This window comes from Scyliorhinus canicula, chromosome 1, assembly GCF_902713615.1.
Source record: "Scyliorhinus canicula chromosome 1, sScyCan1.1, whole genome shotgun sequence".
Taxonomy (NCBI): domain Eukaryota; kingdom Metazoa; phylum Chordata; class Chondrichthyes; order Carcharhiniformes; family Scyliorhinidae; genus Scyliorhinus; species Scyliorhinus canicula.
In genome coordinates, this window is record NC_052146.1 from 68108619 (window position 1) to 68180707 (window position 72089).

Below are 72089 nucleotides of genomic sequence, written 5' to 3' on the forward strand. Positions count from 1 at the left end.
CTGCAGGCCGGCTCTGGACACGGTTATTTATATAGCAGTCTAGGGGGAGGAGTCATGGGCGGAGCCAAGGGTGGAGCCCTGTACTAACTCCTGAGCATTCCCAGAGCTACTCCCCCTAGTGGTCGGATAACGCTACTGCGCTTACAATGGTATTGGTAAATACAGTGTGAATTACTAAGTTACATTCACCACATTCACCCCATGTAAAAAAAATCAAGTCCGGCGGGGGTGGTGGTCTACAAAGTAAGTCTGTCCGGTGGTCGAACTGTCCACTGTGATCTGCGGAGCACCAGGGTTGCAGCCTCTTGCGGTGGCTGGATGGGTGTTGTGTGCTGGGTTACAATGGCGGACTCCAGGGAGGGTTGTGTCCGAGCTTCATACTCTTCTGGTTCGACCGGGGACTGGGGGCGCTGGGGGCTGGCCGGCACGGGTGCACGGAACTGGTGGAGCGAGCCCGTGGGCTCGGGAGCGCGAGGATGCGGCAGCATGGGGTGTAGGGTGAGGGGTCCTTCTGTGGGGGTAGAGGGGGCGCTGGATCCGGCGGGTGCCAGATCCCGGAGGGATACTGTGTCCTGGCGGCCGTCAGGGAACTCGACGAAGGCTTACTGGGGGTTGGAGTGGAGCAGGCGCACCTTCTCAACAAGGGGGTCAGTTTTGTGTGCCTGACGTGTTTCCTCAGGAGTACCGGGCCCGGTGTCCTCAGCCATGCCGGAAGTGAGACCCCCGTGGTAGTACCCCTGGAAAAAATGAAGAGCCTCTCGTGAGGGGTCTGATTGGTCGCTGTGCATAAGAGAGACCTAATAGCGTGGAGCGCGTGTGGGAGGACTTCCTGCCACTGGGAGACTTGGAGCTTTCTAGACCGGAGGGTCAATAGGACGGTCTTCCAGACCGTCGCGTTTTCCCTCTCCACCTGCCCGTTCCCCCGGGGTTGTAGCTGGTAGTCCTGCTCGAGGCAATGCCCTTGTCAAGCAGGTACTGACGCAACTCGTCGCTCATGAAGGATGAACCCCGGTCGCTGTGTACATAGTTGGGGAAACCAAACAGGGTGAAGATACTATGCAGGGCCCCAATGACTGTGTGGGAGGTCATGTCGGGGCACTGGATAGCAAATGGGAAACGGGAGAACTCATCTACGACGTTTAGAAAGTAAACGTTCTTGTCAGTTGAGGGGAGTGGCCCTTTGAAATCAATCGCGAGGCGTTCAAAGGGCCTAGAGCTTTCTAGACCGGAGGGTCAGTAGGACGGTCTTCCAGACCATCGCGTTTTCCCTCTCCACCTGCCCGTTCCCCCGGGGTGGTAGCTGGTAGTCCTGCTCGAGGCAATGCCCTTGTCGAGCAGGTACTGACGCAACTCGTCGCTCATGAAGGATGAACCCCGGTCGCTGTGTACGTAGTTGGGGAAACCAAACAGGGTGAAGATACTATGCAGGGCCCCAATGACTGTGTGGGAGGTCATGTCGGGGCACGGGATAGCAAATGGGAAACGGGAGAACTCATCTACGACGTTTAGAAAGTAAACGTTCTTGTTAGTTGAGGGGAGTGGCCCTTTGAAATCAATCGCGAGGCGTTCAAAGGGCCTAGAAGCCTTGACCAGGTGGGCCCTGTCTGGCCTATAGAAGTGCGGTTTGCACTCCGCACAGTTTGGGCAGTCCCTGGTGACCGCTTTTACCTCCTCATTGGAGAAAGGCAGGTTTCGGGCTCTGATGTAGTGGGCGAGCCGGGTGACCCCCGGGTGGCAGAGGTCGTTGTGGATGACTTTCAGTTGGTCAATCTGCGCGCTGGCGCATGTCCCACGGAATAGGGCATCCGGAGGCTCGTTGAGCTTCCCGGGTCGATACTTAATATCGTAATTATAGGTGGAGAGTTCGATCCTCCACTGAAGAATTTTATAATTTTTTATTTTGCCCCTTTGCGAGTTATCAAACATAAAGGCAACCGATCTTTGGTCAGTGATGAAGGTGAACCTCCTACCTGCGAGGTAGTGCCTCCAGTAACAAATAGCCTCCACAATGGCTTGTGCTTCTTTCTCGACTGAGGAGAGTCGGGGTTCTGAAGCGGAGAGGGTACGGGAGAAAAATGCGACTGGTCTCCCTGCCTGATTTAGTGTGGCTGCTAGAGCTACCTCTGAGGCGTCGCTCTCAACCTGGAATGGAGTGGATTCATCCACCGCCCGCATGGCCGCTTTGGCGATGTCCTCCTTGATGCAGTTGAAGGCCTGGCGTGCCTCAGCTTTCAGGGGAAATCATGTGGCCTTAAAGAGTGAGCGGGCTTTGTCCACATATTGAGGGACCCACTGGGCGTAGTAGGAGAAGAAGCCCAAGCACCGTTTGAGGGTCTTGGGCAATGGGGGAGGGGGAGTTCTAAGAGGGGGCGCATACGGTCCGGGTCTGGGCCCAGATCTCCGTTTTCCACGACGTAGCCGAGGATGGCCAGTCTCTTTGTGCAGAAAACGCATTTCTCTTTGTTGGAGGTGATGTTTAATTTCTGTGCTGTCTGGAAAAAAACGGTGGAGGTTGGCGTCGTGGTCCTGCTGGTCATAGCCGCAGATGGTGACATTGTCCAAGTACGGAAACGTGGCCCGCAGCCCGTACTGGTTAACCATTCGGTCCATTGCTCGTTGGAACACCGAGACCCCATTAGTGACGCCGAAGGGGACCCGGAGGAAATGGAAGAGGTGGCCATCGGCCTCGAATGCCGTGTAGTGGCGGTCCTCCGGGCGGATTGGGAGCTGGTGGTATGCAGACTTCAGATCCACCGTGGAAAAGAGCCGATACTGGGCGATCTGAGTTACTATGTCTGCAATCCTGGGGAGGGGATACGCGTCGAGGAGCGTAAATCTATTTATGGTCTGACTATAGTCGACAACCATGCGGAATTTTCCCCCGGTCTTAACGACCACCACCTGAGCTCTCCAGGGACTATTGCTGGCCTCTATAATCCCCTCACTGAGAGGGGATTATAGACCTCTGGGGATTATAGACCTCGGACCTCTGATCTGATAAATACCCTATCCTGCAGGCTATACCACCTGCTACGAGTGGCTACGGGTTTACAGTCCTTTGTGAGATTGGCGAAGAGAGTAGGTGGGGAGATTCACAGCGTAGCGAGGCTGCAGATAGTGAGTGGGGGCAGGGGCCCGCCGAAGCTGAGGGTGAGGCTCTTAAGGTTACACTAAAAATCTAGGCCTAATAAGAGTGGCGCGCAGAGGTCGGGCAAAAGGTACAGTTGAAATTTTGAGTAGCTAGCGCCTTGGATTGGGAGTGTCGCGGCGGTGCGCCCCTGGATCTGGACAGAATGGGAGCCTGAAGCGAGCAAGATAGTTTGCCGCACGGGGAAAACGGGGAGCGAACAGCGTCTTAACAGGTCTGGGTGTATGAAGCTCTCAGTGCTCCCGGAGTCGAAAAGGCATGGCGTGTTGTACCCGTTGATTTGGACCTCTGCCATCGAATTTCGCAGATGCTTCGGGCGTGATTGATCCAGGGTGACTACGCCAAGTTGCAGGCCGCGTGACGAGCACCCGGGGAGGTCGTACTCTTTCGATGAGTTGTCCGAGCGTGGAGATGCAGGTCGGGCCTGTGGATCGCACGTGGCAGGCGGCGAGGAAGATGGCGTCCAAGATGGCGGCCCCCATGAGTCGTATGTGGCCGGCCACGTGGTGGAGGTTTGCCAAGATGGCGGCCCCCATGGATCGCACGTGGTGGAAGGGGGCGGAGTCGGGGCATAGGCCGCAGCGTTTCGGGCCCCGCGGGCCTGCGGGTGCGGGGAGTGATTACTTCGTGCCACTGGGGAGTTGGAAGCTGGGGCCCTTTTTGCGAGGCACACTCTCGCGTAGCGGCCCTTCCGCCCGCAGCTGCTGCAGGTCGCATTGCGGGCCGGGCAGTGCTTCCGCGGGTGCTGATTCTGGCCGCAGAAATGGCAGGCTGGAGCAGCATAGTGGCTGGCTGGTGCAGCATAGTGTCTGGGGCAGCATGGTGGCTGGGCGGCCGCGTGGCACAGGCCTGGGGGAGTCGCTGGTCGGGGGCCCATGATTGGGTCGTGGGGTCCGCGGGGAACGAGGTGAGGCTGCGGAAGGAGACCTCCAATGTGGTAGCAATTTCCGCAGTTGTTTCTAAGACTTGGGCCCCCTTTTCCAGCAGTCGTTGGCGCACATAATTAGACCTGAGGCTCGCTACAAAAACATCGCGTACAGCAAGTTCTCTATGTTCAGCCACGGTAACCGCTTGATAGTTACAGTCATTCGATAGATTATTGAGCTCTCTTAAAAATTCAGCGAGTGATTCTGTAGGCCGCTGGCAGCGAGTCGTGAACACATGGCGTGCGTAAACTTCGTTAATGGGCCTTACATACATCTTATCGAGTATCGCTAGCGCTGCAGTATATGAACCGGCCGAGTTTAGTTGCGTAGAGATTCTGTGGCTCACCCTCGCGTGCAGTAGACTTAACTTCTGTTCCTCTGTTGTTTCGGCTGTGCTCGCTTCTGCCAGGTAGGCCTTAAAGCACTGCAGCCAGTGGGAGAAGATTTCTTTTGCCTCTGCATCCTGTGGGTCGAGTTCCAGGCGTCCAGGCTTGAGGGCTGATTCCATGATCGATCCTGACTGTTCTTAAGTAGATTAAATTGATGGAATCATCAATTCACGAGACACGTGCTTGAAGATATGAACAGTGGTTTTAATCTACTTACTACAGAGCCAGCCTATTACCCGTTGAACTCTCGATGAATTGCAGGCTGGCTCTGGACACGGTTATTTATACAGCAGTCTAGGGGGAGGAGTCGTGGGTGGAGCCAAGGGTGGAGCCCTGTACAAACTCCGAGCATTCCCAGAGCTACTCCCCCTAGTGGTCGGATAACGCTACTGCACTTACAATGGTATTGGTAAATACAGGTGAATTACTTTTTTTAAAAAATAATTTTTATTGGAATTTTTTACAGTAAATATAAAAATATAACAAGTATAGCAACAAGCAGTAATATGCAACTAACAGCCCCATAACACCCACAATTCCCCCCATACCGTAACATCACATGTATCACACTCCCCCCACCCCCCCCCAACAAGAGAACTTAACCATAAATTAAAATTAAATAAATCAAATTTAAATAAAATAAGCAAACATAATCAACGTCCCCCCCCCCCCTCCCCACCCCCCCACCCCCGGGTTGCTGCTGCTACTGTCCCAGTACCCTATCGTGAGCCAGAAAGTCGAGGAAAGGTTGCCACCGTTTAAAGAACCCTTGCACCGATCCTCTCAGGGCGAATTTAACCTTCTCTAGCTTAATGAAGCCCGCCATGTCATTGATCCAGGTCTCCACGCTTGGGGGCCTCGCGTCCTTCCACTGTAGCAAAATCCTTCGCCGAGCTACTAGGGACGCAAAGGCCAGCACACCGGCCTCTTTCGCCTCCTGCACTCCCGGCTCTACCCCAACCCCAAAGATCGCGAGTCCCCATCCTGGCTTGACCCTGGATCCCACCACCCTTGACACCATCCTCGCCACCCCCTTCCAGAACTCCTCCAATGCCGGGCATGCCCAGAACATATGGGCATGGTTCGCTGGACTCCCCGAGCACCTGACACACCTATCTTCACCCCCAAAGAACCTACTCATCCTCGTCCCAGTCATGTGGGCCCTATGCAGCACCTTGAATTGAATGAGGCTAAGCCGCGCACACGAGGAGGAAAAATTTACCCTCTCCAGGGCATCAGCCCATGTCCCGTCTTCGATCTGTTCCCCCATTTCCCCCTCCCACTTCGTTTTCAGCTCCTCTACTGATGCCTCTTCCACCTCCTGCATAAGCTTGTAGGTATCGGATATCTTCCCCTCCCCGACCCAGACCCCCGAGAGCACCCTGTCACTCACCCACCTCGCGGGGAGCGCAGGGAATCCCTCCACCTGCCGTCTAGCAAATGCCTTTATCTGCAGATATCTAAACATGTTTCCCGGTGGGAGCCCAAATTTCTCCTCCAACTCCCCCAGGCTCGCAAACCTTCCGTCGATAAACAGGTCCCTCAGCTGTCTGATGCCCGCTCTATACCATCCCTGAAATCCCCCATCCATGTTCCCCGGGACCAACCTATGGTTCCCCCTTAACGGAGCCTCCATCGAGCCCCCCACTTCTCCCCTATGTCGCCTCCACTGCCCCCAAATCTTGAGGGTAGCCGCCACCACCGGACTCGTGGTATACCTCGTGGGAGGGAGCGGCCACGGCGCTGTTACCAGGGCCCCCAGGCTTGTATCCCCACAGGACGCTCTCTCCATCCGTTTCCATGCTGCCCCCTCACCCTCCGTCACCCACTTACGCACCATCAACACGTTGGCCGCCCAGTAGTACCCCGAGAGGTTGGGCAATGCCAGCCCCCCCCCCATCTCTACTCCGCTCCAAGAAGACCCTCTTCACCCTCGGGGTGTCATGCGCCCAAACAAATCCCATGATGCTGCTGGTCACCCTTTTAAAAAAAGGCCCTAGGGATAAAGATGGGCAAGCACTGGAAAAGGAACAAGAACCTCGGGAGAACCGTCATTTTGACGGATTGCACTCTGCCCGCCAGCGATAGCGGCACCATGTCCCACCTTTTAAATTCCTCCTCCATCTGTTCCACTAGTCTGGTGAAGTTAAGCTTATGAAGAGCCCCCCAACTCCTGGCCACCTGCACCCCAGGTACCTGAAACTCTTCACTGCCCTCCTGAAGGGGAGCCTCCCAATTCCCTCCTCCTGATCTCCCGGGTGCACTACAAATACCTCGCTCTTTCCTAAGTTTAGCTTATAGCCCGAGAAGCCCCCAAATTCCGCTAACAGCTCCATCACCCCCGGCATTCCCCCCTCTGGGTCCGCCACATATAACAGCAGGGTCGTCCGCATACAGCGATACCCGGTGCTCCTCCCCACCCCGCACCAGACCCCTCCACTTCCCTGACTCCCTCAACGCCATGGCCAGCGGTTCAATCGCCAGTGCAAAGAGCAGGGGGGACAGGGGACACCCCTGCCTGGTCCCACGATAAAGCCTAAAATACTCCGATCTCCTTCCATTTGGGACTACACTCGCCATTGGCGCCGCATAAAGCAGCCTCACCCATTTGATGAATCCCTCCCCAAATCCAAACCTCTCCAGCACCTCCCACAGGTACCCCCACTCAACTCTATCAAACGCTTTCTCTGCGTCCAGCGCCACCACTATCTCCGCCTCCCCCTCCACTGCCGGCATCATGATAACATTGAGCAGTCTCCGCACATTCGTGTTGAGCTGCCGCCCCTTGACAAATCCTGTCTGATCTTCATGAATTACCTCTGGCACACAATCCTCTATCCTGGTAGCCAGGATCTTCGCCAGCAACTTAGCGTCTACGTTAAGGAGCGAGATAGGCCAATATGATCCGCACTGCAAGGGGTCCTTATCCCGTTTTAGAATCAAAGAGATCAGTGCCGCGACATCGTCGGGGGCAAAGCCCCCCCCCCCCCCCCCCCCCCCCCCCCACGCCTCATTGAAAGTTCGCACCAGCAGGGGACCCACCAGGTCCGCATATTTTTTGTAAAATTCTGCCGGGAACCCGTCCGGCCCCGGGGCCTTCCCTGACTGCATTTGCCCGATCCCCCTGACTAGCTCCTCCAACTCTATCGGCGCCCCCAGCCCCTCTACCAGCCTCTCTTGAACCCTTGGGAAACATAGCCTGTTCATGAAGCTCTCCATCCCCTCTCTCCCCCTCGGAGGTTCCGACCGGTACAATCCCTCGTAAAAGTCCCTAAAGACCCCGTTTACTTCTGTCCCCTTCTGCACTACATTTCCACCCCCATCCTTCACTCCCCCAATTTCCCTAGCCGCATCTCGCCTACGGAGCTGATGCGCCAACATCCTGCTCGCCTTCTCTCCATACTCATATACCGCGCGCTGCGCCCTCCTCCACTGTGTCTCCGCCTTTCTGGTGGTCAACAAGTCAAAATTGGCCTGCAACCTGCGCCGTTCTCCCAGCAACCCCTCCTCCGGTGCCTCCGCATATCTCCTGTCCACCTCCAGAAGCTCTCCCACCAGTCTCTCCCTCTCCTTCCTCTCCCTCCTTTCCCTGTGGGCCCGGATGGAGATCAGCTCCCCCCGGATCACTGCTTTCAGAGCCTCCCAGACCATCCCCACCTGGACCTCCCCCGTATCATTGGTATCCAGATACCCCTCAATGCTTCTCCGAACCCTCTTACACACCTCCTCCTCCGCCAGCATCCCCACATCCAGGCGCCAAAGCGGGCGCTGGTCCCGCGCCTCTCCCATCTCCAGATCAACCCAATGCGGGGCATGGTCCGAAATCGCTATGGCCGAATACTCGGCATCCTCCACCCTCGGGATCAATCCCCTGCTCAGGACAAAAAAGTCTATCCGGGAATAAACCCTATGGACGTGAGAGAAAAAGGAATACTCCCGCGCTCTCGGTCTCCCAAACCTCCAGGGATCCACCCCTCCCATCTGGTCCATGTATCCCCTCAGCACTTTGGCCGCCGCCGGTCTCCTACCCGTCCTTGAACTGGACCGGTCCAGTGTGGGATCCAGCACTGTGTTAAAATCTCCCCCCATGATCAGGCCCCCTGCCTCCAGGTCCAGGATGCGGCCCAACAATCGCCTCATGAAGCCAGCATCATCCCAATTCGGGGCATATACATTCACCAGCACCACCTTCTCTCCCTGCAGCCTACCCCTCACCATGATATATCTACCCTCCTTGTCCGACACCACCTCAGCCGCCTCGAACGCCACCCTCTTCCCCACTAGAATCGCCACCCCCCGGTTCTTCGCGTCCAATCCTGAATGATAAACCTGCCCCACCCACCCCTTCCTCAGACGGACCTGGTCCGCCACCTTCAGGTGGGTCTCCTGGAGCATAGCCACGTCCGCCTTCAACCCCCTTAGATGGGAGAACACCCTGGTTCTCTTAACAGGCCCATTCAGCCCCCTCACGTTCCAGGTAATCAGCCGGATCAGAGGGCAACCCGTCCCCCTCCCCTGCCGACCAGCCATAGCTTGGCAGATGTTCGCCCCAGGCCAGCACCCCCGCTCGACCCGTTCCCCATGGCGATAGCGCCTCTCCTCCTCCCCCCCGGCCCCCATCGGCTCCTTCCTAGTCGTTCCAGCAGCAACCCGGTATCCCCCCCCCCCCCCCCCCAGGCTAGGACCCCTCCTAGCCGCGACGCACCCTCCATGGTAATTCCGTGAGTCAGCTGACTTCTGCTGACCCCGGCAGCTCCCGCCAAAACCTATCCCCTCCCGGCATGGGGTCATCCCCCTCTTGCCACACCTCCTTGACATTGCTGCAGCGCGGGAAAAAAGACCCGTAGAGGCCCCACCCCCACTGCAAGCTCCACCCCCCCTGCCCCGCAACGTGGGAAACCAGAGGGAAGCCTACGCTTTCACACTGCCACACCCCACCCTTCTGACGCAGTTCCCCAAAATCCAGTTTCCCCTCAATCCCCAGCTCCGTACAGAAGAGAACATATAGAACACAAACCCCCAACACTCCCCACCTAACCCACAACCATGCCCAACAAACAAACCCACCCGTAACCAGAGCAAACAGAAAACTAGCATACATAACGCACATGTCGAAGTTCAAAAAGTTGAAACAGTTGGAACAAAACAGCCACAGCGGGAACAACGCCGGCCAAAGTATGTCCCAGGCCCTAGTTACAGTGTGAATTACTAAGTTACATTCATCACAACACAACCCCAGCATAAACACACAAGCCCCAAAGAACCATCATTGCAAAGAGAAGTCCCAAGTCTTACCGTGTCCAAATAGACAGCATCGACTCATTTAGTACATGCAACAACATGCAGTGAAAAGATAAAGCTACATACTCTCCTACCAACCCCCTGTCCTCAGTACAAGACCAGTCCTCAGTCCCATTTCTCAATTCTGCCAAATTCCTTCTGCCTTTGCAAACATCTTTGCCGTTTCCACCGTCTCAAAATAATAATCTTTGGATTTGTAGGTCACCCTCAACTTAGCTGGATACACTATGCCGCACCTTGCTGTTATACAGTGCCATCTTCACGCGGCCGAAGGCCGCCTGCCTCCTCGCCAACTCCACAGTGAATGTGTATACCAGCCCCAGCCCACTGCACCTCCCGCTTCTGCTTTGCCCAGCACAGGACCATCTCCTTCACGCCGTACATATGGAAACAAACAGTCACTAATCTTGGTGGCTCAGTCCGCCTTTGGTTTAGGCCTCCACGACCTATGAGCCCGATCCAGTTCATATCAAGAGGGATCTTTCCCCTCCCCCAATAGCGCTGCCAACATTATGGCAAAATACTCTGTTGGCCTCGGGCCTTCCACCCCTTTGGGCAGACCCACGATCCTCAAATTCTGCCGCCTGGATCTGTTTTCCAGGTCTTCCATTCTGGCTCGCAGATCCTTGTTGGATTCTATCACCCTCCGCAGCTCCTTCCCCATCGAGGTGAGTTGATCACTGTGTTGCGATAATACCTCTTCCACTTCCTTCAGTGTCTCACCGTACAACCACACCTTAGCCGCTGCACTCGATACCGCCGCCCTCACCGGGGCAATCGCCTCCTCCACCAGCACTTTCAATACCGCCCCCATCTCCTTCCTCATCGCCTCCATGTGTTTTGTGAACTGTTTTTCAAGGTCCACGGCCATCCCCTCTGTCATCCTTTCTGCCTTGAGCAGTGTGGCCTCACCCGCACCCCAGCCTCTGCCTTCCTTCCAGTTCCTGAGCCGACCTTTCCACTCAACGGCGGACCTTCATTAGCCCCCTTTTTCACTGCCGTTTTTCTTTGAGATTTGGACACCTCTTTTCTCTAGGCCGTCCTACACTTGTTTAATCAAAAGTTGTCCCTGGACTTGGAATCAAAACTCCGAAAAATCAATTCTCGAGCGGGAGCCCTCCAACGTGCGGCTTCCTCCTACCTGCTGCCACCGGACGTCGTTTCTTTGTTGATTAATGGTTAGTGTGACATTTGGCCTGTTAAGTAGTTGATTTTCAACTCTTTGTTATTATTGACCCTTTAATAAACAAAATATTTATGGGGTAACTAATAGTCCCCAGCCAATAGGATCCGGGCAGGTTATAACAGGAGGAAACTGGAGCACCCACAGGATACCCACGCAGAAACGTGGAAAAAGTGCAAAGTCCACCCAAGGCCAGAATTGAACCTGTGTCTCTGACGCTGAGAAGCAGCAGTGCTACCCACTGTGTCACCATGCCACCAAATCATGATCATAGCTGATCATCCAAATCAATATACTGTTCCCATCTCCCCCCCATATCCTTTGATGCCTTTCACCCCAAGAACTATATCTTTTTTTAAAATATTTTTTATTCTCCTCCTTTTTCACATTTTCTCCCAGATTTACACCCACCAACAATAAACAATAATCAGTAACAAATATGTAAATCCCCATATCAATAACAACGATCCCATCCTCCCACCAAACCCCAAACATTAGCCCGCATATTCACACAAACAATTGGCAAAAAGGAATTAGGGATCACCCATAGTTGCCATTAACACACACATGCCCCCTCCCCCCAACCCTCCCACCCACCTGTCCCAACTAATGTTCGATGTTATCTAGTTTTTGAAAGTGCATAATGAATAATGCCCATGAATTGTAGAACCGCTCCGTCCTTCCCCTCAGTTCAAACTTAACCTTCTCAAGAGTCAAGAATTCCAACAGGTCCCCCCGCCACGCCAGGGCACAGGGTGGAGATCCTATCAGGATCCACCTTCGGGCGATCAATGAGGCGATGGCTACAATATCTGCCTCCGCACCCGTTTCCAACCCCGGCTGGTCCGACACCCCGAATATGGCCTCCCGGGGGCCCGAGTCCAGTTTCACGTGCACCACTTTAGAAATTACCCTAAAAACCTCCTTCCAGTAATCCTCTAGCTTTGGACACGACCAAAACATATGAACGTAATTAGCGGCCCCACCCCCGCAATGTTGACACACATCTTCTACTCCTTCAAAGAATTGGTTCATCCTCGCCCCGTGAGGTGTGCTCTGTATACCACCTTCAGCTGTATCAGCCCCAACCTCACGCACGAGGTAGAGGCATTCACTCTCCGGAGCACCTCACACCAGAACCCCTCCTCCATATCCTCTCCCAACTCTTCCTCCCACTTTGCTTTGATCCCTTCCATTGGTGCCTTCTCCTCTTCCAAAATAGCACCGTAAACCACCGACACTACCCCCTTCTCCAGTCCCCCTGTCGTCAGCACCTCCTCCAGCAATGTGGAGGCCGGCTCCACTGGGAAGCTCTGTATCTCCTTTCTGGCAAAATCTCGAACCTGCATGTATCTAAACATTTCCCCCTGCTCCAGCCCATACTTCGCTTCCAGCTCCTTCAATCCTGCAAACCGACGCCAAAGAAACAAATCTTTTAGTATCTTAATCCCCTTCTCCTCCCATTTTCGAAAATTTCCATCCCACTTCCCTGGCTCAAATCTGTTTTTACCCCAATCGGCATTTCTCTTGACCCTGCCCCTAACCCGAAGTGCTGGCGAAACTGCCTCCAAATTCTCAATGAAGCTATTATTACCGGACTCCCTGAGTATTTCCCCGGGTCTATCGGGAGCGGTGCTGTTGCTAGTGCTTTCAATCCCGACCCGCTGCACAAACTCTCCTCCATTCTCTGACCCACAGGGAATCAACCCCTCTGACCCAGCTCCGCACCTTCTCCCCATTCGCTGCCCAGTACATCAGGTTCGGAAGACCCAAACCCCCTGCCTGCCTTCCCCTCTGTAGCAGCACCTTTCTAACTATGGCCACCTTCCCTCCCCATATGAACAAAGTAATCCTTTCCTCAAACTCTCTGAAAAAAGCCTTTGGCAGGAAAATCGGCAGGCATTGAAAAATAAACAGAAATCGCGGCAACACGTTCATTTTAACCGCCTGTACCCGAACCACCAGTGACAGAGGGAGGCCATCCCACCTCGCCAGGTCAGCTTTCACTCTCCCCACCAAACTAGAAATGTTGCACCTGCAGAACCCCCCCCCCCCACTCCCGGGCAACCTGCACCCCCAGGTACCTAAATTGAGTCCCTGCCCTATGGAATGGCAGCCCCCCCCCCACCCCTGCCCCCACTCCCGGCCGAGACACCACAAAATACTCACACTTGTCTGGATTTGGTTTGTACCCGGAGAAAGACCCAAACACTCGAAGCAGCTCCAATATTCCCCCTATCGACACACTTGGTTCCGACACGTACAACAGCAAGTCATCAGCATATCAGGACACCCTGTGCCCTATGCCCCCGCGCACTATTCCTTTTCATACCCCTGAACTTCTTAATGCGAGTGCAAATTGCAGGGGGGAAATAGGACATCCCTGCCTCGTCCCACGGTGGAGAGAAAAGTATCTCGAGCTGATGTTGTTTGTGCGGTCAGTTTCCCTCAGCTCCTTATATTGTAGCTTTACCCAGTTCAAAAATCTTGGTCCAATCCTAAACCGCTCCAGAACTGCTATCAGGTACCCATTCTACCCGGTCAAACGCCTTCTCAGCGTCCAATGCCAGAACCACCTCTATTTCCTTCCCCTCCGCAGGTGTCATAACGAAGTTCAATGCCCTTCTAACGTTTGAAAAGAGCTGCCTCCCTCTCACAAACCCGTCTGATCTTCACCGATCTCCTTCGGGAGGCACTCCTCCAGCCTACCCGCCAGTACCTTCGCCAATACTTTTGCGTCCACATTCCAAAATGATATGGGCCTATACGACCCACACTCTGTCGGATCCTTATCTTTTTATACCAACAGGGAAATCGATGCCTGCCCCAAAGTTTGTGGTAACACCCCCTTCCCTATCACCTCTTCAAACAACCCCACCATCAGGGCTGCCAGCTTATCCTTGAATTTTTTTATAATATTCCACCGGAAACCCATCCGGCCCTGCCACCTTCCCCGACTGCATCCTCCCAATCGCATCTTTTATCTCCTGCTCCACTATTGTTTCTTCTAATGTAGCCCTGTCCCCCTCCCCTAGCCTCGGGTACTCCAACCCATTTGAAATTTCTGCATCTCCCAGTCTCCTCCAGGTGGCTCTGACCTGTACAACCTCTCATAAAATTCCACAAAGACGTTGTTAATCAGGTCCGGAGCCACCACTAACTTCCCTGCCCTATCCCTCACCTGAACAATTTCCCTTACCGCTGCCTCCCTCCGGAGCTGACCTGCTAACATACTGGGTTGTGGCTAATGTGCATCTCTACCTCATTTACCTGCCTTATCTCCATGCTCATAAACTGCACCCCTTGCTCGTCTCAGTTGGTGCACCACCTACCTGGTAGATAGTCGGTCAAAGTTCGCCTGTAGTTCCTTCCTCTTTTCCAACTTCGCTGGGTCCCCATTTTCTTCATATCTACCTCCAACATCACATCTATTACCCTCTGCCGCTCCAACCTCTCCTCTTTGTCCACCCTGGCCTTAAACAAAATCACCTCACCCCTCACCACCGCCTTTAGAGCCTCCCAGACAACTGCCTTCAACACCTCACCCGGACAGTTGAAACCTACATATTCCTCAATTACCTTTTCAATTTTGTCACAGAACCCTTGGTCCCCCAAAAGTCCCACAGCTAATTTCCACCCCGGCCCCTTCTCCAGTACCATATCCACCCAATGCGGAGCATGATCTGACACTGCATTTGCCGAGTATTCCGACACCTTAACCCCAGCCAGAAAAGCCTTCCCCCCACGAAAAAGTCGATCTGCGAGTTCCCAAGAACTATATCTAACTCCTTTTTGAAAACAATAATGTTTTGGCATCAACTACATTCTGTGATAGCGAATTCCACAGGCTCACCACTCTCTGGGTCGAGACATCTCTTCATCTCAGTCCTAAATATTCTACCTCTTATCCTGAGTTCTGGACTCCTCCGTGATCGGGAGTCTTCCCTGTCTGGTCCTGTTAGGAGTTAATAGGTATCTATGAGATTCCTCCCACCATCTGAACTCCAGTGAATGTAATCCCAACCAACTCAAGTTCTCCTTGTACATCAGTCCTACGATCCCAGGAATCGATCTGGTTAAACCTTGGCTGTGCTCTCTCCATAGCCAAGAGCATCCTTCCTCAGATAAGAAGACCAAAACTGCACCCAACATTGCAGGTGTGGTCTTACCAAGGCAGCAGATAGGGTTGTGTTGCTGTGCATCTCTCACACTTTTACAAAGAGCGAAGTAAGTGCTTTGCAATCCTCCCTCAGGCAGAGGCGCTATTGCTGTTTCTGCGTCTTGCCTTCGCTCAGGCGCGGAGAACTCCGCCCCCAGGACCGTTTGTGCGAAGCCGCAGTTTCCAGTCGGTAGGAGCGGAGGAGGTGCACGGCTGGCCGGCTGTCAGGGGCGGGGGAGGAAGCTGGTCAATAACCGGGAGGAAAGCTGCCAAGAAAGCGGGAGCCGCAACAGATCGGAGGCCAGGAGCTGTGGTCGCCCATGTCCGCTATCCGGCGCGACATTACCCATTCAGCGTAAATGCCTGTAAATATAAATTACTTCGCCCTGCGTTCCAACGAGAGAAGTTAGGCCTCGAAGATGTCCCTTGTTAACCCGTTCTTGAAATTACATATTTATCTTGGGTTAAAATAGGTCCCCAACTCAGATCGACGATTACTTCAAAGTAACTGCACACAGGCTGCCACTGCACCTGCTGAGCATTTGTACTATTTTGTTCTCTAACATGTCGGCCAGTTGGTTTTAAATCCCCCCTCTCCCCCCCCCCCCGATCTCTACACATTTGGCTGCAATCGGTGTATATCAATGTGTAACTTCAGGAATGGCAGGTTCTTGCCCCTATGAGAGACAAATACCAAGTCCTCTGAACTGGGTCTCAATCACTGGCCAAGTGGTGAAAGGGTATTATCCCACTGGAGAACACGTTTAGCAGTGCGGGAACAGAAAAATGCCCTTCAGCCCTCCAAGTCTGTTCACTGGGTTGTGGCTAATGTGCATCTCTACCTCATTTACCTGCCTTTGCCGTGTATACTTTCCTTATTTAACAGAAATCTCAACTCATTCAGTTGATGCAGCATTCTCAGCCTGCTGGGGAAGGGAGTTTTTAATGCTCTTTATGCGGGAGAAAGTTATTTTTTAATTTACCTCTGAATTACCTAACTCTAACATCATAACCCTGTTGTTCTGAATTTTGCCACCAGTGGAACTAAAGTTGTGTAAATGGAGTTAAGATGTAGATCAATCATGACCATTTCTGTCTGATGGAATCCCTTTATCATGGTAAACATCTCAAATAGATCACCTGATAACTTACGGAATTCCTGTTTTTTGTTTTTATAAAATAAATTTACAGTACCCAATTTTTTTCCAATTAAGGGGCAATTTAGCATGGCCAATCCACCTACCGTGCATATCTTTTTGGGTTGTGGGGTTGAGACCCACTTTAGAGATCGACCATGCTGTTCAAGTGTAGTCTCGTATACACTTTCGGTAGAAATTTGAGTTACACTTTTCAGATGAGAAGTAAGAATCTTTTATTGCCTCTACTGATTACAATTGAGAGAAACTTAAATCTATTCTCTGTAAAGCCTTGCCAGCAAAAGACTTAAAGAGAAGTAATGTATAAAACAATTTTAACTTTCAAAAATAATACAGAAATGGTTTCTTGATTAAGGCAAAGACAGCTTGTGCAGACTTCAAGAGTTTTAGAAGGGAAAATATGAAAATAAGGATAGCGAATAGTCAAGTAAAAGTATAGATTGACCCGGGTGGAAAATGGCTTCCCAACTTCTATGTTTAAGGAGAATGTTGTGAGTCTAACTCCATCTGTCCCTACCCCTACAATATGCTGATTGGCATGGATGGGTTTCAGATACATTTGTTTGGATGGTTAGTTGTCAATCATCAATGTGCAACATATATTCGGATATGTTGCATTTGTAGATTTTTGTGTGTGTTGGAATGTGATATATTCTCTTGATCAATTCTAGTTTTTGCTGGTTTATTGCTGACTGTGCTTCTATCTGAATTCTGAACAATGGTGTGTTCATTTGTCATGGCAACCTTGGGTATGCTGCATAGCTTTTGCTATTTAAAACAATGGTCAGTTTATGATATCAGTAAAAATGTTGCATAAGCTCTAGCTAGTTTCTTTGAATGTTTCAGATCCTGTGTTTTGCCACTGCAAATTCTGCAAGCTGTGTATTTGTAATCTAAATTATGCTTAGTTATATGATGAAATCCATTTTAAAATGGATTTTAAACTGGGCTTTAGTTTTTATATTTAAATGGCTAAATCAATTACCCTTTTACCTATTAGAAATGGACAGTTTCCTTCACCCACCCAGACACTGGGAGAAGGGAATGTGCAAACTGCACACAGTGACCCGGGGCCAGGATTGAACCTGGGTCCTCCGCGCCTTAGGGAGCAGTGCTAACTACTGTGCCACCGTGCCACCCCAATTTACTGAATTCCAGGGAGTGGAGCACAAGTCAAGTTTATGGAACCTGTTTTCATAATTTAACACTTTAAGCCCTGGCATTGTCCCCAACCTCTAATAGCAGAAAGAGATGTTAATAAATGATCTTTCCTATCAAATGTGTGATATTCAATGTGACTACAGATAAACAGACATGAGGTAATTTCATGTGGCACTGTCATTATGCCTAGACTCAATGCTAATACAGTAATAAAAACAGAAAATGCTACAAATACTCAGGTCAGACCACATTTTTCAAGAAAGAATGAGAGTTAATGTTTCAGTTTGATGCCTTTTTGTCAGAACTGTGAAATGTAACTGTTTCTCTACATGTGCTGCCAGACTACTGCATATATTCAGCATTTTCTATTTTTACTTCAGGTTTCCAGCACCTGTGATATTTTATTAATGCAGTAATGGTGGAATTAATAATGCAAAGTCTTAACTTGCTTGATTTGTGTAATCTTCTTTAATAAGCTTCCTACTAAACCATGTTGGTTTCATTTGGTGCTTCTACTTGGGAAAACCAGGGTCACTGGGGAAGTACTGAAGACATCTAATGTCAGAGGGAGAAGAATTCTGTGAGCATGCCATTGGTACCTCTGAATAGCTGTTTCTGGAGGTTATTGGTTGCAACCAAGAAGAACACTTATCCTCAAATTCTAGGTTAGGAAACAGACTTTGATAGAGTCAAAGAATTTACAATGCAGAAGGAGGCCATTCGGCCCATTGAGACTGCACCGGCCCTTGGAAAGAGAACCCTACTTAAGCCCACGCCTCCACCCTATCCCCGTAACCCCACCCTATCTTCGTAACCCCATCAAATCCTTTGGACACTAAGGGGCAATTTAACATGGCCAATCCACCTTACCTGCAAACTTTCAACTGTGGGAGGAAAGCAGACCACCCGGAGTAAACCCACGCAGACACGTGGAGAAAGTGTGAACTCCACACAGATAGTCCGAAGCCGGAATTGAACCCGGGTTCCTGGAGCTGTGAGGCAGCAGTGCTAACCACTTTGCCACCAAGTTGCCAAGTTAAGGATAGGATAATTGGACACACCAAATGAATGGAGAACTTCCCTGAATATATAAACATTAAAAAAATGGCAGCAGGTTATGCAATATTTAGGTTTTTGATAATTTAGTATGGAATGTCATACTCACTATGTAAATGCCTCCCCTGCTTGTTTGAGGCATGGGATACAGATGCAGAGCATCTTCTCATATGCCTTATTACTTATTGGATTTCAGTTTGAGGAACTGTTCCAGTGATAACAGATGGCTGTACCACAGCAGATTGGGAGTTCCGCCCTTGAAGCCCAGCAGACCCTCCTGGCCACTGTCAGTGGAAATGTACAGAAGTATACAGGCAAGAAGAAGAAGATCCTCAGTGCAGAAGAGCTAGAGCTGTATGAACTCTCACAAGCTGCTGGTATTGTCATGGACCAGGAAGTGTTCAAGTAAGTCTTAAAGTAACATAAAGATGATAAATAAGCCTTAAAGGTACTTGAAATTAAAATGGATAATGCTGGAATGGTTTCTTTTCAGAAGTTGATCCACTACTATGCATTTTTTTAAAAATACGACTAACCTTTCCAACAATTTAATACTGTAGCACATGATGCTAACAGCCAGTGTAACGGTTAAATATCCAGCCAATAAAGGAAATCATTTTCAGAAGCAATGTTCATTTGTATTACAACGATGCTAAGATCTGAACTTGCAGATTTTGATCTTTACTTCCAGAACTGGTTTGTAGTGAGAATGCAATCAGTAAAATGATCAAAAACTGATATCTGCTACCTATGTTTACGTTGGCGGCCATGGCTCAGTGGTAGCACTCTCATCTCTGAATCAGAATATTTTGGGTCGAAGTTCCTCTTCACAGTTTGAGCACATAGCCTAGACCAGGGGTGGGCAAACTACGGCCCGCGGGCCGCATGCGGCCCGCCAAAGGTATTTCTGCGGCCCACCAAGTCATTAAAAAAAAAAAAAATTTTATTTATTTTTTTTTAAGGTTAATGGGGGGGGGGGGGGGCTGTTGGGTTACTTACTGGTATAGGGTGGATACGTTGACTTGAGTAGGGTGATCATTGCTCGGCACAACGTCGAGGGCCTAAGGGCCTGTTCTGTGCTGTACTGTTCTATGTTCTATATGAGGCGCCCAGAATCATAACCGGGTGAAGTAATTATTTTACTTAATATACTATGCGGCCCTTTGTGAATTTCTGAATGTGGCCCTTGCACGGAAAAGTTTGCCCACCCCGGCCTAGACTGACACTTCATGTTATTAATGAGGAACAGTAAGCCCTATATGCATGCTCCACCATTCAGTTAGATCATAGCTGATATACTTCCTGCCTTGATTCTGTAATCTATTAATACCCTTGTTTAACAAAAATCGCTATCAACCACAGTTCCTGAAATGTTCAATTGATCTAGATTCTGTTACTTTTTCAGGGAGAGAATTTCATCTTTCCATTATCATTTGAGCAAAGAAATGCTTCTTGACTTCACCCTGAACAACCTATCTCTAACATGAAAGTTGTGCTCCTTTGTGCTCGACTCTTCCATCAGAAGAAATACTTTTCCTCCAGCTATTCTAGCTTTTTAAGTTAGCCTAATTAAGTTTAATTAGGTCATCCCTTACTCTTTGAGGGAATACAATCTAATTTATTCCAACAGTGGGGATGCTGCACTGTCAGAGATGCTGTCTTTTGGAAGAGACAATGTACCGATGCTGAATCCGTGCTCCCACATGGATGTAAAAGACCTCAATGAGCAGTGTACCGGGCTCATTATCACATTGCTGTTTGTGGGACTTTGCTGCATGCAAATTGGCCATTAAGCATTTTGAGACTACAGAAGTCATGAAAGCAGCTATGAAAAATACAAATTATTTTCTCTTTTCCCCCCGTTTTATCATTATGCCTTCCAGAGCTGTGATTCACCTGAAAGACTCATCCAGCTTCCCTCGCTATCTTAAAATGAATTGGGCTACTTGTGACATGTCCCCTTTTCATAGTTCAATCAACCCTCTAATTTATTGCAGTGATTTGGAGTATCTTCTAGTTCTCCATCCCTCTCTTTTTTTTAATTTTTGAACACTATGATTGTCCTTGTTCGTTTCTGATGGAGGTGTACATTTTAAATGTTAGCCTGTCTTTTCACAGAGGCTGACTGGTTTGTATTTTTTCGGCATTTCTTTTCACTGTTTATTTTTTATTTTGGTCAAATGAGTGTTTGGCATGCACTGAAACTGTGAAACTAAATTTGTAAGAAATAAATGGAGTTTTTGTTTGCCTGGATATGGAGTGTTTTATCTCTCCGAAAGGACACTGTCTACACATCTGAGCTCATTATTTGTTGTGCTGGACAATAACTCCTAAATGTAGGGGTCATGTTACTTAAATTGCATTTACTTGTGTTGTTTTCATGTTTTGTAATTTTCTCCTGATTCAGCAAAAGATAAATATCTCTCCCATAGATTTTGCTTCAGGATTTATGAAATACAACATAGATCTTGGTTTGTGTTCTTTCATAATTTGTCTTTCCCTAATTACACCAGATTGAGTTCTCTCAACCTGTCTTAACAGACCAATGGCTTAAACCCTCAAGCCACTCACCTTGCCTTTTGACATGTCTTTGTCTTTTATACCAACACAGCAATCTTAATCACTTTTGCGATAATGTATGTTACCTTGTTTCCAGTGTTCCACTCTAAACTGCAGTGTTCATATTTGTAATATTCCTTCAGATGAGATATTTAAGCTAGGAATAATTGATTTCGTTACCATCATCTGTCGAGTGCTAGCAAGATCAGGACCCTCTGATGGCTGTTCCTGTTTCTTGTCGGTCAGGATAATCGTGGATCTGTTGAAGATGAACGTAGCTCCATTGGCAGTATTCCAGATGTTAAAAGCCATGTGTGCAGGACACCGACTGGCTGAGATATCATCAACTGAGACACCGTCCACGATGACACAGAGCAACCTGGCGGACTCCAGAGGTGAGATACCAACAGCAGACAAGTGATGGCTCAAAGCAATTACTGTTACTGTACAGTGTACCTTGAGTTCCTCATCTCCCAAATCCCATTATTTATCTACAGAATGTATGCTCCACAGCGGTGCTGGGTAAACATTTTTAAATTATGGACTCCTCAAACCGCAGGTTCATCCCTCCCACAGCGCAGAGTATATTTCAAAGCTCAGCAGATTGAAAGTATTTTCACAGTTGAAATGTTGAATTTAAAACTGTTTCAGCGTGACTTATCCACTTGGCACCTAAATTTGCTGCAGTAAATTTACAGTTCAAATCCTGTAATAAGCTCAGTTTATTTTTCATTCTATATTGTAAGTAGACCTAGCTCATGATGCCAAGCGTTCCAATTCTGTCTCTGGGCAGGGTTCTAGGGTTTAATTCTGAGTGTGCGAAATACAGTGTTTGACCTGTCTGTGACACTTCACATAGCTAGTTCCTGATCTAAACCATGGTGCCAAGGAAACGGCCCTCCCGGAGATAGGGAAGCACAGGTGGAGTTTGTGTTGCCTCAAAACTGGTCAGCTGCAGGTCTCATTGGTCAGAATGAAACCGTCGGCAGAGGACTGTAAGCATGCCCCCTACCTTCTGCCCAACCAAAGAATGGCATGTGAAAGATAAAATAAATGCAAATGTGAAAAAACCCTGCTTCTCTTTAAGGACTTTTCCATGTACGGTGCTTCTCTTCAGTCATTTCAGAATGGCCGTTGAAAGCACACAGGGTACTCGAGATGCTAAAATAGAACGCCATCCCAGTTATTCATTTGAATATTTTATATGAATTCTGGGTCCCTAGCAAAAAACATTTTCTGCTTATGAAAATGTTAGAAAATGGAAATGTGAGCCCAATGTACAGCGGAAATTAGATATAGAGTAAACCTCCTTTTACTCTGACTAGCCTGCCTTAACTTCACCCTCTGAAACAGCCATCCTGCCCCAGTTACATATGTGGAGATGCAGGCGTTCGACTGGGGTGGGCACAGTAAGGAGTCTTACAACACCAGGTTAAAGTCCACCTGATTAAGGAGCTGCGCTCCGAAAGCTAGTGATCGAAACAAACCTGTTGGACTTTAACCTGGTGTCGTAAGACTTCTTACTGAGTTACATATGTGTCATTTCTATTTCCTACACCAGCTATACTTCCAGTTGTGTTCCATTGGTCTTTAAAGAAAAATTAAAATAGAGTCTTGAGGAGAAGGTTAACTTTGTTTTTCTTTCCTCCTTGCAAGATCTTGATTACTGTTGGAATAATTTTCGTAGGCATCAGCTACCCTCTGATACATTGACTTAGGGAGAGTGTTAACAGCCAAACCTGACTGCTCTTGGCTAATATCTACCAAATTCACAGACACTTTCCAACAAGGGTAAATTAATGGCAATCAGAAGCAGGAATGATGTTTTTTCATCTCTTGCCCGCTGCCACCCTTGCCCAAGGGTGACGAGGCTAATGGGTGATGAGGCTAATTTTAGCACTCTTACTACTTACCTTAATCAGCTAACTCAACACATGCTGGGCTTTGAACCTGCAATCTTCTGATCTCTTTGGCTCAACTGTGTTACCTAACTTTGATTTACAAAGCAATTTCAGTGTAGGAAAACATCCCAAGGTGCTTCAATAAGGTATAAAAATACCATGCAGCTTGAGTAAGTAACGCTAGAGAAGTTGGTCAAATGCAGGGCTGAATAGACAGATTTTGAGATTGCTCTGGAAGGTGGGGCGAAAGGATGGGGAGGTGTTTAGTGGAAGTGTGGAGCTGGGACAGCCAAAATCTTTGCAAATGGTAGAAAAGGAGGGAGGGACAAATTTTCAGAATAAGGTTGAAAGGACTTGGAATGGGACATGAAGTGGAGGAGTTCACAGGTTGTACAGAGGTGAAATTATAATGATGAGATAGGGAGCCAATTTAGTGCGCATTGGACTGGTGGGCAAGCAGACCTTAGTGAGTGGTTAAGTCCGGCTGATAGAAATTTGGGCTAGTTAGAGTTTATGGAGCCTGTTGCTTGGGAAGGAGTTTCAGTAGTCATTACGATCCCAGTTGATGTTACTACTGGGCGGGAAGGTCCCAGACTGGAATCTTCAAAAGACCGTAACTTGTAATTTAAAAAAAAAAAATGTGGGTGAACAGATCAGGGGATTGCTCATTAGCTTTTAACAAGAAAAATAATTATTAAACGTAAAAAGTTGGACTATAATACACTCCTTCACCCCTACTTACCTTTACAAATGTACACAGATTTTAAGGATACCACAGGTTACAAAATATATCTTGTTACAATCCCTGTAACCCAACAGGCTAACTGTGGTCAGAAAACGCCCCACTCTAAAACCAAGTGGTAGATGTCACCCAATCAGACTTCTGTGAATTTTGCCTCAAATTCCTTCAAATGCTTGTCTCACAACGGTTTCCAAACTCCATTATCATAAGACATGCTTTAGAACAGGGGTGGGCAAACTACGGCCCGCGGGCCGCATGCGGCCCGCCAAAGGTATTTCTGCGGCCCACCAAGTCATTTAAAAAAAAAAAAAAAATTTTTTTTAAACAAAATTTATTTTTTTTTTTTAAATTTTTTTTTTAAAGGTTAATGGGTGGGGGGGGCTGTTGGGTTACTTACTGGTATAGGGTGGATACGTTGACTTGAGTAGGGTGATCATTGCTTGGCACAACGTCGAGGGCCGAAGGGCCTGTTCTGTGCTGTACTGTTCTATGTTCTATATGAGGCGCCCAGAATCATAACCGGGTGACGTAATTATTTTACTTAATATACTATGCGGCCCTTTGTGAATTGTGAATTTCTGAATGCGGCCCTTGCACGGAAAAGTTTGCCCACCCCTGCTTTAGAATCTTCTTACAAACAATGCTTTCACTCAGCTGTTTTCTGCAAGGATCCACTGCCAGGATTTCAAGTTCTCCTTTCAGTATTCCTTTGTCTTGCATAACCACATGCTTTCAAACTTTCTCACAATGCCTCAGGAATCCAGCTGCCAATTGCTTCATAGGCTGTGAAAAGATGTCACCAAACTTATGACTACTTCAGATATCTGGTTTCTCACTAGCCAACTTCACCAGTTCTGTACCTTTCAGCTTTGTCCTTAACGTCAATGAACAGTACCCTGTACCAGTTCTTCGATTCCTTTAACTTCAATTTCCTGGCACTCCTCTTTTTATTCTCTAGTTTCTAGAATTAACTGTCCTTGGGTTCCTCTGAAACTTGATTTCTTGCCCGTTACTCAATTGTTCTGCTTCTGGAAGAGCTGAGAGAGTTGTTCTCTCTCTAGTTGCTAAGCTCCCATTGCTGATGTATTCAGTTAAACTAAAAGCACATGGTATTTTTTCCTAAAGGTGACCTCTGGTTGCTACACAACAGCTCATTCTTTCTCCAAGCTCTCGTTTACTTTTCAGCTGGTAAACTTTCTAAGCCCAATGGAGAGATCATTTAAAATGAACCCCTATACAGGGCAGCAGGGTAGCATGGTGGTTAGCATAAATGCTTCACAGCTCCAGGGTCCCAGGTTTGATTCCCGGCTGGGTCACTGTCTGTGTGGAGTCTGCACGTCCTCCCCCTGTGTGCGTGGGTTTCCTCCGGGTGCTCCGGTTTCCTCCCACAGTCCAAAGATGTGCGGGTTAGGTGGATTGGCCATGCTAAATTGCCCGTAGTGTCCTATAGTAAGGTTAAGGGGGGGGAGTTGTTGGGTATAGGGTGGATACGTGGGTTTGAGTAGGGTGATCATGGCTCGGCACAACATTGAGGGCCGAAGGGCCTGTTCTGTGCTGTACTGTTCTATGTTCTATACGTACAAACACCTTTGTTTAACATGAATCTGACTAGAGTTTTACCCTTTCATACACCAAAACACATAATTAAACTCATTTGAATCTATACCTTATTTCTAATATCCAACAGTACAACCATAGATCACTTAAAACTACCTATGCTTTGTGATATTGTGGAACTGAGGTTGGGTAAGCAGTGGGCCATATCATTAGAAGTAAAAAGAAGTGACCCTGGTGACAGTCAGGGTCTGGGCTTTGAAATATGGCTCTGACAAAAAGAGCTTTGAGTCTGAGTGGAAAGTTGAACATAATGCGGAAGGTTATGGTGATTTTTGTTTTGGGGTAAGGGGGGAATTCTAGCATGACTTTGCCATCTGAACCTTCAGGGCTAGGTTTCCTTTGGAGCTGTAAAGGTGCCAGTTTGATTCATTTTCTTTCACACTTGCGTTTTGAGTCAGAGGATTGTGGTTGAGAAACGCTTCCTAAGCTGATGCACCAGTACAGTACTGATGGAGTGCCGCATTGCCTGGGATACTAACCTTCAGATGAGCCATTCAAGCTCTGCCTCTTCCAGTAGTTAAGCTGAGTAATGGTCCTATGACACTACTTTAAGAGCAATGGGTTTCCCCACCTGTCAGTGTTAAACAATATGAGCTTCTCATTCATCTCATCGTGACATTTTGCAGTATATGAAATGGCAACAGCTACTGTACCCCAGTAATAGATTGCCAAGTCCATTGGCATATTTTACCGAGATGTATGGAAATGTGAGTTTCTTTGAAATCACATTTTTTGAATGGCCCTGATGTACCAAATCCTGTGGAGATAAAAAATGGGGAGATAATGATTGCCAGAAATTAAATAATTTAGATTATGAAGAGTTAAGCTGGCACGGCATATGTAGGTGGGGTCTTCACCCCTCTGTCAATTCAATGTAACCTCATCTCCCCTTGACCCTACTAAAGAAAACGTGGAACCCTCCAGGTATGTGATGCAAAGGGTTTTGCAATGTTACCATTGGATCTTCTAGCAGATCTAAGTTAGTCTCCAAACCAATGATTGGTTTGCTAAAACTAATTGCATTTGCTTTTGGTATCTCGGACTTTGGCTTTTAGGTTATTAACATGAAATGGAAACTTAGAAAAAGAAAAAAAAAGTAAATTGGCATGGGAGTTTGAAGAGAATGGTTTGGAAGTGAGTTAATTCACCTTCTTTCTTCCTCCACTTCGTTTCTGATCAGATTGTGGCCTAAAAAACTTCTCCAAGCACAGATTTCAATGAATTTGATGCATTAAAAGCAAGACAATTGATCCACCACAATACAGAAACATATAGTCAAATGTCTCTTACATTCCAGCTAATTGGCTACATCCTGCATTAAGAACAATACTTAGTTCAATTTTAATATCAATTGGGTTAAAAAGCCATTTAACAATGTAATTACAACCAAGTGAATCTACAGATTTGATAACAGGTTGTTATACTGTTGCTATTTGTAGCAGCAAGTTAACACTTGGTGACTGGTAGTATAAATGGAGGGAACATCTCTGTTGTCACACTGGGAAGAATGGCCGTTTCTTTACTATATTGTGACTGCGTGGAAATATCACCATTTATGCAGGAGACAAGAGGCCATCCACCTGAAACATTAACTCGGTTTCTTTCACCACAGATGCTGCCTGAGTTTGTTCAGCATCTACTGTTTTTATTTCACAATTTATAATGATGGGCTTTAAACCAGTCTTATGCCTCATGCTTTAAATGCAGAAGAAAACTATTTACAAATGTATTACTTCGTCTTTTGTCTGGGTGCATTTTTGCCACGATTAGAATGTCTATCTGGATGGCATGCTTAAGACTGACTCAGGATTCGGACTTGCCCTGAAAGCCTTTTCCATTTCACTGTCTATCTGTTCATACCAAACTTGTTGAAGAGCGGGTGTTGGGGGGGGGGAGAGTCAAGTTATACCAGAAAGGGGGAAAACATACACTTACTGTGCTGTCCTACATTCGAAGCAGTAGAATTACAAAATTGGCACACTATTTAAAATATTAAAAACAATAGACAGTGTGAGTTAACCACTGCAGTTAACCACCAATGCATAGAACATAGAACAGTACAGCACAGAACAGGCCCTTCGGCCCTCGATGTTGTGCCGAGCAATGATCACCCTACTCAAACCCATGTATCCACCCTATACCCGTAACCCAACAACCCCCCTCTCCCCCCTCCTCTCCCCCCCTCCTCTCCCCCCCTCCCCCTCCCCCCCTCCCCCCCTTCCCCTCCCCCTCCCCCCTCCCCCTCCCCCTCCCCCTCCCCCCCTCCCCCCTCCCCCTCCCCTCCCCCTCCCCCTCCCCCTCCCCCTCCCCCTCCCCCTCCCCCTCCTCCCCCTCCCCCTCCCCCTCCTCCCCCTCCCCCCCTCCCCCTCCCCCTCCCCCCCAGAGAGACTGAATTGAATGGTTCGGGCAGCACTGTAGCACCGTGGTTAGCATAGTTGCTTCACCGCTCCAGGGTCCCAGGTTCGATTCCTGGCTTGGGTCACTGTCTGTGCGGAGTCTGCACGTTCTCCCCTCATTTGCATGGGTTTCCTCCCACAGTCCAAAGATGCGAAGGTCAGGTGGCTTGGCGATGCTAAATTGCCCTTCGTGTCCAAAGATGTGACTTGGGGTTAATGGGTTCCGGGGATAGGGTGGAGGCGTGGGTGTTGCCTTGGGTAGGGTACTCTTTCCAAGGGCTGGTGTAGACTCGATGGGCTGAATGGCCTCCTTCTGAACTGCAAATTCTATGATTCTATGATCTCCTCCGTCTGGAGTGCATTTTCAGAGGCCAAGTTTCAGTTTTCCTGCCAACCAGGGTACAGTACATGACCCAGAGAGATCTAAAGAAATGGGTTGAGGCGAAAGAAGACCTTCAAGTCTAACCCCTGCCTCCCAAATCCCTTCCTAAAAAGAGATGACAATTTGTTTTTACCTTTTTTTAAAAATTAGATTGATAACAAGTGGCATCGGACAAAGAATCAGTTCAGTTAAACATAATATTAACTGGGTGGAAGCAAACTGGTGGAGACTTAAATCAAGTCACTGTCTCATTATACAATGCAATAACTGTCTTGCAGTGCCCTGGCATTGCTGAAGATCTTGGTGGTACCAGTGGACACCACATTGCTTCCTCTCTAGGCCACCCGGGTGCAGACAAGGTGGAAGAGAGGCAAGCAACCAGAGCGACCCTCTCCCTCCCATAGGGACGTTCCTTGAATTATTGCTTTAGCTAGAAGATTGTATTTCCGGAGATAAAACTTTTAACTTTGACTAGTCTTGCCAAAGATGTACTTTAAACAAAATATTACTTTGTTTGTTGTCTCCTTGAAGGTTACTCGTACTATTTTGACAGAATGTTCAAGCAAGTTTCTTTTGCCAGTATGTCCATGTTAATTGCTGTTTCCACTATGCATTTTAAAATCTAGGTTTTCATTTAATATCTTGTGACCTCTGCTAGAAAGTACATGCATGTAAAGGCCAAGTAATAACAGAACTGAACTCAAATGATAATGCTAGGGGTCGGCTTGCCAGTCAGACTTGCATGGAAAATTAGGTTAGGTTACTGAGAGCTGCCACATTGAATTGCACCCACAGAGCAGAAATATATTGGCTGCTCTTGTGGTATAACCTTTAGTCAAAATAGTATTTCTAACACAACACTTAAACTAAGCATTAAAAAATACACAATTTTTATACCAAATTCTTATTGCACAGATCAGGGGGTGTGAAGCATAACTAATCAGTTCATTGGAGCAGAATGCCACATAAGTAGCTCAAGATCTTTTAGCTCTATGAATGCGCTGCCTATGGAAGGACATACACTGTTTCTTCTCACATAGTGAGCAAAGAGCCTTTCTAATGAAAAACAAATACAATTCTGAATGTATGATTGACATTTTGGGGATGATTACCCACCAACCCACCCAATCAGATTGACTTTTAAAAGCATTAAATCACAGTACAATTAACAATGTATTTTAGAGGATTTCTGTTTAACTGGTGACAAAACAATTTGTGGAATGAAGTGATGTGACTGGAGCTATACTATAATGGAGACTTGGCCTGACACATTTCTGAAGGATAGTTAAATTACTCTGAGCTTTCCTACCAACTGAGCCCTTGCTAATAATCCAATGAAGTCTACCTCTTTGTTTCCAGTCTTCTGGTATTCTGTGCAAGTTGGGTGGGGAGGTGTAGCATCTTGCTGCTTCTGTTTGTCTTTTGTTTCCCCCCCTCACTTCCCCAAACCCCTCCCGTTCTCTTGCTTTCTCTGAACAGCTTGAGGTAAGACACAAATCTCCGTTGGGGCAATAGTGATGTCTGGAATGTTATACAGTAGCTCTGCACTGAATTATACTGAACAGATACTATTGCAACATACAATCTTATTTTTAAGAAGGAAGCTAATTTATGTATGCTGGGAGTGTTTTAGTGCATCATCTGGAGAACATCAGTATTAAATATTTTCTCATTGCAGCTTTGTGAAGTAATGCATTCTGCAACATGACGTGCGTTGTTTTAAATTTCACTTACATAGATCCATTTTAGGTACCTATTTGTAATGTGCTCTCAGGGACCTCATTAAAAATTGACTCCAACTATGAGGAGGAATTTGCTACTGTGCAAAAGAAATGTCAGCCTTGTGTACACTGCTGTTGCATTTGTAATTTAAAGAGGGAGTCTTCCATTGAGATCCCCTTAAGAAAATCGGACCTCTTTGTGGATAATTGTTGCTAACACACACAAGTTGTAATGCTTTGGTCATTACCATACTGAATGTTAATTTTATTCCTTTCCATCATTTATCTCCATAATGATTTCCAATCCCTTATGCACATAACTAAATATATTGCTAAAATAAGTCAAAAAGACTAAATTTTAAGTAAGAGGATTTATTACAATGCCTCGACTTTTTCTTAAAGTGATTTTGATGATGACTCACTCTTTCAAAGTTGTGAGCTATGGCAATAGAGCTCAGTTAAAGCTACACTGTTTGGTAGATCAGTTGAGTTTGTATCTTTACAATGGGCTAAGTTTCTGTACCTCGTTCCATCCTGTGTTCTTTAATGTGTTTTCATCTCTTTCTTCTCTGAACTAGAACATTCGTTTATCTCCGCAAAGAACAGTAAAATCCCAGCACTCTCCTTTTCCTCTACCCTTCGATCTCCGAGACTAGCCACTAAGATTGTGGTCTACAACCCTGCTGATGCTTGCTCACCTCTCTCTCAAGGTCCCCCTGGTTCCTTCCAGTTTTCTTGCTGCCTGTTCTCGCCCTTCTCAGGTTGCGTTTATTAGTTTATCTGCTGGGTTCCTGTACAGTCAGTGATTGCACTAGGAACTAGATCACAAACTGAAAGCATTAGTAGAGTGGAGCGGACTCCTTGTAACCTGGGCTAGTGTATAGAATTAGCTAAAATAAAAGGATAATAAGTTTTGTTTGCCCAGGCTGTATCCTTTTGTTAAAGCTCTTGTGTGATTGATGAGTACCAAATTTGGCATATGTCGAAGTCATTTTCTTTAATTCTTAATTACCACCATGTCATTATATTCCGTCTACTTAATTTTGAATACCCTTTGAATTATTTTATGGAGGTATCTAAGCGTATACATAATACAATTTTTATATATTTCAAATTCTCCAATCTTCTGCCCTTGGCCCTCTTCAGAAAACAATTAACAACTTTGGGATTTAGTTCTATGGTCCTCGGGAACCTCTCCAAGTGTGTATTCTTGGATGAGCCAAGGCAGTGAGTTTTTATGCAGTTTGACTTTGACATGTTTAGCTGTGACCAGCTAATCTAACATAGGCTAGGGATTGCACCTATAACCCTTCTGATCTGTATTGCTCAGTACCACCCTAAGTATTGTATTTACCCAGCAAACCATTTTTTTGGATAGCAGATAATCTAATCAAGAAGCTTTTTTATGGAATATTTTGATACTTTGTGGGTAGAAATCATATTCTGGAATCATTAGAAAACATTACCAATAATGGATTCAAAGGTAAAGCCTCCACACTTCTTCTAATTTAGGATTATTCCTATCTGGATGAAGTTTGCCTTATTGTTTTGTTTAAAATTTGGAAGATGCCGCTTCTTGTCCACACGTACCTATTTTGCCTAATTGTAGATTAATGCAGTACGGTTGAGGTTGCCAATATAATGGCTTGAGTTTCATGGTTGTAATGACGATTGTAATAATCCCTGTGTGTGCGTGGGTTTCCTCCGGGTGCTCCGGTTTCCTCCCACAGTCCAAAGATGTGCGGGTTAGGTGGATTGGCCAGGCTAAATTGCCCTTAGTGTCCAAAAAAATAAGGTTAATGCGGGTTGTTGGGTTACTGGGATAGGTATACGTGGGCTTGAGTAGGGTGATCATTGCTCGGCACAACATCGAGGGCCGAAGGGCCTGTTCTGTGCTGTACTGTTCTAATTCTAAAAAAAAAACTCAGTGTTCTCCATCATTGTTACTCTGAAGCTCTCAGCAATTTCTGGACTCAGCTGCACAACTGAAATCTAGAAGATACTGGCAGTGATTCAGTGCTTCTCCAGAGGGTGCACTTTGAAGTACTCTGTAGATTGTAATCAAGTAGAAGTTACTAAATTGATGAGAACTTACACTGTTAGTCTTGCTGTAAAAACCCTTGAAAAAATTGCACCTTGTTGAATAAGGTCTACCTAAATCCTAACTGCAAATTGAGTTCATAATTATTCAGTGAAAAATCATCTGTCCCTAAAAAACTGATTTTCTATTTGTAGAATGTCAAGTTTCTACATAGTGATAATCTAAATATCTTAAAAACGTTTTTAAAAAAGTTTGTTGAATATTTCAGCTTTTACCTTCATCCCAATTATTTATTTTGCTGTCTGTGTAAAAATGCAATTGAAAGTGAAAGATAACCAATGGGTGGGATTTTCCATGCAACCCACCGCAAAGGCAGCCTACCATTGTCTGGCAGCAGAATCTTCTGGTCCCACCATTGTCAACGGGGATTCCGATTGAATGCACCTCTCACTGCCGGGAAGCCAGCGGCAGGGGTGCGCCATCCATGGGACATGAACATGAACGGCTGGAAAGTAAGTTCTGGCCAATGCATTTTACTTTCTGGTTTGCTGTGAGAATACACCATTGTGATTGGCTGCTTACCCTGCTTGATGACTCCACATTTGTTGGACGCCTAGAGATGCCAGTGACTTAGTGTCAGATTCAAATTAACTGTCACTTCTTTGCTGGCCACCATATCTGGGCCATAAGATGCTACCAAACTTTCAATAAACTCCACAAGGGTAATTCAGTTGCGGGGCTTGGATATTTTTGTTACATGACCATTTAAGTGTTAACAGCTATAAATATTCTGAAAGGATCTAATGTATATAATATAAAGTGGACACTGAAAAAAAAAATGGTGTGGCTTCTGTTTTCAGGAGTTTTAATAGGGCTGACACTGGCTAGTTTCAGGTAGACTTTCTTTTGCAAGTTTGGTCTTTGGTGACTAATGATTATCTTTTGGTACAGTTTTGGGTTACTTTGCACGTTGATTTCCAGAAAGTCTTGCTATCGTGATACAGTGAACACTCAATGCTGAGATGTCAGTGTGTCCATGTTCAATTATAGAATTTACAGTGTAAATTCGAGTCTTCACCAGCCCTTGGAAAGAGCACCTCACTTAAGTCCCACACCTCCACCCTCTCTCCCTTTACCCCTGTAACCTATTAACCCCACCTAACCTTTTTGGACACAAAGGGCAGTTTAGAATAGCCGATCCACCTAACCTGCACATCTTTGGACTGTGGAAGGAAACCGGAGCACCCGGAGGAAACCCATGCCCACACTGGGAGAACGTGCAGACTCCACACAGGCAGTGACCCAAGCAAGGAATCGAATCTGGGACCCTGGAGCTATAAAGCAACTGTGCTAACCACCATGCTACCATGTTGCCCAAGGATCTCAATGAGCACATCATGAGGGAACACAATCCCACCCCGAAAAGAGATGATGTCACCAGCGAAATGGCAAATGCTCAGATCTTTACCGAGTTAGATGCATTCAAGGTTTCTGGCAAATTCAGTTGGCAGACTCAAGCAGAAAGCTCTGCAACTTTAACACACCTTTTGGCAGATTTTGCTATAATAGGATGCCTTTTGGAATTATCTCTGCATCTGAAATATTCCATCGCATTATGGAACAGATGACTGAGGGTATAGACGGTGTACGTGTTCACGTAGATGACATCATCATATGGTTATCAACACCAGAAGAACATGTCTTGAGACTGAGACAAGTCTTTCAACGCATACATGAATATGGCTTTAAGCTGAATCAATCCAAATGTAGTTTTGGCGCTTCTACACTAAAGTTCCTAGGAGTCCAAATTTCAAAGAAAGGTGTACGACCTGACACTGACAAAATCGCAGCCATTCAAGGAATGAAAGCCTCTGAGGACAAAAACTAAGACAGTTCTTAGTTTTCTTGGCGTTGTCAACTTCCTGGGCAAATTCATCCCTAATTTGTCAAACCGAACAACTGCTGAGAAACCTGAATAAGAAATCAACCTCGTTTGAATGGACGAAGGATCATCAACAAGAGTGGCTTGACTTGAAATCACAACTCACCACTGCACCGATTTTAGCATTCTTCGATCCAAATAGGGAGACAAACGTTTCGACTGACGCGAGTCAGAATGGAATTGGAGCAGTTTTGTTGCAGAAAGACGACGGCTCGTCTTGGGTTTCTGTCGCATGTGCATCGAGAGTGATGACAACAACAGAATGTTGCTATGCTTAAATCGAAAAAGAATGTTTGGGTCTACTAACTGGAATATTAAAGTTCCATGATTACGTATATGGACTACCCACTTTCACTGTGGAGACCGACCACAGACCATTGGTGCATATTATTCGTTAGGATCTCAATGACATGACTCCACGACTCCAAAAAATTCTAATGAAGTTCCGAAGATACGATTTCGATCTCATCTACACACCTGGAGAGGATCTGATAATAGCAGATGCGTTATCACGCTCCATCACTTCGCAAAGTGAGCCACTGGAATTCATTCAACATATTGAATCTCAGGTACAGATGTGTGCAGACAGCATTCCAGCATCGGATGAAAACAATCAACTGAATTATAGAGGAGACTAAAAAGGAAGCATTGCTACAACATGTCATTCACCACATCCGAAAGGCAATGTTTCCAGTTCGCAATGTTCAAACACATTTGACGGTGATAAATGGTTTACTTCTGTCCATTCTATTTTTTTTCCCATCTCTTCCACCTGTTCTTAGTGTATGGACTATAAAGTGTGGAAATATCCCACAATAACAGAACATAGCCAGCACTCCGCACAGACAGTGACCCATGCCGGGAATCAAATCTGGGCCCCTGGAGCTGTGAAGCAACTGTGCTAACCACTGCGCTACCGTGCTGCCCCAAAAAACTGCCCTCTGAGGATCTTTTCATTGGTTAACACCTACTCTATCAATAAATCAGCTGATTGCTTTACAGTAGTCCCTCCGTTAATTTGCAGTAAACCATTATTTTTTTAGTAAGGATGAATATTTGAAGGCAGCAAGACCTCAAATACAGCCTTCAATGTTACAATTCTCTTGCAGTCATTCCTGCAGTCCTGTCTATGTATAATTTAGTACGGTTGTTTGATTTTTGACATGTTCGATTAATCCAAAATATCTTGTGGAACAGGTGCAGCTGTGCTCCCTGTCTCAAAATCCCAGAAGTTAATTCACTGTTTATTGGTAAGATGCCTATGAGCCAGCTGGTAACATGAAGCATTTAATACCTTTAATTACTTCTTTTAAAAAAGCTCCCTTTGAAAAATGTAAATACATCTCGTATTGTGCATGCAATGGTGTTGCCCTAGCTAAGAATGATGTTGAAAGAGACTTGGGTGTCTTAGTTGACTCAATGCCAAACATGTCAAACTGATTGATATCCAGTAGAATATTGAAAGTTCATAACAATAACACGGGAATGAGTCCAAGGTGGCTAAAATAAAATTTGAGTTGTGCTCGGTTCTGGTCACAAAGGCACAAGGGAGATATTTAAGCACTGAAGACTGCAGCGTAGGTCAGTATCAATGGTCTTAAACTTGGGCTTCTCAACCTGGAATGGAGGCACCTGAGGAGTCGTCTTATAGATGTATCTAAGGTAGTTAAGAGCATATTAATTTAAATTGCAAGAGTGGGACAATGACACACAGATACAAACTAACATATTAAGTCTTGTGTTTTATTTTTGTTGTTGAGATGAGGGTGTGAGCGGTCACCAATAACTGGAAGAGTTCAGAATAAGCTACCGGGGGGAAGGGAACGGACCAGTTAGATAATGTTAAAACTAAAGATTCTTTCTAATGAAATTACCCGCTTTTGACTACTTCCAAAGTTATCCTCCAACAATCAATGACATGGAATGATTAAGCAATAATATGAGAGCTCTAGTTCCTGGTGCGATCTGACTGTCTGAGAGGGAGTGGGTTAAGAGTAGTTGATCTGAGGGTTGGAATTTTCTAGGTATCCAGATGTATGGAAATGCTCAGTGCTGCACAAATATCCATATCATAAGAGCTGACTCATTCTTCCTAATATCCACAAACCTTTTTTTATAGAAATGCATTTGCAAACTAATTCAATTTTAACAATTAATCTCATTTGAAAGGTGGAATGGATTCTTGTAGTTGTGTGTATGTTAAAAGCATTGCTTTCTGACTGAAGCCATCAAGATAGTGTGAATGTGGAGCTTGAGGCAGAGTCTTTCACTTGTTTATCTAATCACCTCTGGATTTGCCCATGTTCTGCTGCTTCATCTAATCACCTGCTTGTTTGTTCACTGCCTTAAATGCAATATTGGTTAAGTAACATTGATATATCCAGCAATTGGGTGTTTGCCTCTGATTCTCATCTACAAGTACGGGAATGTATTTAATGTGCCAGTGAACTTGTGAAAAAGAGATTATTTACTGAGGGTGGAGATGGGGTGGTGAAATCCAGATGATAACTGAATTATTAGGAGCTGCCACTTTAATTTCCCCAACCGAGTCATTGCTTAGAGCCAGGATGATGAGAGAACCTGGGATCTGTAAAATCTTCTTGTGCATATTGCCAGGTTTATTCTCCAGTATTGCAAGTAAGGCCATAAAGAAGCTTCAGTTTTTCCATATGGGTGTCTTGTTCAAAGCAACCATTCATTGGATCTTTGGTGCTGGGAACTCCTATCTCTATTACTGCTGTTTTTTGATTCTGATCCTTGCCAGCTGTGAAGCTATAATCTGACAAATGGCCACAATGTTGGCTAAAGCTTTGGTTTAACTAGTTGTATTACAGCATTAATTTGTTTTATCACTGATTCTGTAAGAAAGCTTAGGGAGTTAGGGCTGTAAAGTTTTCTCAGACCACGGATGACAATAGTTCAATCAGCTAATAAACAGCACATTGCTCTAGGGTAGAAACCTGTGCTTTTCTGACCTCTGGTGAGTCCATCAATGTAGGAAACCATTCGGAAGCTCAGGAAGCTTCTTCTGTTGAGAGGATACGAGTTTATTTTTTTTTCTCTTCAAGACTGGGTTCATCCTAAGCCTTTTGAAGTGAGAGTCGAGGATTCCATCAGATAACCGTAGCCTAATGATCTTCACACTAGATCATTGTCTTGTGGTTCTCAAACCTGCCGGATGTACAGTAGAAATACCCCATCTTTGCTTTCTGCGAGCTTGCGATTTTCCTGATGGATTGTCTCGTTTCCCCTCAGACCAAATCTGCATAGGAAGCACCTTGTCTCCCAAATGTTTGCGCAACAGAAAGTTGTTTAGAAGGAAGATCTGCTGGCATTATCAGGACAAGGGATAATTGCCCTTTACTGCACAGTAAGATTGTTCCTCTGCTGTATGCAGCCCAGGTAAATTTGTGGCAGATCACGGCAGATTACGAAAAAAATGTTTCCTGTTTACTCTGAAGATTTTACTGACATGAATGTTGCTGATCTAACCATTTGTTGCAGCGAACTGAACCAGTCCATGAGTAATGACCAGTAGAAACTTGTAGTTGAGGCCAAATTGTTGGGTGCTTCTAGACTCAAATAATGCAAGTTTAAAAAGTGCATAGTGTTTTTATAATGTGTTGATTTGAAGGATCGAATTTTCCAACCCTAAGATGTCTGCAGGTGTGAGGTATCGGTGATAAACTAATAAACTCCTGTGGTATTTATTCTGGACCCTTTAGATATATTACTTAAATTAGCTGAAAAGTTTCCAAGTGGTGTGCAGGGCTTTTATGTGGAGTGATGCATGTCTGCTTGGCTGCTTCCTTTACTTGGCTAGCATATAGGAATATTGTGTATCAAAGACATGATTCCACATCAGGTCACCAAATAGCCCTTGGCTCCCTTGCCTAACAAAAATCTGTCTAACCTCTGCCTTGAATAAATTCAATGACCCAATCTCTATGACTTTCTGGGAAGAAAATTCCACATACCAACGACCCTATGGAAGGAAAAAGTTTCTCCTCATCCCAGTCTTATTTTTAAACTATGCCCTAGTTCTAGTCTCCCACAAGAGGAAATATCCTACGGACATTCACCTTATCGAGTCCCCACATTGGGTTTCGGCTCAACCTGTTAACTTTTCTTCATTAGGCAATCCCTTCATCCCACAACTATCATATTGGTAATGACCTCGTCAAGTTATTGGCCGGATCAAAGTCTAATTCTATATATGTTTCTAGGTGTTACTGGGATTCACAGAAAGGCAGGCAGAGGTCTTTTTAAAATTCCACGTCTATGATGTGTTGCACTGCCCATGAAAGTACAACAGCAGGATAAGCACATTTAAGGAAACATGAGCTGATTGTGTATTATTTCCTCTTGGTGCAAAAGGCCTGTGTGTTGCCGTCAGGGCAAACCATCGCTGGCCGAAACATTGTGAATAGTAAGAGCGAACCAGCAGCAATTAAGTTGCCTTTTTACATGGCATTTATAAATTCCTGTGCTGTTGGTCTCATATAGGCTTAACCCTGAATTTGTCTTTTTGTCATTGTTTTAGTCCTTTTTGCACATAGGAGACCAAAGTACCATACAGCACAGGAACAGGCCCTTCGGCCCTCCAAGCCTGTACCGATCATGTAACCAACCTTTGCCAAAACCCTCAGCACCGTGCCGTATCCCTCTATACCCATCCTATCCATGTGTTTGTCAAGATGCCTTTTTAAATGCCGTTAATGTATCTGCTTCCACAACCTCCCCTGGCAACGCATTCCAGATACTCGCCACCCTCTACATAAAAAACCTGCCTCACACATCTCTTCTAAATTTTGCCCCACGGATCTTAAACCTATATCCCCTGGGAAAGACTGCCTGCCCATCCACTCTATCCATGCCCCTCATAATCCTGTAGACCACTATCAGGTCACCCCTCAACCACCGTCTTTCGAATGAAAAGAGTCCAAATCTGTTCAGCCTCTCCACATAGCTAACACCCTCCAGGCCAGGCAACATACTGATAAACATCCTCTGCACCCTCTCTAAAGCCTCCAAATCCTTCTGGTAGTGTGCTGATCAGAATTGTGTGCAATATTCCAAGTGTGGCCGTACCAAGGTTCTATACAACTGTAGCATGACTTGCCAGTTTTTAGACTCGATGCCCCATCCAATAAAGGTAAGCATTCCGTATGCTTTCTTGACTGCCTTGTCCACTTGTGTTGCCGTCTTCAAAGATCTGTGGACCTGCACGCCAGATTTCTCTGACTTTCTATATTCCTCAGAATCTTGCCATTTACAGTATATTTCCCCCCTATGTATTACCTCACATTTGTCCGGGTTAAACTCCATTTGCCATTTCTCTGCCTAAATCTCCAACCTACCTATGTTCTGCTGTATCCTCTGACAATCCTCAACACTATCTGCCACTCCACAACCTTGGTGTCATCCGCAGACTTACTAATCAGACCAGCTACTTTTTCCTCCAAATGGTTTTTGTTTTTGATCCCTGTGGAACACCGCGAGTCACAACCTTCCATTCAGAAAAACACACCATTCAAGCTTCTTGGGTGAGAGGAAGATCTGTTCCCTGAGAACCTGAAGCTTTAGATTAACTGCTGGCAGCTGATTACAGAGTTAGAGTTTGAACCTGTGACGATGAAGGGTGGTGTACTGGTGTTACACAAATCTGATTTTTAGTTGTCTTGAAATTGAACTGAAAGAACAACTCCAATGTTGTACTTGCCATTGTTTCAAGGCCCATGCTTAACCCGGTTGGCCACTTCACAGCTTGAAATTTCAAAGTCTGAAAGACATTTGCAATTACTCGGAGCCTCATACATTTGAAACAATCTAATTTCTCAGGAACTAGAATGTTAAACTCTAATATGTTACTGAATTCCTTAGATTATTGCTATGATCAAGAACCGTTTACTCAAAATGAGATGATAAATTGCAATAATGGACTACTTTGGTATCATGAGGTTAGATAAATCTTCTCTCTTATCAAGTGAAAATTTAGAGGGAAAAGTCATATACTTGATGTGCTTTGGGAATTGATGCACACAGAAGTTTCCCCACAGGAAATTTGGGAGCAGAATCCATGATCTGTCAAATTATAGATGTTGGGCTGAAGGAGCAGGTTCAAAGGGCTGAATATATCTTCCTTGTTCTATTATTTTATGCTGTTTGAGGCCTTGAGAGAACAGCATGACACGTCATGCATTTGTGTGCAGCCAATTTCTGTTCTCAAATTTCTGAGCTTTTTCATTCCTGGTATTTAGCTAATTGCTCAGTTATTCTGACTCTAGTTGATCACTATTTGGCAAAGAGGTATGAAGTAGTCAGGTGTTCCCACACCTGGACATGAACTGCCCTTTTAGCATCAGAACCAATTCCGTTTCTTTGGTTTGAGTGGGTGTAATTCATCTGCAGCACTGAAGACACATAACATGTTGCTCTTGATGACATGCATAGACTCGGCCTGCACCTTTGAGATTAGCCCCGTGGTGTTGCAATTGGCACCGCAAGTGCAAGATCCTTTCTTCTGGTCACTATTTATTTTTGTTTTTTCATTCCAATTTTACATACATTTGAGGTGTTATGTTCAGATTATCCTCTCTTGTTTGTTCCCAAATACCAAATGTTCCTGCAAAATATGAGTCAAATTAAACTGCAGTTCTTTATTGTTACGCCTCAGTGGAAAATGTATTTATTGCCATGCCAACTCAGAGGGTTGGCTTATGAGAAGTTTGAGCTGCACTGATGTCAAGTCAATCCTGGATGAAAATAATCAAACAATGTATGGAAGAGGCTGATCCCATCAGTTTCCTCCCCTTTCTCTTCTGTTCCCCATTCTAAACCCCAAAATAAAATTCCCAAAATTGTTGATAGGTGAGTGTAATTGATGACTGTGATTGATATTCTGGAATGGAGACAGAATTAAGTTTTGGGTTAGGATACCCTTAAATAAGGGTGTGCAAGTTATTTTTATTTTTGCATACAATTTTGAAGGTTATGTTTGATGTGTGAATAAATACATAAATATCAAGTTGCTGGTGCTAACAGATTTTCAGCTGAATTTGGAAGTAGCATTACTAGGCAGCAGTGGCTAGCACTGTGGCTTCACAGCGCCAGGTTCCCAGGTTTGATTCCCCGCTGGGTCACTGTCTATGCGGAGTCTGCACGTTCTCCCCGTGTCTGCGTGGGTTTCCTCCGGGTGCTCCAGTTTCCTCCCACAGTCATAAGGCATGCAGGTTAGGTGGAATGGCCATGCTAAATTGCCCTTAGTGTCCAAAAAGGTTAGGAGGGGTTATTGGGTTACGGAGATAGGGTGGAAGTGAGGACTTAAGTGGGTCGGTGCAGACTCGATGGGCCCACAAAATTAAAACATGCCAAATTGGGGAGTAAAAGAATTACGCCCAAATTGCCTGGCCTTCAAATGCCTTTAACACAGAAAGGCATTCGAAGGCACCTCAGAGGAAGAAGCAGATCCCAATTTCTTTCATGAGAACCTGAAAGTTATCAAAGGGCTTGATGAATGAGATTAGATGAGAGGGGTGGTTCAGAACTATTTTGCTTGCTTGGAGGGTAAACACTGAAATGTACTGGCCAGATTGAACAGTCTAATTCTATAAATATGTTTCTAGGTGTTAGAGGGATTCACAGAAAGACAGACACAGGTTCTTTAAATTCATGTACATGATGTGTTGCTCTCTGTGAAAGTACAACAGGGGGCTAAGCACATTTAAGGAAACATGAGCTGCTTGTGTTTTAATTCCTCTTGGTGCAAAAAGCATGTGCATTACCCTACACTGTTGCTGCTGCGGCAGGTATGAAACAGGTAATTGTATGTAGATATTAAAGTTGACCTGATGTGCTTCTGGGTTTTTGCAGCTGTTTCAAGCTGAGATCTAGTATAGAAATTTGGCTAAAAGATTCCCTTTGCTAATCGAAGACGGTTGAGTTAATTATTGGCACCCAGATTATGGAATCTTGTATAGTGCGAGTTTCATCTTTATATTTGAATTGCTGCTTCTCGGCCTGAAAACAACAAATGCAGCCGACATGTCCTGGGCTGATATTTGCGTGACCACTGTTGTATCTCAGACCTGTATGGTCAACAGCCCAGGTGACTGACGATGTTTAAAAACACGTCCGTTCTTAAAATAACGACCATTTTTGCGAGGCAGTCACTGTGGAATCAAGTCCTAGTATGATCCTGCTGGTGCCTGATGTTGGAATAGATGCGCTTGTTACCTGCTGATTTATGAGTTCCTGCAATCTGACTTCCTATCTTGGCTGTGAGTTACCATGCTGTTGGCACTGTGGAAGACCTGGCTTGCTTTGTGCTGTAGTTTAGTGCTGTGGGCAATGGCAGGGGAGCACAATTAGGCTGCCAGTAGTTGGCTTTCACATTTCCTTTTTTATTTGCTGTTAAAGCTGCTTTTCTAATCCACTCTGTTTCTAGTTCTCTGAAATGCTTTGGATAATTGCTAAGTGTTCCTCTGAGACAAGGAGGAAAGATGTCCATTAAGCTGTTATGGAGGGGTGGGAATGTGATTCATTACCCACGACGAACAGGTGCTCAAAGCTCATAATCCACATTCAGATACTATTTAAATTTGAACAGTAAAATTATGTCAAAAGTACCCGTGTCTTTTCGGCGGTAACATTTTCAAAGTTGAGTGAACAATCTTGATAATTTGGATTGTGCAAGTGGTTTCCGGGGCTGGCCATAAAAATTCTCCACAGCAGGAATGGCTGTTTGATTCTGACTGTGAATCTTCTCTCTGCTCACCTTGATTGATGGAAGCAGCACACACAGCCATACTTTTATTTTGATTTCAAATTCAAGGAGTATCTTGGTAATAAAAGCTTCTAAACAAACACATGTATTCCATATATCCCTCATTGTTTTAAATTGGCACACAGAAATTATTTTGTGATGTGAAAATCCATCTTTCTGTGAGAACAACTTCAGTTTCTAGGAAGTAATGAATTTTCTGCATGCGGAAGGGACGATCCAGATAAAAATTCAAGACTGCTTTCTGTAAATTCATTAGCAGTTCTGGGAAAGATCAAACTTTTGGCCCCTTCTTGCCCCAGGGTAATTTTCATCCCATGCAAAAACAGAGAACCTCTAAGCCCTGCAGTGATTTACAAGGTGCAGGCTCACCCCACCACGCCCCCTCGTGCTCATCTCCTCGCCTTAATAGTGCAGCAGTCACAATCAGCAGACTCCAAGTTTGGGGGGGGGGGGGGGGGGGGGGGGGGGGCTGTGCAGGGAATCCTATCCTGGAGCTTTGCAAAGTAGCACTGGTTATCTGCACAACTCCACAGATTAATCCTTTGGATCATACAGAGATTAAAAGGAAATAGATAGGATGTTAATGAAACAAAGCTAGTTGAACCAATTTGTCATTGATCTTCATGATACTTCTCTCCCGCCCCCACCAATCTTAATCCAGTAATCCCTTCCAGGGAAGCAAAAAAGACTGTGGCCTTTGTTATGGGCCAGGGTTTAGAGAACCCCAAAATGTATCATGGAGTTCACCTGACCCACAATTTTTAATAGATTGTGGTATGGGGAGCACACGGCCCACTCTACAGGTGTGGTACAGCATAAATGAAAAGTATTTTTTAAAGCAAAACAATGTTTATTCTATGAACTCAAGTTAACCTTTTCAAAACATACAGTGAACATCTTAGCAACCATCAATTCAAATACAACCCCTAAAGAATACAACACTTAAGTAATCCTTAATAACTTCCTAAACAACATCCAGAAGACAAAAGAAACACCTTTTAACATAAGCACATTAGGTTTACATTCACTACTGGGAACATTTATAATTCTGAATTCACCAGGTAATTAAGAGATAGTCTTTTCATGGCAGAGAGATCAACAGTACACCTGCTCTGTCTGGCTTCAGCTCCAACACTGAAAACAGAACTAAAACACACCCTGCAGCAAACAGCCTAAAGCGAAAGTAAAAAGCTGACAGACAGCCCAGCTCCACCCACTCTCTGACATAACTGCAGTAGTAAACACCCATTTCTTAAAGGGACTCTCACTACAGATATTTATATACACACACCCATTTATAAACACACATTTCTTAAAGGTTCCTTGATATGTGATACCTTGTCCATTGCTATCTTTGCTACTCCATAATTCATTAGCAGGGACTTAACTATGGAGAGTGATTCTGCCTATGCTTTTCGTCTCTGTGATGGATCACCTCACCTTTGCATGAGAATTTAATTATTCCCATCCAGCCCCCAATGGCTTACACCCAAACGACACTGCAAACCTTATCCAAAGAAGAAAAAGTATAGGTTGCCATTCTGTTTTCCTTCTGCATGTTCCGTGAGCATTGATTAGGAGCAGAACACCTTTCTCCTCTCTCCCCCCCCCCCCCCCCCCCCCCCCACCACCCCTTCCACAGTGACACCAAGTTTCATTATTTTACCTGAACAGCTATCAAGACTGATGCTTGGGAAGCAAGGATTAAACTGTGCCAGGGTAACCACTTTTTATATTGCATGTTTTTCCTCCCTTTTTGGCATCATGACTGTTGCATTTAATGAAACCTGCTGTGGATCATTGTCCTCGATACCTAAGAGGATGAAATAAATAGTATACTTATGGAGCAGTCACTGCTGCATTTTGCATGACAACAGAGCACAGGTATTCTGAGCCATCTTTTCTTAGAGGAACACTATTGACAGGACACATTGCCTCTGGTAGAATGTGTGATGTTTTTAGATTTTAAAATGTCTTGGTTACAAACCTGACTGTTTTCTCCCACCCCATCCCCCACCCACCCCCTTTACTTCGCAGTGAGAAATAAATCCAGCACCGCCATCAGTGGTGCACAGACACAGATGGAGCGGGGCAGCACCCGTGAAGGATCCAGCCAGCGGGTGCCACGGCAACCAAGCGCCACAAGAGTCCCCAAAGGTAGCGGTTCTGGGAAAAGCACTGGAAGTGGCAGTAGCACGCAAACAACATCCAGCCAGTAGCCTGAAGAATGTTTACCGTCTGATGTAAAGATGACAGCATTGCTGGACTGAGGGTTTTTAAAGCTGGGTTCCTGCCCTTGTGTTTTTGATTCCTCCACGCACTCTCTTCCAACTATTGAGGCCAGACTCTTGATCACTTCAGATTGTTTGCATTGATAGAGGTTTGCAGGAAAGAGTGACTTGGTTAAATGATTATGCTGGATTGTTACCTTCCAAACTGCATGTGTTCTCGAGCAACACTGGATTTTTTTTGTTCATATTTTTCACATTGCTGCAAAATAAAATAATTTTAAGTGCTGATATGAATGAAACAGATGCTGGCCAATTTTGAGGTGGATTTATTTCATGAGATAACTCACATGATGAAACCAGGGATGAGCCATGCGCCGCCTTCTATATGGACAAGGTAGGCAGGGTACAGATTTTCCACTTCACCCTGGACATTAGGACTGCTCTCACTTGAGTGCAAAATATAATTCGGGCAAGTATTGTCCACTGTGTCACAGGAGTAGGCCATTCAGCCCCTCAAGACCGTTCTGGCATTCATTTAGATTTTGGCTGCTCTGTATCTTTAACTCCATCTACCTTCAATTCTACTGATGGAAAATTATGGGCAGCAAGTGCCGGAATTTGCAGAGCTCATGGGCAGAGTGCTGAAGAGCTAAAGCTGAGCCTTGGCCTCACATCTTCCAAAATGTCACTTTGTTAGCATGCAAACTCATAAGATCCACCATAAACACACACTGTAAAATGAACTTTAATTATGTCATTTAATAATTGCAAGCTACCCCAGCTCTTCCCGTACCATCAGTCCACAAAGGTTTAATTTTTATTACATCCTAAACTGATTAGGAGATATCCAGTTACTGTAAGCAGTTGCCTGTTGACATATAGATGAAGCAGTATTTATGCTGTACTGTGTATTTTGCATACATGTGCCTCCCAAAGGGAATACGTTATCCAAATAAATTTGCAGTATCACCCATGTGTTGCTGTACAGCTTTATATTTTGGGCCAACAGGAACAGAAAAACAGACTGGGCTTAAAAAATCTAAATTTTCTATCTACATGAGGGAAGTGAACCGCTCATACCAACACATTCAAAACTTCACGACTTGGGCAGAATGTCTTAATTTATGTTTAAAATTTAGAATCGCATCTTTTTCCAGCATCTTCAGCATTTTATGATTGCAATAAGCCATTTGTGTTGTTTGTTCCATTTTGACTGCATAAACTGTCAGACAAAGCAATTGAATCCTAATATTAATACAAAATCATAATCTGGAAATACGAAGTAAAAACAGAAAATGCTGGATCCCAAAATTGGTCTGTGGTGTCACATGATTAGTGGGGACCCAGCAAAGCAAATTGTTTTTCAGCCACTCTGAATTCCGTTCCTCTGTGCTCCATTCAGTATGCTTCAGCTCTCTGCACTCATTGAGACCCATTCCAAGTGGCTTTGCTTCCTCTCACCCAGTCCCACCTGCAGTCCTCCACCTTCTCTCTTCTCCCCTGAGCCTGTGAGACTTTTTTTATTCATTCATGGGATGTGGGTGTCACTGGCTGGGCCAGCATTTATTGCCTATCCCTGAGGGTATTTAAGAGAGTCAACCACATTGCTGTGGGTCTAGAGTCAGTTGTAGGCCAGACCAGGTAAGGATGAAATATTTCCTTCCCTAAAGGACGTAAGTGAACCAGATGGGATTTTAGGATAATCAACAATTGTTTTGTGGTCATCATTGGACTTTTAATTCCAGATTTTACTTTTATAACTAATGTTAACACTTTTCAAGCTAACCAGCTCCTTGGGGGCTAGTTGGAAGGTTTGTTGGGCGACCACATACATCAGTGTTAAATTATCTGCATGGTTAATTTGTTTCAATATCCAAGCTGATTATTATGAGGCTTATGAAAATCGTTTTGAATAACAATTAATGTATTTGTAATTTGAATTACTATGTCCCCTTACCTCAATATTCTTCCTATCTTGAAAGAGCTGATTCTTGCTATCGTTCAATTCTACATGAACTAGCCACCTCCCAGTATCTCATCTCAGTGACCATTAATGTGAACCTCAACTGTAGTCGGTAGATAGAGCTCCGGAGCACAAACAAGAATTGAGCACACACTTTGTTTAAATGGATGGAAAATTGTGAGCAGCTTGCGCCCAATTTGTGATCTGGACTTTGATCCCACATCTACTCCACGGTTGATAGCTCACTTCATTATCTAATGATCACACCCAAGTTTGTTTCTGTCCCCAACTGAGGCATATAAAAACGTGCATTCTTATGAACAGGAAATGTTTAAAATTGATGAACTTTTTGATTACATCTCATGTGCATTCTGCAGGTTTTTAAAAAAATGTCTGTGGATGCAAGTCATTGATGAAACCCTCAATGGGGATCAAGATCACAACACCCACCTGATTTTTCACTTCTCCCTCGCTTGATTTAGTGTGGATAATTGTAGATTCCGAACTGTTTCCTTGGCTGAGATGCATTAACACAGCACTGACCAAGGATCGAATCGTACATAAATATTGGAAAGTTGAAATGCCAATTATAAAAAGATGCACTACTTACAAACAGGAATTTTATCCAAGGCTTAGAAAAAGAATCCTTTAAGGAACCTTGTATTTCAGCAGTCTAGGCCTCACAGAACAGGAATTATTTGATAGAAATTAAACATGACATGGGATTTTCTGAGTTTATTGAAAACTAATGATGGGTGCATTTATTAAATATGCCGATCGAATTAAATTTTTCATATTCCCACTGTAACGATTGGCAGCAACTAAGCTTGGTTCACTGAATTTGTACCCGCTGGAGTTTTACATGCGATAATCTTTGATAAAAGAAATAGCAACACATCCTAGTTTAGGATGATTTACCACTGCTACTTCAATTTTGGACTCCATTTAAAAGTCCCAAATACGAATAGACCCATTTATAAGTTTATCTAAATGCACTTACCCTTAAATCATTCAGTGAGCTTACATTTCCAAAATGTATTAAATTGCATATCTTCACCTTAAAAGTATATTTGCCACCTGATCATTCAGCTAATCTGAAATGAAATGAAAATCTGTGTGTCCTTTGAAGATATATAATCCTTGCTGTTTGTAAAACCTCCCATTTTTGTCAGCAGATTTCATATTGGGCTCCTGATGTCCAAATCCTCTACAGATGCCGATTCAATTAAAGCAGTACACTCTAGCCCTTTTGTTTCCTATCCATTAATCAACTTTACATCTGCATTCTTAGCCCCTTACACCTCGATTTTTGTAACAAGCTCCTTTCGGATGCCATATTGAACAATTAAGAAAATCTCCATATGCTTTCTTCCAGTTTCAGGATATCGACAGCATGGACAAAGCCAAAATTTATTGCTTGTCCCTAATTGCACCTGAGAAGGTAGGGGTGAGTCACCTTGATCCGCTGCAGTCTGTGGTGAAAGTAATTCCACTATGCTGTTAGGTTGGATGTTCCAGGATTTTAGCTGAATGTTATATATAATTGTCATTCCTTCACAGTCAAAGTTAAGTGACTTGTAGGGAAATCCCTACAATGCATTAGGAGACCATTTTTTTCCATCAAGTCTACACTGACCGTCTGAAAGAGTGTCCTACACCCTCCCTGCACCCCACCCTCCCTGTGTTCCTGGGTGGTGGTATTCCCATGTAGCTGCTACCCTTGTTTGTCTAGGTGTAGAGGTCAAGGGTTAGAAGCCTATGAAATATCTTAGAAAAGATGAAACTCCTTGGGATTTTTTCCTGTGTTAAAGATACCACATGAATTCAACTTTGGGGGCATTTAGTGTGATGCCAGTCGTGCCCAGCCCACTGAGGTTTTGTAACATCGTACACCAGTGATAACCTTGGCAAGTGGGTGGCCTGCATGAGTGGCCTTCCTTCATCTAAGTGGGCTGCAAGTTTGAAATCGGGCTTACTGATTAACCATTAATAAGATCAAATACATTTGATACATGCTGACTGTTTCATAATGAATTTTTTAAAAATTGCTTATTTATACATTAATAGAACCGTCTTCAACTTTAACTAGCAACACAAAATAAAGATTTACACTTTGGACTCAGAGGGAGTGCAGGTTCTTAATCAATGTGTACAAACAGCACACCCCTCACTCACTCACTCTTGCTTTACATGCGTATTGCTTCAGTCGTACCGGTAGGAAAATAAACTGCGGACAGAAATCAACAGAATGTCGCAACCCTGCATGTGGGCTGCACTCAGAGTCCAGATGGGCTGCATTGCCCGCCCCGCCCCCGCCCTGTCACAGGCTGTCCACCACTGACCTAAGCTCAGGGAGTATGAGGGACGCGCCCTCTCACTCTGTTCACGCGCTCACCCTGAGCCTGCGTGCGCGCCTCCTGTCACCGCAGTCATGTTCCGACCGGGATCTTGGATACACCCAGTGGCCAGCAGCAACGATGCCGTTTTTGCCCTGAGCGAGCAGTGGATCCTGTTGGACTGTTACGGGCTCCACAACAACCGGCAGCACTGTAACTGCGACGGGGAACTCCGGCCTTTGCGCAGCCCCCTTGGCTCATCACGTCTGGCCGGCACCAACTCCCTGCGCCCTGAACACTGCAACTGGTGAGAGCAGCACCGCCACTGGCCACTAGGAGGCGGAGAGAGCTTGATGCAGAGAGGCAGCAGCTCAGGATTGGGTACATAAGGGGAAGAGGTTTGGGAGAGGGGGCAGTAGCTCAGGATTGGGGGCATAAGGGGCAGGAGCTTGGGAGAAGGGGCAGTAGCTCAGGATTGGGGTCATAAGGGGCAGGAACTTGGGAGAGGGGGCAGTAGCTCAGGATTGGGGATATAAGGGGCAGGAGCTCAGGATTGGGGTCATAAGGGGCAGGAGCTTGGGAGAGTAGCTCAGGATTGGGGACATGACAGCAGTAGCTCAGGATAGAGGGCATAAAGGTGCACGGTAACACAGTGGTTAGCACAGTCGCTTCACAGCTCAAGGGTCCCAGGTTCGATTCCCAGCTTGGGCCACTGTCTCTGCGGAGTCTGCATGTTCTCCCCGTGTGTGCGTGAGCTTCCTTCGGGTGTACCGGTTTCCTCCCACAGTCTAAAGGTGTGCAGGTTAGGTGGATTGGCCTAGCTAAATTGCCTTTAGTGTCCAAAAAGGTTGGATTGGGTTACGGGGATAGGGTGGGGTGTGGGCTTCGGCAGGGCTTCGGTAGGGTTCTCCTTCCAGGGGCTGGTGCAGACTCTATAGGCCGAGTGGCCTCCTTCTGCACTGTGTATTCTATGATAAGGGCAGTAGCTCAGGTTTGGGGACATAAGGGCAGCAGCTCAGGATAGGGGACCAACATAACCATGGAATATGGACATTGGGGGCTTGGGACAGAGGGGCTGTAGCTCAGGATTGGGGACCAACATTAACCAGGGAATGGGGACATCAGGAGTTTGGGACAGAGGGGTGAGTGGAGCAGGGAGAGGCAGGTGAAAACAAAATGGCACTAGCCAGGCCAGATTGGGAAAAGTGACTGTGCAGCTCATTTTACAGATGTTTCCATCATCACTTAGTGATTAACACACTGATCTTTGAGTCAGTGGGTATGAGACCTGCTCCAGGAAGTTGAGCACAAAATCAATGCTGACACACCACTGTAGACCTCCATAACATTAGGACTGGAGCAGGAGTAGAGCGTTTGGACTATCAAACCTGCTCCACTATTCAATGAGGCATGGCTGATCTGTATGTGGCTATATCTCCAATGTCCTGCCCTCACCCCTCATCCTTGACTTCCTTGAAGATAGAAAAATCTGTCTGACCTCTGCCCTGAATCTATTCAATGAGCCAGCCTTCAGTGCTCTCCGTGGAAGACAATTCCAAAGACGAAGGACCCTCAGAGAGAAGAAATTCCTCATTTCCATTTTAAATGGGAGATCCCTTGTCTTTAAACCATTGTTCTCAATTCCCCCATGAAGGGAAATGTCGTCTCTAGTCTATTAAACCACCTTGAATTTTGTACGTTTCAACAAAATCGTCCCATGCTCACCTGAACTCCACTTAGTACAGGTCCAACCTGCTCAACTCTTCATGCCAGGAATCAGCCTGGTGAACCTTTTCTGAACTGCTTCTAATGCATCTATGTCACTTCTTAAGTGAGGTTATCTAAACTATACCCTGTACTCTTGGTGTAGTATCACCAATATGCAATGCAGATGTAACAAGGCTACCATACTTTTATACTGCGGCTGTACAATCGAGCTGCTCGAGGAAGAGGAAGCTGCAGCAGCGGAGCGTGCAGCAGAGGAACAGGAGGCAGCCACTGAGGATGGAGAGTCGGCCGTCCAACATGCCGAGGAGGAGGAGGTGAAAAGGAAGCACCGCATGAGGCCTCGTGTGTAGCGGCAGCACCTGTCATTCGAGGACCTGTCGGACTGGGCATGCCGTCAAAAAATCCGGCTGAGCAGGGGGACAGTGCGATGTATCTGCCGTATTATGGCGCGCCTGGCACCGCAGGGGAATGGGGGAGGACATCCGCTCCCGGCGGCCTTCAAGGTGACGGTCGACGTGAACATTTACGCCACAGGGTCCTTTCAGGGTCTGAGTGCGGACCTGTCCGGAACCACAGAGCTTGTGCATTTGTGTTGTCACGGAGGCCCTATATTCCCAGTCGGCACAATACATCCATTCAAATGTGGACAGAGCCCACCAGGATGCCCAGGCAGCGGGGTCCGCCATCATCGCTGAAATGCCCCGGGTCCAGGGGGTGATCAACGGGATGCATGTCATCCTATGAGCACCTGCAGATGACAGGCCACTCTATACAAACTGAAAGGGGTTCCACTTGATGAACGTGCAGCTGGTGTGTGACTATCAGCTGCACATCATGCACGTCTGCGCCTGATACCCGGGCAGTTTGCACGACTCCTTCATCCTGGCACACTTGACAATTTCTGGTCTCTTCGAGGAGGACCCCCGGCTTGGCGGGGTGGGGGGAGGGGGGGGGGGGGTTTGCTCCTGGAAGACAGGGGCTACCCGCTGCAGTCGTGGCTGATGACACCTATCCGGAGGCCACAGACTGACAAGACCCGCTACAACGACGTCCATGCTGCGACGTGGAGTGTGATTAAGCGGTGCTTCGGCATCCTGAAGATTCGGTTCAGGTGCCTCGACCCCTCTGGAGGCCCCTCAGGTGCCACCCCGCAGTGTGGCGCTGGGTGTTCCACCCACACCCTGGCAGCTGCTGCACCTGCCACAACATCGCGCAACAGAGGGGCGATGTGCTGGAAGAGGAAGATAAACGCCAGGCCTCCGTCTGAGCATTCACTCTCTGTTTTCTTTGTTTCTCTCCCTCCATTGTCAAACCTTGAGTAACAGGTTCATCACCAGTTTTTTCTTTTGGAAAGCTGTCTTCAATGGTATTCCTTCCTCCACCTTCCAGTTAATCTTTTCATGATCTAACTTCAGTTTATCTGAGGAATCTTCTCCGGCACCATAATCCAACTGATACTCTCCAATTCACTGATTTTGATGGAAAGAAAATAAAGACTTGCATTTCAGGCCCTCGGGACGTCCCAATGTTTTTACAACCAATGCAGTATTGTCACGATTGTAAATTGGAACTGCGGCAACTAAATATGCATGGCAAAGTTCCACAGACAGCAGTGAGACAGGTAGTTTGCTATAAATGCAGTAGTTTGATGGAAGACTGTTGGCCAGCACCCTGAAAAATCTGCTCTACTTGTAGAAAATCTTTAATGTCTGGCTGAAAGGGCAGGTGAAGCCTCAGTTTAATGCATCATCTGAAAGATGTCAGCTTGGCACTCGCTCCCTCACTGTCGAAAAGCCAATTTGGATTAGGTATTTCAGTCTCGGGGAGAGGGTGGGGTGGGTGGTGCAAGGGACCTGCACCCATGTTTCTGTATGCGAAACAAGAGTACTACTCACTATGCCAAAGCTGACACAAGGTTGACTATTGCTCGTCTTCCATTTCAATCCGCCATAGCACATTATTTAGCCTGTGACCTCTGTGCTCTGAAAGACTCTTCCATTTTGGCCACTTTAACTACAGCTCTCTAACCATGGACTAGATTCTCCGATTCTGAGACTAAGTGCTGACGCCAGCGTGGCAACGGTGGTGTTTTACGACCAAAAAAATGGTCACCGATCCTTTGTCTGGTGGTGGTGGGGGGGGGGGGGGGGGGGGGGGGGGGGCTAGCAGGCACGCAGCATAGAGCACACGGCTCCCGCTGCAGATAAGGCTGGAGATTTTCCTGCAGCGTCCGCGCCGTGCAACGTGGCACCGCCCACGCATGGACCCAGCCTGCCAAATAGTGAGTCCCTTTGGCCAGGCTCGCCACCCCCGGATCACCCCCCACCAGTGCCCCAGGCTCAGTCAAAGCCCCCCCTGCCCGCGGATCGACTCCCCCCATCCCCCGATTGTGGCGGCTCTGGACTTAGTCCGCAGCTGCCACGCTGAGTTCCCAAAAATAAATACCACACGTGACCTCGGCCCATTGGGGGCGGAGGGTCGGGTTGGAGAGGGCAGAGCATCGCAAACGCGGCGCCAACCCCGATTTCGCCTCTAACATGGATTCTCCGGCTGATCGCCGAACACGATTTCGCCGTTGGTGACTAGAGAATCCCTCCCTATATCTTTGAATTTCTTTGAATCCGATCATCTGCGTGTCTTCCCTTTGTCTCAACAGCATTTTTGTATTTTTAAATTAAAACATTAAAAAAAAAAATTTAGAGTACCCAATTATTTTTTCCAATTGAGGGGCAATTTGGCGTGGCCAATCCACCTACAGCATGGCTTTGTGAAGGGGAGGTCATGCCTCACCAATTTGATCAAATTTTTCGAGGAAGTGACAAAGATGATAGATGAGGGAACGGCAGTAGATGTTGTATACATGGACTTCAGTAAAGCCTTTGACAAGATACCTCATGGTAGACTGGTACAAAAGGTGAAGTCACATAGGATCAGAGGAGAGCTGGCAAGTTGGATATAGTACTGGCTTGGGCACAGAAGACAGAGGGTAGCAGTAGAAGGATGCTTTTCTGAATAGAAGGCTGTGACTAGCAGCGTTCCACAGGGTTCAGTTCTGGGGCCTTTGTTGTTTGCAGTGTATATAAATGATTTGGAAGAAAATGTAGCTGGTCTGATTAAGTAGGTTCTCAGATGACACAAAAATTGGTGGAGTTGCGGATAGTGAAGAGGATTGTCAGGATACAGCAGGATATAAACTGGTTGGAGTCTTGGGCGGAGAAATGGCAGATGGAGTTTAATCCGGACAAGTGTGAGGTAATGCATTTTGAAGTGTCCAATGCATGTAGGAATTACACAATAAATGGTAGAACTCCTGCAAGTACTGACAGGCAGAGAGATCTGGGCATACATGTCCACTGATCACTGAAAGTGGCAATGCATGTAGGTAAGGTGGTCAAGAAGGCAGGCTGGCCTTCATCGGTCCAGGCATTGAATATAAAAATTGGCAAGTCACGTTGCAACAGGACCTTAGTTAGGCCTCATTTGGAATAGTGTGTACAATTCTGGTCGCCACACTACCAGAAGGACGTGGATGCTTTGAAGAGGGTACAGAAGTGGTTTATGTAACGATATGTATATAATCAGGTGAGTGAATCTCTGTACATCAGTACATCATTTCTGTGTAATTCAAACACTAGAGGGCACCACCACGTCTCTGTATAAAAATCAGATCCTGAGGGAATTCTGGGTAGAGTGTAAGGAGTAGCTGAAGGAGAAAGCACAGTGACAGCAATTAGGAGAAGATTAGATTAGATAGAGTTATCTGGCTTAGTGACATGGCTTGGTTTCTCAGACTTGAGAAAATAAAGTTCACCCTAAGAGGGTCAATGCTAGGGTTCGTCCGGAGGTGGCAGCCGTTTGTTGACTTTTTTGGAGAAAACTAACTGACAACAGGGGGGGGGGGGGCAGTTAGATTATTGTTTAGAGGAGATGGGACTTGTTTATATTTGTACTGTTTACTGTTATTATAAAATTATAAATGCCTTAATAAAGTGTTTTTTTCAAAAACAAAATTAGAGAGTGTTAACACGAGGTTAGATCATAGTGTAGTTAGTGACTATTTAGATTATTGAGTACTGCTAGACAGATTCAATTTTACTTAATTATTAACTGTAGCTCAGTAGAGTGTGCAAACTTCATTTAATCAATAGTTTTATAATAAATTAGTTTTGTTTCAATCTTTTGATTGGTAGATTCTTTGTCAACAACACATCGGATCATTCTGGAAGAAAAGACAAAAAACGCAACATATTACCACAAAGTCTAATATAACAGTTTACTAGGATGTTCCCTGGTATGGAGGGCATTAGCTATGAGGAGAGGTTAGATAAACTCGGTCTGTTTTCACTGGAACAACGGAGATTGACGGAGGTTGTGGACCTGATAAGAGGCCCACAAGATTATGAGTGGCATGGACAGAGTGGATAGTCAGATGCTCTTTCCTAGGGTAGGAGAATCAAGTACGAGGGGGCATAGGTTTAAAGTACATGGGGAAAAGTTTAGAACAAGGTGTGCGAGGCAAGTGTTTTACACAGAGGGTGGTAAATATATGGAACGCGCTGCCTGGGGAGGTGGTGGCAGCAGGTACGATAGCGGCATTTAAGGGACATCTAGACAAATATATGAATACGGTGGGAATGGAAGGATACGGACTCCGTAAGTGTTTAGGCAGGTACCATGGTCGGCGCAGGTTTGAGGGCCGAAGTGCCTGTTCCTGTGCTGTATTGTTCTTTGTACCCTTCAGGCTATGGGGGTGAGACCCATGCAGACACGGGGAGAACGTGCAAACTCCACACGGAGAGTGACCAAGCGCCGGGATTGAACCAGGGACCTCAGCGCTGCAGGCAGCAGTGCTAACCACTGCACCACCGTGCCGCCCTGAAAAGCATTTTTATTTAAGGAGCAAAGATGAAGCTCGAGGCAGTGTGTTCTGTCAGAGTGGTTTCAGTTTGTGTTCGAGTTCAATGTTACAATGAGGTACTCCCAGGCGTCTGGTCCTGGCCTGGTTTCATTCTTCCAGCAAATTGAGCTGAAGTCAAGCTGGTGAGGCTATTCAAATACCTGCTATGTGAGGTGAAGTGATGATTTTAATGTGTTAGTTGAAAAGGTGTCACTGTTAAATGGGGCAATGTCAGGGCAACTGTGTGCTAAGATAATATGCATTGTGAGAAAGGCATCTCGGGAGAAGGCATTGAGTGAAAATACCAGGACTTCAAGTTAAGTAGATAACTGAGCTTTTAACTATAATTGAGACAAGGATGACTCAAAGCTTTTGCAATGCTGTTGCGGGGAAGGGATAATGTTTAGTGATGGTAAAGTGCATAAAGCCATATATTAATCAAACAAAATGGAAATACTCTCTCTCTCTCTATGTATATATAATTTTCTAATTGCAAGATGTCCTGAAGAATCCGATCATTAGTTGTGGTCTAAACATTTCTATTTCAGAGTATATGACTGCAGTTACAGTAGAGGGGTTCATACAAGGACATTATAGGGCAGTACAGTAAATTTCCAATGGGCTAGCAGCACATACTGCAAAGAGGGGTTGCTGATGGGCTTTTGCTCGCAACTCCTGTAGCGGCTGAGCTCCTGCTCTCTGCTGTGGCAATGCAGTCTGGCCAGCAAGGCCTCTAATGGACCGTCTGCCCTTTTCATTGAGCTTCCAGTGACCAGTTACAGAGCAGCATCGGTGCAGTCTGAGGAGCAGATTTTTTCCTCATTCTTCTTAGCTGTTAAGATCATTTGAGGAATTGAGACTTGTTTTGAATGCCAATTTAAATGCCAACAATATTTGTTCATTTGAAGTGTCAAACACATGGTCCTGAACACACGCTCCTCTCTTACCCCCTCCCAATCTGATCTTCCATCCCAGAGTATCATGGAATCATAGAATTTACAGTGCAGAAGAAGGCCATTCAGCCCATCGAGTCTGCACCGGCCCCTGGAAAGAGCACCCTACCTAAGCCCATGCCTCCACCCTATCCCTACACCTCCACCCTATCCCCGTAACCCCAACTAACCTTTTTGGACGCAAAGGGCAATTTAGCATAGCCAATTCACCTGACCTGCACATCTTTGGACTTGGGAGGAAACCGGGGCACCCGGAGGAAACCCACGCAAACACGGGGAGAACGTGCAGACTCCGCACAGACAGTGACCCAAGCCGGGAATCGAACCTGTATCAGCTGTATCAGCTATATGAACCTGTATCAGTATATAGAAGTGGGCCATTCAGTTTCTTGAGCCTGTTTCACCATTCACTTTGATTTTTACTGATCTACTTCTTTTACTGCCCTGCAGTCCATATCCCCTGGTACTCTTCACCCAACATCCACAGGCTGATGTGGGCAGTAGTGGGTGGCAGTGGGGAGAGTGGAGGCAATGTGGGAGAATTTCAGCTTTTTACTACCCTTTGTGTGAAAAAGTGCCTCTTGATTATATTCTTGAAAACCCTTGCTCCAATTTAAGTTTCTGCCACTTTGAAACTCTGGTGAGGGAATCCAGAATATTAAACCCACCCCCTGAATTTCTTTTGATCATTTTAAACATCTCAGTTCGCCTACCCTAAACCTCAAGAGAATACAAGCCCAGATTTTGTAACTTTGCTTTCTAGTTTAACCCTTTAATCCCTGGTATCACTCTGGTGAATTTGCATCATACCCACTCCATGGCCATTATATCCTTCCCCAGGATCGATGCCCAAATGGTCAAATTTCATTGAAATCTGCCTGCCCCAGTTTTTCCCACTCACTTAATCTATCAATGTCTCCTTGCAATGTCATCCTACTGTCTACATACTAACTATGCCATCAATCTTTGTTTCATCAGCACAATTGATGACTCTATCTGCGTCGTTTATAAATACCACAAGGTGGATAGTTGGAGCCCCCTGCATAGATCCTTGTGGGACATCATTAGTCACTTTGTTCCAATTTGAAGAGGCAGATCAAGGGAAATAAGATATCAGGGGTCTTCCACCTTAATACTCTGGTTATGATTTCAGACCTTGGTCTGCATTTTGCTTGTATTTTCTCCCCACTCGTAGAAGTTACTTTAGATAGCCATTCTTTTGATTCTGCAGATTGGGTTCAAGTCCAAACCTGACCAATGGACAATAGCATCCTTACTCATTCCTCGTGTGACCATCATACATAAATTTAATCTGGTGCATTGTTAACCCGGTTTATTTTGAATGGAAGCCACAGCTTGTAGCTTTGTGTCAAATTGGTACAGTACAGTGTCTCAAATCTGGCTGTCCATAAACTGGTGTTGTCTGAAAAGTGGATTCTTTTGGGACTGTGTCATGCGTCAATTTTAATTGAGTAATGTTTAAAAAGAAACTTGACCTGGACAATTCATCTAAGCGCTGCTTTGGATGGTGTGATGTCTGACTAGTTATCCTTTTCTCTGCTTACACCCCAGTCTATTCCAGCACTCGAGTGACCCTTGACGCCACCCAACCGGCTTGGCCGGAACTACTCAAGTCAGCAAGATCTGAAATCCGGTGAGGCCTTGGTCCCGAGGATGCCATTTTTGAGACTACCTGTTCTAAATGAGCAATATCCCAGAGAGAAGCTACCACGTGGCTAGTGTGAAGCGTGGAAATGTTGCATCTGGATAAAAGGGGAATCTCTATTCTGGGATTAGGGTTAAGGTACACATACTCTGAAATCAGAAGCTTCAATTATTATTAAATCCAGTGACATGAAATGAAATTCCTATTTCACATGCTAATATAATGGAGCCATCATTTTAAAATAACAACTAATGGAATTTTATGAAAATACATTAAGTATTGATTTGCTAATAATCAATGAAAATAGTTTTCCAGCAGGGGAAGTGCTTAATCTGTGTGTTACATGCTGGACCAGAGTGCTCTATGCTGACACTGCCACATATAATAGCGCTTGACAACCTTGCCATTGATGAGCACAGAAACATTTCTAGTTTTATATGTTTTTTTTTAACCTTCATTTCCTCCAGATTGTGCTGTAGCAACTGTTATTAGACACAATGAAAGTATAAAACTGCTTCTTCCACTGGTTACTCTTGGTGCTTTTTAATCTCCTTATTGTAGGGCTGATGCCTTGGAGACGGGGCAGTGGGAAGCAAACTGTGAAGATGCAGTGAAAACCCAGGGAAGCAAGTGCATCCTCTGCAAAACAACTGTGATAATCGGATAATAAAACCTGATTGAAATAGTTCTTTGCTGTTGGCATTTTATTTATTATTATTTTAATACTGCTGTCTAAGGTATATTAAGAGTGCAGCCCATTTTAGAGTGGATTGAGTTATTGCTTAATTATATTTAAAAGCTTTGCGATTGGAAGTGGCGGCTTGGCTTCTGGTGGTTCAAGTAGGCAGGACAGATTACATGACTCAGCACAAGGAAGGACAGCCCCGTGCAGGCATTGAGGTTGTTTTAGGAGTTCACTGTTGCTCAGTTGGCAGTACTTTCATCTCTGAATCAGAGGGTTGTGGACTCCTGCCTCACTCCAAAGATTTGAACAAGTAATCTGGATTGACACTTCTATGCAGTACTGAGGGAGTACTGAAAAGCTGCGGATGCTATCCTTGGTTTGAGATGTTAAGCCAAGGCCTTAGCTGCACACCCAGGTAAATGTAAAACATCCCACAGAACGATTCAGTTGGCTGGAGTCACAACGAGCACAAAGGAAGATTATTGTGATTGTTGCATTCATCTCAGTCCCAAACATTGCTGTAGGGGTTCCTCAGGTTGGCATTTTTTTTTTTAACATGCCGCTGTTCACCCTCCTGCGAAGAAGTCGATGAATGGTTGCCACCTTTGGGCGAACCCCAATACAGATTCCCTCAAGGGGAACTTGATTTTTTCCATACCCAGAAAACTTGACATGTCTGAAAGCCATAGTTTGGTCTTCGGGGTTTTGAGTCCCTCCATGCCAGCAGTATTCGCCGCTGGGCTATTAGGGAAGCAAAGGCCAGAACATCGGCCTCTTTCTCCTCCTGGACTCCCGGTCTTCCGAAATCCCGCAAATCCCTCCCAGTACCCCCTACGCTTAGGACATGCCCAAAACATGTGACGTGGCTCGCTGGTTCTCCCGCACATCTAGCACACTTGTCCTCTACCCCAAAAAATTTGCTCATCCGAGCCACCGTCATGTGGGCCCGGTGAACGACCTTAAACAGAATCAGGCCGAGCCTGGCACAGGTTGTGGTTGAGTTTACCCTCCACAGGGCTTCCGTCCATACCCCGTCCTCCTTCTCCCCGCCGAGTTCCTACTCCCATTTGAGTTTCAGCTCCTCCGTCTGGGATTCTTCCCCCTTCATGAGCACCTTATAAATATCCGAGACTCTACCCTCTCCTCCTTCTCCTCTAGAGACTATTCTGTCCTGGATCCCTATTGGCGGGAGGCGTGGGAAGGATGGGACCTGTCGTGTACAAAGTCCCGCATCTGTAAGTACCTAAAGTAATTTCCCTTTGCCAGCCCAGCTTTCTCCTCCAACTCCCTCAAACTCGCAAAGCTCCCCTGCAGGAACATATCGCTCACCCCAGCCCGCCGCCATGTTTGAAACCCTCCATCCATGTTCCCGGGGGCGAATCGATGGTTATCACAAATTGGAGCCCAGACCGACGCACCCACCTCCCCTATATGCTTCCTCCCCTGGCCCCAAATCCGCAGGGCCGCCCCCACTACCGAGCTGGTGGAGTACCTGGTCGACGAAAGCGGTAGGGGAGCCATGACCAGGGCTGCCAAACTGGTGCCCCTGCACGAAGCCGCCTCCACCCGCTCCCAGATAGACCCCGTACCCACCATCCATTTCCTTATGGCTATCTTAGCCGCCCAGTAGTAGTCAGACTCTGCAATGCCAGCCCTCCCTCGCTGCGGCTCCTTTCAAGCATCGCCTTCCTCACCCGCGGGGAGAGTGGGCATCCCTGTCTGGTCCTGCGATATAGTCTGACATCGTCGGAGGCAGGGTCCCTCTGTCCCTCGCCTCATTAAAACCCTGGTCAGGACCGGTCCCACTATCTCCGAGAACTTCTTGTAAAACTCTACTGGGTATCCATTCGGTCCTTGGGCTTTCCCCGACTGCATGGCCTTTAGGCCCCCCAATACCTCCTCTGCTCTAATTGGGGCCCCCAGCCCCTCCACTAGTCCCCCGCCTACTTTTGGGAAGGTTAGTCCGTCTACGAACTGTTTCATCTCCTCCTGCTCCTCCGAGGGTTCTGAAGTGTAAAGCTTACTATAAAAGTCCCGAAATACCTTATTCAATCCTGGCGGGTCCTCCACTCTGCTCTCCTTCCCATCCACCACTCTACTTATTTCCCTGGCTGCCTCCCTCTTCCTCTGTTGCTGCGCTAGCAATCTGCTGGCCTTCTCCCCATGCTCATACACCACTCCCCCTTGCCTTCCTAAGTTGTTCCACGGCCCCACTCGTGGATAGCACCCCCAGTTCCGCCTGTAGTCTCTGCCTCTCCCTGAGTAGGTCCTCCCCTGGGGACCCCGCATGCTCCTTGTCTATCTGGTGGATCTCCTTAACCAATCTATCCATTTCTGCTCTGTCCGCCCTATCCCTGTGAGCCCGAATTGAGATCAGCTCCCCCCTCACTACTGCCTTCAGCGCCTCCCACAGGGTCGCTGCTGACACCTCCCTCGTATCGTTCACCTGCAAGTAATTTTGCATACACTTCCACAGTCTCTCACATATCCCCTCCTCCGACATCAATCCTACGTCTAACCTCCATTGCGGGCGTTGATAATTGCCACCCCCCCCCCCCCCCCCCCCCCCCCCGACCTGCAGGTCCACCCAATGTGAGGCATGGTCCGAAATAGTGATTGCCGAGTGTTCCGTATTCTTTACCTCCCCTACACAGTCCCTGCTCAAGATAAAGAAATCAATCCTAGAATATACTTTATGAACATGCAAGTAGAACGAATAGCCCCTTCCCGTCGGCTGTCTGGCTCTCCATGGGTCCACTTCCCCCATTTGCTCCATGAACCCTTTCAGCTCCCTTGCCATTGCTGGGAGCCTATCCGTTCTGGGACATGACCAGTCTAGCCCCAGGTCAAGGATAGTATTAAAGTCACCCCCCCCATCAACAACTTGCGTGAGTCCAGGTTCGGGATTTTCCCCAGCACTCTTTTAATAAAGTCAGAGCGTCCCAGTTCGGAGCATATATGTTCACCAGCACCACTCTCCTCCCCTCCAGCTTGCTCCATACCATAAGGAATCTGCCCCTGCTGTCTGCGATTACGCCCTCCGCCTCAAATTGAACCCGCTTATTGATCATAATTGCTACCCCCCTGGACTTAGAATCCAAGTCCGAGTGGAAGACCTGGCTGATCCAGCCCTTCCTTAGCCTAGTCTGGTCAGACACTTTCAAATGTGTCTCCTGCAACATAATTACGTCCGCCTTTAGAGCCCGCAAGTGCGCGAACACACATGCCCTTTTGACTGGCCCATTTAGTCCTCTGACATTCCAGATGATCAGCCTGGTTGGCCCCCCCACCTCCCCCCCCGCCACGCCGGTCAGCCATAACCTTTCTTGGGCCCGGCCCATGCACTGCGCCGCTCTTGGCCGCCTCCACCCCCGACCTCCTCTCTATTATCTCCTTCAGACCCCTCCAACGTCAGCAGAATAACCCCCCCCCCAAGCAACATCTCCCGATAACCTCACCCCTGCCATCTACTGGCTGTATTCTCCACCCCCCCCCCTCCCCACCTGACTCCCTTGACTAGCCAATCTGCTAGCCCGGTGACTCATCCCTCCGGCGCCCACTTGTCTCACTCCCATTGTTTCCCCGACCTCATCTCCCGACTCATCAGCACATCATCCCCCACTCCGACCCACTGGCGCAGTCTCACTAAGATGAGAAAGATCAAACGAGATGGAGACATCAAACAGCACCGCGAGGCTGCTCCGGGTACAATACATTTCCAGCTGTGTACACAGAAACGTGTTAACCCACGTTCCCTTCTGAGCATTAATAAAATAGCAGCACAGTAACACAGTACCTGTATATCACCCACCCGAAACAAACATAAAAACCATAGACATAAAAACCCCCCAACCAACATCTTTAATCCCCATTGCTTACCGGCCACCTTTATGTTACAATGAAGGCTCCAACACACCCAAAGAACACGACGAAAGGTACCAACAACAGCAAAAAAAAAGAGAACAAAATAGGAGCATACGAGAGGGGGATTCACCCCCCCCCCCCCGCACCACCCCGTAGGCAAAAGCTGCCAAAAAAACAACACATGGCACCTTTAAAGCAGTAAACAGTCGACCGTCAGTCCAGGCAGAGTAGGAATCCCCCCAAACAATAACTCTCGGACCCAAACTTGCGTCCGTGGGTCCTTTTTTCGGGACCAGCCCCTGATCCCTCACGAAGTCCATCGCTTCTTCGGGATCGGAGAAGTAGTGGTGTTGGCCCTGATGTGTGACCCAAAGACGGGTCGGGATGAGCAGACCAAACTGCACAGGCTTTTTAAATAAAACCTTCTTAACTCGTTTAAAGGCTGCTCGCCGCCTGGCCACCTCCTGGCTTAGGTCCTGATAAATGCGAAGAACATTGTTATTCCATGTGCTGCTCTTAGTGCTCTTTGCCCACTGCAACACCCGCTCCTTCTCCGCAAACCTGTGGAACTTGATCACCATCGGACCGGTGGGACCCCCCCGGATGCATCTGCCTCGCCTGTACCCTATGTGCCCCCTCCAGCTCCAGCGGTCGTGGAGAGCCCCAATCAGCTGCATCAACAGGTCAGCCACAAACGCTGTGGCATCTGCTCCCTCAGCCCCCTCCGGGAGGCGATGATCCTCAGATTTTGTCTGCGGGCTCTATTTTCCAGCTCCTCTCCTCTGTCCAGCAGTCTTCTCTGCCTCTCCTTCAACCCATCGACTTCTAGCGCAGCAACCGCCTGCTCCTCCACCACCCCTCCAGCTCCTTAACTTTTTCATCCTGGCATCCAATCTCTGGTTCAATTGATCCACTGTCTTCTGAAGTGGGTCCAAGTTATCCCGCTTCAACGATTCAAAACTTTTTTATCACCTGCAGCATGTTTTCCAGCGCTTGCTGGATCGCCGGGTCCGAGGTCCATAGGTCCGCCATCTTTGCTCCCGGGTCAGCTTCCCCTACACCTTGCCTTTGTCCTTTTCTCTCTTGTTTTCACTGCTTCCTGCTCTCCTCGGTTCCATGTAGCTCTGCCCGTTCCTCAGCACCTCCATGGCCCTCTTTCCAGTGCTCCGCAGTCCCTCAAAACCGGGAAACCAGGTCCTCAAATCCCGCCGGAGTGAGAGCCACCGAATGTGCGGCTCACTCACTCATCGCTGCCACCGGAAGTCTCCAGGTTGGCATTTATTGCCCATCCCTAATTTCCCTTGAGACAATGGTGGAGAACCACTGTAGTCCATGTGGTGTGGGTACATCGAGAGTGCTTTTCAGGAGATAGGTCCAGGATTTTAACCCATTAATCATCAAGTAATGGAGATAAATTTCAAAGTCAGGATGGTGTTGGGGGGGGGGGGCTGACCATCTTAAGCAACTTCATCCATGAACTCCCCTTCATTAAAAGTTCAGAAGTGGGGATGTTCACAGGTGAATGCACAATATTCGGCACCATTTGTGCCTTCTCAGATACAAACAGTCCAGGTCCTTATGCAGCAAGACCCAGACAACATTCAAGCTTGAGATGACAAGAGGCAAGTAACATTCTTGCCGTGCAAGTGCCAAGAAATGACTATCTCCAACAAGAGAGAATCTAACCATCTCCCCTTGATGTTCAATAACTGTTGATCATCACTGAATCCCCCACCATCAGCATCCTTGGGTACCATTGACCAGAAACCTAAACAGATCAGCTACAGGAATTGGTCAGAGGATGTACATTCTGCAGCCATTATCTCATCTCCTCACTTCCCAAAGCCTGTCCATCATTTACAAGACACAGTTGAGAACAGTGATGGAATAATCTCCACTTGCATTGATGAGTACAGCTCCAACAACACTCGAAGCTTGACAATAACCAGGAAACTGCAGGTTCTCCACACACACCCCAAATCACACACCATCCTGACTTTGAAATTTACCTCCATTACTTGACTATTGCTGGGTTAAAATCCTGGAGCTATCTCCCTAAAAATGGGTTGATGTACCCCCACCACATGGACTGTAGTGGTTCACCACCACCTTCTCAAGGGAAATTAGGGATGGGCAACAAATGCCACCCTTTCCAATGATGCCCATATCCCATGAACAGATAAAAAAAAGAAAAGAAAAAAAACAGATGAGAGCGCCTAGTTCTCTGGCCAAAGATAATAACAATAATAATCTTCATTGTCACAAGTAAGCTTATATGAACACTGCAATTAAGTTACTGTGAAAAGCCCCTAGATACCACATTCCGGCGCCTGTTCGGGTGAGCAGAGGGAGAATTCAGAATGTCCAATTCACCTAACAAGCACATCTTTCAGGACTTGTGGGAGGAAACCGGAGCACCCGAGGAAACCCACGCAGACATGGAGAGAACATGCAGATTCTGCACTGACAGTGACCCAAGCCGGGTATTGAACCTGGGACCCTGGTGCTGTGAAGCAACAATGCTAACCACTGTGCTAACATGCACTAATACCTAAAATAGATGATATGGTAAATTATTTCATTTCTGTTTGTGGGATCTTGCTGTGCATAAATTAGCTGCATGTTTAATATATTACAACCATGACCGTATCATGACAAGTATTCACTGACTGAAAAGCACTTTGACACTTTCTAAGGCCATAAAAAACCTTGGATTGTCCTGTCCGTCAACCCGAGAAACAAACTAGCGAGCCATTCGTCCTCTTACTGTTGTGGCTACCAAGTTTGCCTGCTTTTCTGAACTTCTAGGTAAGTCACTGTGTGGAATTCTGTGAGATCTATATGAAAGATGGGGGGCTGGATTCTCCAATTTGAAGACTAAGTGTTGCACTGATCCTCCATCTGGTGGGGGGCTAGCAGGCACACAGCGTAAAGCTCCGGCTTTACCTGCACATACGGCCGGAGAATTACTGGGTCCATGGCTGCGCATGCGCACTGCGGCGGCCTGCAGGACTCAGTCCGCAGTCGCCACGCCGGGTTCACGAAAATAAAAAGGACAAGTGTTCCATGCCGTCGGGAACTCGGCCCATCGGGGGCGGAGCATCGGGGCAGGGCCTCAGGTGACGCCTTGAGGCCGTCCCGATGGCATGTCTGGCCGATCGCCGAACATGTTTTTGGGTGTTGGCGACCAGAGAAACCCGCCCATGGCATTTCTGTCCTCCTCTTTCCTGATTTATTTGGTGTTTCATTCTTATCTGCATCAATGTTACTTTTTACACCCAGGGTCAGCAACAAGCACTTCCATGTCAGGCATAATATTGTCAAATTATATTCCTTTATACTCCCATCAAAAATGTTCTGGTAGAAGATGACTTAGAGGGCAGCACGGTGGCACAGTGGTTAGCATTGCTGCCTACGGCGCTGAGGACCCGGGTTCGAATCCTGGCCCTGGGTCACTGTCCATGTGGAGTTTGCACATTCTCCCCGTGTCTGCATGGGTTTCGCCCCCACAACCCAAAGATGTGCAGGTTAGGTGAATTGGCCACGCTAAAAAATTGCCCCTTAATTGGAAAAAATAATTGGGCACTCTAAATTTATTTTTAAAAAAGAAGATGACTTAGATGCAAAGTAAAGACCATTCTCTTGCATTTACCATTTGCAGGCTATGAGTAATATCATTCGATTCAAAGTAAAACTATGCATTATTGCTTTAAGCATAGCCAAGGCAGTAAGTTCACAGAATCACAAGAACTGTTCTGGTGCAGAAGGAAGCCATGACAAGTTAAGTGCAGAATAAACCTCTTGTTTTATCTTCACAATGTACCATATTTCCCCAAACTCTGAAGAGTATCATGTATGGCAGCAGTGTGATATTTATAATTTCTCTATTAGTCATCTTTCAGATTTGCCTGAGTGTAATTGCAAATTTACATTTACAATATGAGAAATTTGCCTTCTAGCAAGTAGGCTGAGACTGCGGCAGACGGAGTTCATGTACGACCGCTAGAGAAGGATTCTCATCCTAACAGTGGGGGCTAGATTTAAACCTACATCCCAAGGATAAAAAGACAAATGGACAGGCACCGGAAATTGATTTGTCTTATAATGGGGCTTTATGCATTCAGAGGTCACCGCCGTGAACTCAAAGTAGCAGCGTTTAATAATGTTCAAGGCCTGAGGAGGCCAACCCATTCTCTCCTCCCCTTCAAACGTATTAGGCATTGAGCATTTAGCAGAGCAGAGAGGTAGCTTTATTTTGTATTGCTAATTAGAGTGCTAAGTGTTTTATTACATTGAACCATTGGTAATAATATAACTATTATCTGTCTACTATTCCTTAGGGCTGTTGTAGATAAGAAGGAGCTGCTTCCTCCCCATAGGAAGATTAATGTTAAGTTAATGGGAAACCACTCTTCTGCCAAGAACATATTCATCAATTGGTAAGAATGCTTCCTAGTCAGTGTTGCCACCTTTTACATAAGCTGCAATTTTGTTGTGGAGTTTCTTCTAATTCAAATGGGATTTGAATTTGAACAGAGCTTGCTTGTTTATGAATTTGAAATGGATAAAACAAGTTGGTCTTAATCAGCACGTCTGTTAAGATAGTTATTGGAACCATTCTGAGGACAAGATATATTGAAAATGAACCCTACACAGGTCCAGTTTTACTGGGTACCAGGAAGACAAGTTTGAGGGTGTTTCTTTCTCTCATCGCCCTGTCTCTATTCCTGCTTCCTTGTTAGCAAAGATTTAATATTCCCGAGTATTTCAATTGAAATTGGGGTTTTAATTTTTCAATAGACTGCACTTATTGGCTTATTGAATGCACTAAATATAAAGGGGATACAGGTGGCACTGTGGTGTTGTTGGAGAAGTGATGGCTGAACACAATAAATGTGGAGTCGAAGAAGTCAAGATCTGCTTTCTTGTTCTTATTATAGAGTTATCATTGGAGCTTAACACCCTTGGTACCTCCTAACAATGACCTTAGGACAAAGCACATTGTTGAACTTTCACAACAAGCAAATTGAAGGAATTTGCTCACCTCAGTGGTATTTGCACAGAGGAGATGGAGTACGCTAATCATGGATATCTGGGAAAGTGTTAGGAAATAAACCTCCCCAATGCAATGATTTTAACCATTTCAGCTCCATATTCCTCCCATGTCCTACCCTCCATAAACTTAAGCTCATCCACAACTCTGCTGCCACGTATCCTAACTCGCATCAAGTCCCTTTCAACCATCACCCAAACACTCAATGACCTCCATTGGCTCACAGTCCAGCTACATAATTTCAAAATTCTCAACCTTGTGTTCAAACGTCTCCAGAACTCTACCCTTCCCAATTACTGTAACTTCCCCCTCTAACCCTGCAACCCATTTGAGATCTCTGTAGCCAACCTACTCTGGCCTGATTTTTGTCACTCCATTATTAGTGGCTGTGTTCAGCCATCAAGACACTAAGCCCTGGTATTCCCTCTCTACTGCTCTCCACATATCTATTCTCTCCATAGCCTACTCCTCAAAACGTACCTCATTAATCAAGCTTTTGGTTACCTGTTCTAATATCTCTTGTGCGGCTTGCTGTCAAATTTTGTCCGGTAATACTCTTGTGAAGCATTTTGAAATCAACATTAAAGGCATTATAGAAATTAAAATTGGTGCAAAGTCAAAAAGAACATTTTCCTATTTAGTTGTGTCCAAGAGTCCGACAAAGCGAAATCTCAGAATTGCTACGGTGCTGAAGGAGGTCCATTGTGTCTGCACCAGCTCTACAAACGAGCATCATGGCTTAGTACCATCCCCCGTATGCCTACACATTGTTTCCATAAAAGAAATGCCAGGAATGGGGTTTGAACGATGTCCCTAGAAAGGGGCCAGAATTTATTACACTTCTGCAAGGCAAGGAGTTGCACTTTTTAAGTCTGGCACCTTAAGACCAATTAGCCATGCTGACAACTTAATGATCTGCTACAGTTCCATTGTTAAGTTAAATCACAAAAACATTCTAAAATAAAACTTAATACTCATCATTCCTCATATTGCAAGTTCCCAATTTTAGGTTCCTGTTAGGAGTAGGGCTAGAGAGAGAGAGACAATGTGGGGGCTCAGTTTATCTTGTACACATCCTAAAACTTACCTCCTAAAAATGTGAAACTGCAAATAAGTAAGTTTCATGAATCTGACGGCATGCATCCGAAGGTCCAAAAGTACATCGAAGAAGAGATAACAGAGTCCCAAAGCGCAATTTCTGTTGACAAATTGTTTAGGGAGCTCGTCTGAAGTCAGTTGTGGGCAATCTCTTGGAATCCATAATTCAACATTTAATTAGTGAGGTTTTAATAATAATAATCGCTTATTGTCACAAGTTGGCTTCAATGAAGTTACTGTGACAAGCCCCTAGTCGCCACATTATGGCGCCTGTACGGGGATGCCGGTGCGGGAATTGAACCCGCGCTGCTGGCATTGTTCTGCATTACAAGCCAGCTGTTTAGCCCACTCTGCTAAACCAGCCTCGAGGCAGGTCAAGCACAGCCAGTATGGGCTTGTTAATAAAGCCAAAAAGATTTCACAGAAGGTTATTTAGCTTTGTGACATCTCATGAGTTAGGTGGCCTCAGAATTGATAATTTTAAATGCCTCCTGGACTCCTGATACAAAACGCCAATACTGGGGCAACTACTCTGGCCAATTTGATTGATTGATTGATATTTATTGTCACATGTACCGAAATACAGTGAAACGTATTTTTCTGCGGCCAAGGGAACGTACATAGTAGACAAAAGAATAATCGACAGTGTACATTGACAAATGGTACATCAACAAATAGTGATTGGTTACAGTGCGGAACAAGGGCTAAACAAGAGCAGCATAGGGCACTGTGAATAGTGTTCTTACAGGGAACAGATCAGTCCGAGGGAGAGCCGTTGGGGAGTCTAGTAGCTGTGGGGAAGAAGCTGTTCCTATGTCTGGATGTGCGGCACTTCAGACTTCTGTACCTTCTGCCTAATGGAAGGGTCTGTTTGTGAGATTTGTCACAGGATACAATTCTGAGACAGTTTTATTTGTCCTCTTATTGTCCTTTTCGGTCATGATTCTCCAAGGCCGTAGTCAATTTATCCAGTGAAGCCATTCTGACCAGAAAGGTGCCAGGTTTGACCTCTGGCTTGTGTTGTGATTGTCTGAATTCTGACAGTTGTTGGGGTACGATTTCATGGCTATGGTTCACCTCCGAGTATTTCATCCAAGTGAGATGGTGAGTGTCAATGTGTTATTTGATCATTAGGACATTACAGTGGAACTCCACGATATATCTATGTCTGCACTTACCACCTGATATTCAGAGGAGGAAATCTGGGTGACTTTACCTTTCCCCAGTCTTGGGGTATTGCAACCAACTTTTATTTTAATGAAATGAAATGAAAATCGCTTATTGTCACAGGTAGGCTTCAAATGAAGTTACTGTGAAAAGCCCCTAGTCACCACATTCCGGCGCCTGTTCGGGGATGCTGGTACAGGAATTGAACCCGTGCTGCTGGCCTGTCTTGGTCTGCTTTAAAGGCCAGCTATTTAGCCCACTGTGCTAAACCAGCCCCTTTAATGCTTTCATGGAAAGTGAGTATCACTGGCAAGATCAGCGTTTGTTGCAAATTTCTTAATTGCCGATGAGCCACCTTCTTGAACCTTTCTGTAGCTTGCTAGGTCACTTCAGGGGGCAGTTCAAGTCCACCACAGTGCCTTGTGCCTGATGACACATATAGGCCAGGGTAGATAAGGTCAGCAGATTTCCTTTCCCAAGGGGCATTAGTGAACCAGATGGTGAACCAAAGTGATCTATTGCCTATCGGCTAATCACAGAACAGACCAGAATCAAAGTTTTATGATATGTCATTAGGGATGGATGAAGTAGGATGAGATGAGGCTTGTGTTGACTATAAAACACTATGGGCGTGATCCAATGGCCATGCTGCTCCCGAAAAGCAGTTCGCCGTGGCGCAGCGTGACTGGTGAAAGCCGGATGACCCCATCCCGGGATTTACCTGACTTGCAATGCAAAGTGATCCCGCCTATTGTGGGCGGGATTCACATCACAACATCTCGTGAAATTCAACGCAATCTCGCGAGATGCTGTGATGTAAATCCCGCACACAATGGGCGGGATCTCATTTTAGCAAATCTGCATATTAGAGCGAGACAGCTACTCTCACTCTAATACGCAGATTCCACAGGTACATGAGGCTTTGGGATTCAACCCCTTCGGCTCACAGACCTTGACGAGCGCTGTTTAACACTGGTCCTCACAAACGGAGAGCAGATGAAATGGCACCCGTGGGGGTCTCCAGATGCCCTCGGACGAACGGGATATGGCGCTCGACTTATCGATCGACAGTTCCAACGCGCCACAGCAAAAAACCGCACCGACCTCCTCAGAAGACAAACACAGGACACAACCGACAGAGTACCCTTCGTCATCCAGTACTTTCACAAAGCAGAGAAACTACGACATCTTCGTCGCAGCCTCCAACATGTCATCGATGAAGATGAACATCTTGCCAAGATCATCCCCATACCCCCACTACTTGCCTTCAAACAACCGCGCAACCTCAAACAAACCATTGTTTGCAGCAGACTACCCAGCCTTCAGAACAGCAACCACAACACCACATAACCCTGCCATGATAATCTCTGGAAGACATGCCGATCATCGACATGGATACCACCATTACACGTGAGAACACCACCCACCATACTGCGACTCGGCCAACGTTGTCTACCTCATACGCTGCAGGAAAGGATGTCCCGAAGCGTGGTACATTGGCGAGACCATGCAGACGTTGCAACAACAAATGAACGGGCATCGCGTGACAGTCACCAGGCAGGAATATTCCCTTCCAGTCGGGGAACACTTCAGCAGTCAAGGGCATTCAGCCTCTGATCTCCGGGTAAGCGTTCTCCAAGGCGGCCTTCAGGATGCGCGACAACGCAGAATCGCCGATCAGAAACTTATAGCCAAGTTCCGCACACATGAGTGCGGCCTCAACCGGGCCCTTGGATTCATGTTGCATTACATTCATCCCCCACCATCTGGCCTGGACTTGCAAAATCCTACCAACTGTTCTGTCTTGAGACAATTCACACCTCTTTAACCTGGGTTTACCCCTATCTCTGGATCTGTAAAGACTTAATTACCTGCAAATGCT

General features: G+C 46.2%; 1 protein-coding gene and 1 long non-coding RNA gene across 6 annotated transcripts; both read left to right on the forward strand.

Moving 5' to 3' along the window:
- The first annotated feature begins 15246 nt into the window (after window positions 1-15246).
- mzt2b (mitotic spindle organizing protein 2B) lies at window positions 15247-45770 on the forward strand. Of its 5 annotated transcripts, none has more exons than XM_038792452.1 (5): window positions 15247-15440; window positions 18677-18885; window positions 21286-21434; window positions 30377-30559; window positions 44604-45770. In XM_038792452.1, the coding sequence occupies exons 2-5, from the start codon at window positions 18704-18706 to the stop codon at window positions 44783-44785; spliced, it is 696 nt and encodes a 231-aa protein (XP_038648380.1). In that variant the 5' UTR covers window positions 15247-15440; window positions 18677-18703; the 3' UTR covers window positions 44786-45770. The 5 variants fall into 5 exon arrangements, with proteins under 5 accessions (XP_038648380.1, XP_038648375.1, XP_038648399.1 ...); XM_038792447.1 differs by having other exon boundaries at window positions 15250-15471; XM_038792471.1 differs by having other exon boundaries at window positions 15250-15471; window positions 30377-30508.
- Window positions 45771-49158: 3388 nt separating this feature from the next.
- LOC119977390 lies at window positions 49159-59028 on the forward strand. The gene is made up of 2 exons (XR_005463190.1): window positions 49159-49403; window positions 58247-59028. It is a non-coding gene; the product is annotated as an uncharacterized LOC119977390 (long non-coding RNA).
- The last annotated feature ends 13061 nt before the right edge of the window (window positions 59029-72089 follow it).

Bases quoted from the DNA above. Each gene is read 5' to 3' on its own strand.
- mzt2b (XM_038792452.1), top strand. From the start codon at position 18,704: ATGGCTGTACCACAGCAGATTGGGAGTTCCGCCCTTGAAGCCCAGCAG. The intron at 18,886-21,285 runs GTAAGTCTTAAA...CTTGTCGGTCAG, and splicing joins ATGGACCAGGAAGTGTTCAA to GATAATCGTGGATCTGTTGA. The intron at 21,435-30,376 runs GTGAGATACCAA...TCTCTGAACTAG, and splicing joins CAACCTGGCGGACTCCAGAG to AACATTCGTTTATCTCCGCA.